The sequence below is a fragment of the Lygodium microphyllum genome, chromosome 4, assembly GCF_053477565.2.
Source record: "Lygodium microphyllum isolate KBCC chromosome 4, Lygodium_microphyllum_v1.1.10, whole genome shotgun sequence".
Lineage (NCBI taxonomy): Eukaryota > Viridiplantae > Streptophyta > Polypodiopsida > Schizaeales > Lygodiaceae > Lygodium > Lygodium microphyllum.
The window spans coordinates 20,899,894-20,971,982 of record NC_141138.1 but is presented as its reverse complement, the minus strand read 5'-3'; positions in this window follow the sequence as shown (position 1 = coordinate 20,971,982).

Here is a 72,089-nt window from a genome sequence, read left to right as displayed (position 1 = left end):
TGGCTATTTTTGCTAGGATCTTTGGGATATAGCCTACCATCTAGCCAAAGATCAAGATTATTCTTTCCTTCGAACCTGAGTACATGTTTTGTAGACTCTGTAATGGTAATGGGTTTTGTTCTCTTCCTTATTGGTTCATACTTACTATCCAACTCAATATGAAGATGATAGAGAGGCCTTTTACTAGAGCTACAAAGACCATTGGATGACTGATCCATAGCTAAGGCTGTGATTAGAAGATTGGATTGAAAAATTATGTGAATGAGAAACAAGAAGGAAAACAAAGAAGAAACTAGTAAGGTCGATGGGAAAGAAAGAAGAGTGTGAGAATGGAGTAAAGTAATCAAACGTTGAACAAAATTCAAATTGAATATTAGTTTTCACTTTAATGAGGACGAGTAAGATCTTGATTATGACAATCTTTGTTACCTTTATGGTGGCGGCCTAGATTTCTAGGTTTGATGTGACCATGAGAATATCGTGACAACGAATTATTAATAATTTTTTATATATTTACTTACCAAAATATAAAAAATTTTAAAAATAAAAAATGATTTTATTTCCTAAAATATTTTCTCTCTCTAGAATCGCTTACAGGGCATTTTCAAGACCTCAAAACTCCCTTAATGACACGCGCCCTGATCAATATTTCATCTACAATCCTGGGAGCAATCATCCAACACAAAGGCAACTTAGAGCTTACCTACAGGGTGGATCGATGGCATCATGGTGAAGATCGTCAAAAGCATGAAATGGTTTCTAGCCTTGTAGCTCTCTCTCTCTCTCTCTCTCTCTCTCTCTCTCTCTCTCTCAAGCTCACTCTCTCAACTCAGAAATGATAGATGACGTCTCTCTCTGCTCACTTGGCTTCTCAAACACCTGCTCTTTTGCCATGTTACTTCCCCCTTCTCTCTCTTTGCTCTCTTAAAGACTTAAAGCTCTCTTTTCCTTGTTTTTTTCATGTTTTGGGCATGCTATTAAAGTAAAAATCCTATTGTGTGTTTTTTTTGTTTTCCTTGTTTTTTCCTCATCTAAGTGCATCCAAATCACAAGCAACTACTAACACTAATCTAATCTATGTACTTAAATTCAAAAAACTAAAAAACTTACTTGCAAATGAGATCAAATCCCTTGCTTCCTACTTATATCAAGCACTGATTTGGGGAAAACCCTACTTCAATGCTCAATTCAGAGTGCGCAAGCACTCAAAGCTTGAATCTGTTGGTCCCAGCAAACGGAACCAAAATATGGGAGCTTCTTGCTCAATCACCAAGACCCATGGACCGCTTATTGCTTCAAGAGTTTCAAGCCAAGTGCAATGGCTACCTCTCACATAGCTATACATACTCTCACATCTACGAGTGTACTGAGCTTACCTCCATGCTTGATTGAGTTGCCTCCTCCCTCAAGCACCCCAATAGCTCCATGATCCAAGGTGTAAGCTCAACCAAGCTCAATCATCAAGCTTCAAACTCTATGCTCTATTACCGTGTGTGAGACAAGAGAAGAGAAGAGAAGATGAAGAAGAAGAAGAGAGGAGAAGATGAAGAGCTTCTCTACCATGGTCTCTCACCCTCGCACACTCACTCCCTCTCTCAAGCACAAGCTCAAGTAAGCAAGAACAAGAAAAAGAAGAGAAGAAGAAGAGAGCTAGTTTTGGCCACACACAAGAATGAGCTTCTTCATTCACTTTTACCTTTTTTTACATGCCCTCCTCTCCTTGGGCACCCATCCCTTTTTTACATGATCGATCATTTTAGCCTAGGTCCTCTTTCCCTATCCCCTTCCCATTTACATTGTTCCTTCACCCATGCCCATCTACATTTACAAATTTCACAGGAGGCAGCGTGATGCTCTTTTACAAAAATTTAGAGCATGCTTTTATATTTAAAATGCACCTTCTCTTTTGCACTTGCCTTGAACTTTTAGGGTTATCCTTGCACTTTTGGAAATTTTTTCTCCTATTTCTTGAGTTGGGGGCCACATTTTTCTGCTTTGTCTTGCATCTTTTTAATTTTTCTTTCTTTGCACTAGGGTCAACAATGTCGAGGAAATGCTAATCTAGGTAGAGTATTTTCAAGCCATTTCTTCCCCCAAGATCAAATTGATAACTTGTATCATAAGCATTGGGGACATAGAGGTCATCCATATAAGCTTAGGTCTCCATATTGCCATGGGGTCAAAAGGATAATTGTTTGTGATCCAATGTATCTGCTATGTCATTTAAGTGATCCATGGTGTCATCCTCAAGCGTCCAATGTGGCACAAGATCTTGGATGACTAGTATGGTAGCATTCATTGTCTCTTCCATAAACTCATTAGAAAACCACCATGCTATGTAGAGCTAGAGCAAATGAGACTGAAATCACTACTACATTTAGTGTATCAATCTACTAGATGTTTCATGTCCATGAATCCCACATACTTGGCTACTACTTAGTACTTAAACATATGATCCTCCATAATCTCCATTGCATCTTTGGACTAAAGAGTCTTATTCTCATGAAAATGCAATGAGATATTCTCATCATTGTTAAAAGATGGAGGAGAGAGAGGGATCTTAAGCTCTTGTAATATACAAAACACACAACAAAGAGAATGCACACAAAATAGAAAGGTGAAATCCTAGTCTTTCTTTTTCTTCTTCGTTTCACTATATGAGTATACCAAGAAAAAGAGAGAGAGAGAGAGTGCGATATACATAATATATAAGTGGTCCATCATGTGAACACGCTAAGTAGAAAGATGGCTACATAAATATCTCATAACTCTGATATGTGGAGTAATTAATATCTAGCTATAAAGTATCATTGGAATGCTATGTCAATGCAAGAACTAACCATGTTAGTGATTTGAATGAAAAAATGATCATCCAAGTATATAAGTGTCAACTCTTGTTGATAGTGACATCTCAACACTCTGTGAAAATATTTGCAACTTGCACCTTTGTGCTCACATATATGAAATCAATCTCATCTACCAAGACCTACTCTCTAATGAAATGGTAATGAACCTCAATGTGCTTTATGTATGTATGAAACATTGGGTTCCTAAGCTGACTATATACTACCATTTCAAAGAAATATGGACTCTCCTTTCCACCCCTTAAGGAGTGAATAAACAAAAATTGGCCTAACCAATGAGATAGTTGGGATTCTAGATTGATGTAATCTGCAAGGAATCAAAGATAAGTAAAAGAAGTTTCAAATTCCATACTTTCAATGGCATACGAGAAGGAAAAACTGTTCTAGCATTCATTAGTCAGTTTGACGACTATTTTCATGAAGAAACCTATGCAGAAAAAGATAAAATCAAGTATGTCACTAGTCATTTAGTAGACAGAGCATCTCTTTGGTGGACTGTAGTACGCAAGAGCATAGATTGTCCTGATACTTGGGAGAATTTCAAGAAGAAGTTCATGCAGAATTTCCTTCCACCACAATCTCATGAGAAAGCTATTAAGCAATGGGATCTTCTCCAGCAATGGGATCGCGAGCCTATACCTCAGTATACAGAGCGTTTTTGGAATGCATTACTCTAGCTACGCATGCTTGAATACGTACCTGAAGCGACACACAAGCGCAAGTATATGTCTGGACTCCTTGGGCATTACTACGCTGAAGTTAACATGTTCAAGCTTGCTACTCTTGAAGACACCATTTCACTAGCTCACGACACTGAAGATAAGCTACGAGGTAGAGACATACGACCACAGCAATTCCAAGCCAATGGTAATTATGGATCTAAGCAATTCAATTTCAACTTTAGAAGATTTAATCTAGGTCGTTTCTCCTCATCATCAACTTTCCGCAAAAATTGGGCAAAACCACCTGCATTACCATCCAATGTCAATCAAAACCCTAAGCCTATTCCATAGCCAAATCCTAATGTACCTAGACTTCTCGCTATTGCAAACAATGTAACCAAAGCCAAACCAATAGTATGCTATAAATGCCACGAGCCTGGACATCTAGCAGCAAATTGTCATTCAAAGAAGCCATCTACCCATATCAACTATCTTGGAGCAATGGACGAAGAGGAACATGAAGATATGCCTGACTTCACTGAAGATGAGGACGACACTACTACTACTTCTGATACTTTACCAGGTATGTCTACTCCACATTCTTTATTGACTATGAAATGTTTGGTGCATGGAAAGAAAAAGATTATTTTGCATGATGACGGTAGCACTCATGATTTTATTTTAGCAAAATTAGTAAAAGAATTGAAGTTACAGACTGTACCTATGCATTATCGCATCAAAGCTGCATTCTTATGCACTAGGTATAATGGTACCCATGAAGTGCAAGACTTAGAGATTCAAATTGATCAATACACTGAAAGAAGAAATTTTCTAGTTGTTCCATTACAGTCGAGTGACATTATTTTAGGTATGCCTTGGCATCACCAACATAACCCAGATATAGACTATTCCACACATTCAATGAATATTAATTTTCAAGGAAAATCTATTACATTATATGGTATGCATGCATCTAATGTCTTTCCACTGCTTTCGCATACTCAAGCTAAACGTGCATTACGCAAGAGTAGTAAATCTTATCTCATTTGGGTGAATGAATTGGAAGTAAAAGAAAGTCATATGCACCCTAGGCATAAAGAATTTCTTGCACATTTTAAGGACTGTTTTGCAGAAGACCTACCACCTGGTTTACCTCCTTCACGTCCAGAAGACCATAAGATGGATTTGATCCCTGGCACACAACCACCTTGCAAAGCACCATATAGGCATAACCAGATAGAAAAAAACGAAATCCAGAGTCAAGTTGAGGAATTACTAAATAGACGATTGATTCGACCTAGCAGTTCTCCATTCGGTGCACCTGTTCTGTTAGTCAAGAAAAGAATAATACCTATCGTATGTGCATTGACTATCGAGCTTTAAATAAGATCACTGTAAAGAATAGGTATCCTATTCCTAGAGTTGATGATCTTATGGACAAACTGCAAGGATCTGCTATATTTAGTAAAATAGACCTTAAGTCTGGTTATCATCACGTGAGACTAGATAAGTCTGACATATTCAAGACTGCATTTAGGACACAGTTTGGTCATTACGAATTTTTAGTGATACCATTTGGATTGACTAATGCACCTGCTACGTTTAGTAGAATGATGAACCGTATATTTCTGAAATATCAGTATTGTGTAATTGTTTTCTTTGATGATATTTTGGTGTTTAGTCAAAATGAGAAAGAACATTATGAGCATTTGTCATTGGTTTTTCAGTTATGGAAAGAAAATCAACTGTATGCAAATAATGAAAAGAGTGAATTCTTTAAAACAGAAATTGAGTATTTAGGTCATATTGTATCATCTGATGGAATTAAAGTTGATCCTAAGAAAATTGATGCAATATTGAATTGGTCTATACCTAAAAACGTGAATGAGTTACGCTCATTCCTTGGTCTTGCTAGTTTCTATAGGAATTTTGTACGTAATTTTTCATTACTTGCTTTACCATTAACCAAACTTCTGAAGAAATGAATTGTTTATCATTGGTCCGAAAATCAACAAAAATCCTTTGACTTATTGAAACATGCATTAACCCATGCCCTTGTTCTACAGTTGCCTGATTTTAATAGACCATTCTTTCTAGTAGTGAACCGATGCTAGTGGATCAGGAATAGGAGCTGTACTTATACAAGACAATCATCCTATAGCCTATTCTAGTTGTAAGCTGAAACCTTCTGAACTCAAATATTCCACATATGGCAAAGAACTATTAGCAGTTGTACAAGCATTAAGACAGTGGAAACACTACTTAATGGGTTCAAAATTTATGATTAAGACCGATCAGCAAAGTATTAGACATTTACTTAGCCAACCTCAAATCTCTGACCGACATATCAAATGGGCCTCCTTTATTCAAAGTTTTCATCCTATCATTCAATACCAACCCGGAAAAGAAAATGTAGTGGCTGATGCATTGAGTAGAAGACCTGCCATTCATAATATCTCTGTCATATCTTTTGATTCTTTGATTGCTATGAAAGATACATATCATCAGGATATTACTTTTCATGCTGATTGGAATAAATTAGTTCAAAATAATTTGATTCCTATTGATTCATTGTCATATAATGATGGATTTATGTTTTATGAAAAGAGATTGTGTGTTACAATTCCATTCCGATCTTTTGTTTTGAATGAGATCATATCTACCTTACGTACATTAACTGAAGATTTTTATTGGCTGCATATGGATGCTGATGTATCTAACTTTGTTTCTGAATGTTTGATTTGTCAAAGAGTTAAGAGACATCATGGTAAACAGTATGGATTACTTATGCCTTTGTCTATTCCATCTAAACCTTGGGAACAAATTTCTATGGATTTCATTACTGGTTTACCTAATACTAGATCTAACCATGATATGATTTGGACAGTTGTAGATAGATTTAGTAAACAAGCATATTTCATTCCATGTAAGAAAACTTTAACAGCATCACAAGCAGCATAATTGTTTTTGAAAACTATTTTTACTAACCATGGATTGCCAAAAGTTATTATTTCAGATCGTGATTCTAGATTTTGTAACAACTTTTGGATTACTCTGTTTGCTAACCTAAGCACAAAGATTGATTTCTCATCTACATTTCATCCAGAAACTAATAGACAAACAGAAGCCACTAACAGCACAATTCTAGATCTTTTACGTGCATATACTATTTCTAAACCTCAAACATGGGACACACATTTGCATTTATTACAGTTTTCATATAACAATACACCACACACATCTACAAAGAAAGCACCGTTTGAAGTCATTTATGGATATAGATTATCTGCACCTGTTGCATCTTTGTCAAATAGAATTCAAAGTGCTGATGATATTGCTAGTATGCATAATACTATTTTTGATGAGGTTAAAGATATGATTGCCAAAGCCCAGCAATCATATACCAAACAAGCCAATAAGAAAAGACAAGCAATGAATTTCAAATTTGATGATTATGTTTGGCTGAGAATAGAAAAACGTAGACTGCAAAGTGTAGATAGACATCCAGTTGTCAAATTAGCCCCTAGATTCTATGGACCATTTAGGATCATTCATAAAATTAATGATAATGCATTCAAGTTAGAATTACCACCTCATTGTAAAATTCACAACACATTTCACATTAGTTTATTGAGACCATTTAGAGGCCAATTACCTGTACACCCTGTTTATGAAAACCCACCTTTATTAGAGAAAGAGACTGAAATACTTGAACCAGAAGCTATCATAGACACTGACTTTATGACCACTAGAACTGGCCGAAGGTATTCTAGATATCTAGTTAAATTTAAGAACCATCCTGTAGAGGAAGCACAATGGATGCACGCTAGAGACTTAAATGCTTTCCCCACTCTGTTAGCTCCACATTGAGCTAATAGCAATTGAGGTCAATTGCTATCCCACCCCGAGGGTATGATGCCAAGAGGCATATTCCACCGTGGATTCCATGCCACGGTGGATTCCGTGAGGTTTTACGGTGGATTCCGTAAACTTTGATGACCGGGGCTCATACACAAAGTGGATTCTTTGTGCGAGAAGTTGATGGGGACGCTTGTCCTTTTCGGGCGTTTCATTAATTTAGTGTGTACATGGGTGATTCCATAGCGGGTGATTCCGCAAAATGCATATTAAATTAATAAACGTTTATGAGTTTAGAGTGCGCACTTGTAATAAATTAAGGTTAGGATTGATTTCTAACCAGTTGATTTATTTATGTAGCTGAAGACTGCTAGGTATTCACTTTTGTCGGTTTAATTGTATTATTTTACTAACGATTGTGAATGCTTCAGTTGATGTGTAGAGATAGCAGCAGTGGCGGAGGAAAGCATTGGAGGATAGCGAGTATTCGATTTATGGATTATATTTTGATAGGCGCCACGCCTATATTTTATCATGCCTATTTATTGAGACATCGATTATTTATTATTATTTTGTATGCGGATGGGCGCACGATGATGTTATTTCTATTTGGACATTGTATTGGGCGTGCCAGACTCTTTGGGCACCGTCCATTAGCTTTATTCCTATTTTTGTGTTAAAGCAAACTCAAAAGCTAAAAGATTGCTATATTTTTATAAATTGGGCTATTATTGAGCATGAAGATGAAATATACATAAAAATACATGCTTTGTGGAGTGCTCACACAAGGCATGGGGGGAGATTGCACCCAATTGGTCTCTTGCTCTTGTCGTTCATGCTTTTTACCTTGTAACTTGTGCAAAAAGTAGAGTCCATTGTTCTTGGGGACCTTCCGGCATTCACTACGCGAGCATACAGCGTCCGATCTGCGCACCATTGCCGTATTTGTAGCCTTGTGAAATTTCATTGCCCTTACACAAACACAAAGTGAGTTTCTCATGTTTTATGAGAGTGGAGCTTATTCTACAAAAAATTTGAGATTTTGTTAATAAAAATTTATAGGTATATTGTTCTTTTCCATGGATGTTCTATGTTAAAGTTTTATCTTGTATGGAAAAAACCTATGTAAGTTATGTTCACTCTTTGGCATGAACTATCTTTTGTTTTAGTACTCTAGGAGTCTCTCATAGTTAAGAGCAATGATATTTTAAATACTCAGCTTCTTCTTCAACATCTTTGGGTTTCTTTGTAAACAAAGTTAGAGGTATGTTGTCTTGTTTTTTTGTTGCTCCATAGTTAAATTTCGTCTTGTTTAGACTAAATCTACATAAGGTATATGAATACTAAGCTTTACTTTGCTTTGTACTGCACAACTCTCCCACAGTGAATAATAATGATTTTTAAAAAAACTTCTTCAACGTCCTGTAAAGAGAGCCATAGGTATATTGTCAATTTTTTCTATTACTCCATGGTTAAATTCCAACTCATTTGGAAAAAGCCTATGTATGCATGCTTTGACCTAAAATTTCTTTTGTTTTTGCACTCCAAAAATCTCAGAGTGAAGGAGCAATGGTATTGTAATAACTCAACTTCTTGTTCATCATCTCTGGGCTTCTTTGTGAAAAGAATTACAAGTACAATATCTTTTTTAAAAACTGATTCATGGTTAAATATCATTGCATTTGGAGAAAAAATTTACAAATTATGCATATTTTGAGTTATACCTTTTGCTATTGTATCCTAGGCCTCCATCTTAGCAAGATACACCCATTGTCTAGAAAATCGACTTATTTTTTAACAGTCTTAGGATTGAGGTTTCTCAAGCGCATTGTTCTCTATAGCGATTAACTGTAAAACCTTGATTTAGATGTAGGTATTTTTTATGAATTATTGTTATTGACATCTAGTTAGGATCGATGGGAAGAAATATCTAGTATAGATTTGAACATCAAGTTTGCAACGTTAATAATTTTTATATTTAGAAGTCCACAATCAAAATGCTATGAATAAAAAAATATTTTTTTAGTTTTTGATCTCATTAGGATAATTTTATTTAGATTCTAAAACCATGAAATAGCATGAGATAGCATCACTGTTGTAGTCTCATAGCATTGCATTATATTAGAATTGTATATGTGAAATGATAAAGGGATGCTTGTGCATGAAAATATTATTATAATAATGATTCTATATATGGAAAATTCAATTATATGTAATAATAAAATCACATAAAAACTTGTTGATAGTAGGTAACTTTTGCATTTGGTTGATATAGATGTCTTCACAAAGAAAAAACATCCTTAACATACTTGCAATGGAGGTCTTCAACATGAAAGATAGTAGCGGTAATTGGATTTGTGATAAATACTATAAGTTTGATTAGATTTTGATGCATCCAAGTATTTGAGGAAGTTTCAAGGTCAAGAGTACAGATATTGCATACCCGAGAAAACATTGGAAATGTAGAATTTTAGAGTCCAATTTTTTTTTTAATGGGACAAGTATAGTAACAGAAGTATTCATTCAACATGTTTATACACATAAAGAAATATGTGTACACAATGAAAACTACATTGCAAAATATAAACAAGACAGTAAGTTTTAAAATTTTATCATTGTTTTTTTTTTGCATAAGAGTTGTTTTTTATAATCTTTGCAGTGTTCTAATTCAAATGTGTTTTATTGACAGCTCTATATCCGTCGACTCTACATGAATGGAAAAATGTGGAATGTTTGAGTGGAAAGATACATGCTTGGCATGAAGACATAGGTTCTTTGATCTATGATAATAACTTTGCAAGTCAACTTGCAACTCAAAAATTTTCAAAATAATTCATTGTATGTAGTAGAAAGTCAAAGATCGTAGCATGTCCCATTACCGTCATTATTTAGTTGTGAATGGTTGATTGGTAGCCTGGAGTTGTCAGGAGCATGTAAGTCAGATAATCTAACATTAATAGTGCTATGAAACCTGCCATAAGCTCCAAAGATGTGCATCTTAGTTGGTTTATTCCATTTTTATTGTTTGCACATTTGTTTGGTTCATGTGAGGTTCTGAAGAAAATGCAGATATCTTATCGATGCAAGTGTTCATCCCCGAGGAATGGATGAGATAGCTATTTGGGCTAGTCATGGTAGGTCAAAAGAACACATTTTGATGAGACAATCAAGTGCAAGGTTAACCAATCTCAGATATTACATTTAGGTAAATCTTTTTTACTGATTTGTATACCTTGATTTAATTGATATAGATATTTCTTAGATGAATTGTTGTATTAGTCGCATTTACTTATCATATTTTATATTTTAATTATAGGTATTTCATTGCTAGACAAAATGTGTGCATTTTCTTTCGATATAGACGATGGCAACTTTTTCTAGGGGAGTGGATAAGCTTGGATCAAGGTATCCAATATGAGATACATATAGCTCTCACGAATGTGGTAATCTTGTGGAATGGTCATAAATAATCCTTTCATAGTTACTGTAGAGACTCATTGGCCCATTTCTTTTCTGAGACAAGAAATCCAATTAATTTCCAATGAGCCCTTGTGCAACTTCTATTTCAAGTTAGATAATAAAAAGGTCAAGACTCGTAGTAGTGAACAATCCCTAACATGTAAGCAGTGTGCTTCTCCACATATCCTTGAGATAGTCAAATCCTTGTAAAAAAGCATGTGATCAGTATATAAGTTGTAATTAGTCAATCACGCTAGTTAAAATCACGATTAAATTGTAGGCTGCTAGATTTTTATAGCCTTTGGAATATTGTCTTTGCATAACGATATACTGCAACTCATCTCTTTTACTCATTTTTTGAGTACTTGCTCTGTTGTCAGAAGGAATGAAAATAAGTGTTGAAAGTATTTATATTTCTAGTTATTGTGCTTGAAAGTCTTTTAGATTTTTTTTTCTTAAAAGAATCCAATATTTTCTCTAGTTGAACATACTTAGCGATCCAAACATATTTTCTCTAATTAGACTTGAACATAGTAAGTAATCCAAACATATTTTTTTCTTAAAAGAATCCAATATTTTCTCTAGTTAGACTTAAAGGAATGAGCTACCCCTTGATTCTCTCCATGTTGTCACCATCGAGGGGATTGAATACCTATTCATGTAAGATGTGTTGGATATTTTTGAGATAAGAGAAAAAGAACTATATTGTATCATGGTGCATGATGCACATATGATTTTATAGACTTTGATGTACAGGATGCTCTGCCATATGTGGATGAGGTATCTTGATATGATGGCATGAGAAAATTAAGGATGTGGCGCTAGAGTATAATATCTTTGACTAGGACTTTGAGTGCTTGTAGGAGAGCCTTTTTGGTCCTTGATCCAACTACATGATACCTTTCCACCAAGAGAGAGATAAGGGCGGCCCAATTGTAGGAGCAGACTTGGATGCTTCATTATATCTTGTAGATAGATGATGCAGAGAAGTTAATGTTTTCAATTTTCAGCATAACTTCACACATAGGGTCTCAAAGGCATAAGGACCCATAAAATGAAATTTAACCAAGATCGGCGAACCCTTGCAGGAGCCCTGTTTGCCGTCGTAGGCTCACATTTGGGGGACTGAATTTGCACCATTTTGGACCTTCATGAGGTGTTTTAGGCAGTCAAGATATTTCAAAGGGAAATTGCTAGACGTGAGCCTACGAACATGGCTTCGATCCCTGTCAAATTTCATGTTGTGGGTCCTTATGCTTTGGAGGCCCTATGGGTGAAGTTGGACACAAAACTAAAGTATATATCTTTAATATTCCATGAATAGTGAGTTTGATACTGAAATTATGTGACATAGGACATTATAGATGAGTTTCCATCTAAGCAAGATGGTTGATCTGGTGGCCAAGGAAGTATACATAACTCTGCATTGCTGCTTTGACTTTAGTCCCCCATATATATATAAATACATATAAGCATGTGACAAAAGGGGTCATGCTTGTAAGCTTTTGTGCAAGATCCAAATGACACCATGATGTGGATATTGACTTGTGTGCTAGGGTGAGGTGTCCTCTAATGATGGTGATAGATTCCAAATCTTAGTGATGCACACGAGGCCTATGTGTAGTTGGAGGCTAGTCCTTTGAAAAATCTATGCACTCACTCAACTCCTAGATGTAATCCATTTCCATCTTCACTAAGATAACCATCCCTTTTACACTTTACATTTATATGCCTCCTAAGAATTTGTTCCCCCCATTTGCTAGAGTTATCATAATCGAGAAGCAATGTAGCATATCTAGTGCTTGAAGAGTAATCCCAAAGTGATATGGTAAGCTCTTGATAGGGGCTTTGGCCAAATTTTGTGGTAATAATCCGGGTTGTAAAAAACCCGGATCATTAGCCCTCCCCTTAGGCTAGAGGTATTCATGCATTTACCCTTGTCTTGTGAACCTTCCCATCCATGTCACCTAGCTTATAGCTGCCATTTGGATATCTCCTTATGACCATGAATGGCTCTTCCCACTTGAACACAAGTTTAGCATCCTTTCTGTTATCAAAGCGGTTATCATATCGTAGCACAAGTGATCCTTCCCTTATGTGTTTGCTAGCCAGTTTCTTATTAAAGGTCTTCCTCCTCTCTTCAGCCTGCATGGAATAGTGTTGGACTGCTGCTTCTCTATCTAACTCCAGCCTCTCTAGATCCAAGATCCTTTCCTCTAACTTCTTATCTTGATTCTTCTCTTGACTGGCTACTAAAACAGGCAAACTGGCCAGTTCTACCTCTATAGGAAGCAAAGCCTCTTGGCCATAGATGAGGTGAAATGGAGTATAGCCAAGTGAGGTTCTGAATGAAGTCCTGTAGGCCCAAAGAGCTGCATTCAATTTTTTATCCCAGTGCTTGGGGTGCATGTGTACCTGCTTGGTAATTATCTTACAAATCAGCCCATTCACTTTTTCGACCAAACCATTACACTGTGGATAGTAGGGAGTAGAATGCCTGTGCTTGATTTTTAGCCTTTCCATTAGCTCCCCTACTAGGTTCGCCCTAAAACCAGGACCCTGATCAGAGATAATTTCCAAAGGTGTGCCAAACCTGCAACAAATATTTTCAAACACAAATTTTTCCACTTCTTGGGCTGTGATCCTAGCTGAAGCCTCTGCCCACCTCATCATGTAGTCCACTCCCATTATGATGTATTCCTTGCTAGATTGAGTTCGTGGGAGGGGCCCTATTGCATCAATCCCCCATTTCTCAAATGGGCCATATGTAGTTATGGGATTTTATTCCTCATGCACTAGCTTCCTTGGTCCAGCCTTTTGGCAATTGTCACAAGTGCGGCACCAATGTTGCACATCTCGATGTAGACTAGGCCACACAAAACCGGCTTACTCATATGTGTAGGTGCCTCACCTTGCTCAAGAAAATAAAGCACATCTTGTAGTTGAAACTTACCCTGAAACAAGGGAAGCTTTACTGTAATGATGCCCACCACTACCTCTTTCAATTTTTCAGCTGCTAGAGCATCTGCGTGTGCGCCTTGGCACAAAATAGATTTGGGCTTTCTGTAGCTTTCTCATGAGAGTTTTAGCTTCCCTCATTTTCACTGCTAAGTTATCATTTTTACAAGCCCAGATTCCTTTCATTTGCTTAACAATTAGCATATAATCACCAAAAACATTAAGCCGAGTGATACCATGTGAGAGACACCACCTCAAACCTAAAAGCAAAGCTTGATATTCTGCCTCATTGTTAGAATGGACATCCTCCAAGTTGATACCTTCTCCATAAAGTTTGTCACCTTCAGGACTGAACACCACTATTCCTGTTGCCGCTCTGTCTTTAATACACTTGTAGACCCCATCGAAGTAGAGGGCATGGGCATTCTCCACCCGTGGCGGCTCCTCAAGAGGAGGTTTCTCCTCTTTTACCTTTCCCTTCTCCTTTTCCTTCTTTTGATGGCATCTATGGGTCAACAAATCAGTTAGGCAAGCTCGAGTAGAATCCTCCACCTTGAAGGTGTAGTCAAACTCTTGGAGTTGTATCACCCACTTAGTGATTCTAGCTGAAACATCCATGTGCTGTAAGGCATAGGGAAAATGTTCTTATGTCGTGATCACTGTGAATGGCCTAGGGAGAAGATAAGGAAGGAACTTTCTTATAGCAAACATTAGAGACAAAACCATCACCTCGACCATCTTGTACCCTCGTTCTGATGCTGTCATTACTCTACTAGAAAAGTAAACCGGTCTCATTAGTCCAATTTTAGCATCCTTTTGTATTAGTACTGCCCCTAGAACATCTTCCCCAAAACTCGGATTGACAAAAAACTCCTAATCCCAACAAGGCTGTAAAATTATAGGAAGGGTGCTAAGAGCCTTCTTCACCTCGTGAAAGCACCTTTCGCTTTCGTCACTCCACAGGAGCTCCTCAGAGTGGATTAGTTATTGCAGTTGAAATATTAATTGGGAGAGGAGATGAATGAACCGCCCCATATATCGCACCTTCTGAATGAAAGAGGTTAGTTGCTTCACAGAAGATGGTGATGGCACTGCCAATAGGGCCTTAACTTTGTTTGGATTTGCTTCAATGCCCCTCTCACTTACGACATGCTCTAACAAAGTTACACTGCTTTCGCCAATGCGACACTTCTCATGGTTTAATTGCCCCCCCATTTGTGCAAGGCGGTTGAAAGCTTCATCCACCTTTCCTAGATGTAAAGCCTTAGAACTATAAATACAAAAGTCATCAATAAAGACCCTAATGGATTTTCCAAAATATGGCTGGAAGACATAATTCATGAATCGTTGGAAGGTAGCTGGGGCATTTGTTAATCCAAATGGCATTACTTTGTAAGCAAAACAACCCCAAGGTGTAATGAAGGTGGTCTTCTATTGATCCTTCCTGAAAGGGAAGAGGAAAGTGATCTCACTTAGTTGCAGCATTTAGCGGCTTGTAATCCACACAAATCCTCCGTTTTCCATTCTTCTTGGGTATCACCACCACAGGTGAAACCCACTCTAAGTCCCCTATTGGATAGATGAAGCCTGCCTTTAAAAGTCGTTGCACCTCAGTGAGTAGAGCCTTTTGTTGAACTACTCCCAATCGTCGTAGTCACTGCACCACTGGCCGTGCTCCCTCTTTTAGATTAATGTGATGTTGTACTGCTGTCACACCTATGATGTGTTCATAATCAGAAATAAAAAGTGCAGAGTGTTTTATCACCACTTCCATGTAGGTTGCATTCTCCTCAACTGATAGATCCTTAGCCAACATTTTTTCTAACCCCTCCTTCTCGACATTTGGAAGCTGCTCTGGAATTGCACTACTAGAAGGCCCTTTTAATATAATCCCCATCACTTCTAGAGAGCTTTCTTCCTCCTCATTAGAAGACTCTCCCTCTGTCATAGATGACCAACCCTCGCTCGAACTCCATTCATCAGCGGTGGTCTCTAACACAAGATCCTCCTGTCGGCCCTCCTTCATGTTGTAGATAGTGCTCTTCCATTTTTTTATGCAGCCCCTTTTGTGACCTTAGCTCTAAAGCCCCTGTCTCCCAATCTTGTTTGGCTTTCATTCCCATTAGACATGGTCACCCAAGAATGAGTGGATAGCCATCCCCCTTCACTGGCATCACATACATGTCAAGCTCCAATTGCACTCCACACACCTTTACCTTGACTTTCTTTATAACTCCCAAACAATTTACTACTACATTGTTAGCCATTTTGGCCCCAAATTTAGTAGTCTCATTTACCTCTAATCCCAAACGATGCATCAACTTTTCCGTCATGACACAAATCTCTGCATCTCCATCCACATATGTCTTTGACACTCTCTGCCCATTGATTTCGGCTTCCACTAGAGGCATAATATCTTTCATCTTTCTAGCTTGGATTGCATTCACATGTCTATTCTTCATGGGTCTAATGCTTACCATCTTTGACCATTGTCGCCGCACCATTGGAGATAGATGTAGTAATTATGGCCATGAAATTTTTGGCCCTTGATTCCTCACATCAGCAAGCAAATCATAAGCTCTAGTACCTTTACCCAGGGAAAAATCATCTGGCTCAATATGTCGGTGTGAGCGAGCCCTCCTCTTTTTATTATTGTGTGTCTTTGCAGCCATTGATGACTCTGCCTCCTCTTCCATATTTTCAACCTCCTTTGGTGGTGTAGGCTCCATTCTCTCAATTCTATGGGCTTTTTTCACCGGCATTGCTTCAACCTCTACTCCTTTGGCCTTCCCTTTGACATCACTCTCATCTAAACTAATTATTCTAACATCATGATTCTCTGGCGGTTGGACAAGCAAGGGCGGCACCTCTGCAAGTGGTCGAGGATGTTGGAGAACTTGAACCGGTGGTGGAGGCCCTGGATTCGGTGGAACAAACCTTTCCCTAGGTGGTGTCACTTGTTGTCCCCTCCTTCTTGGTTGGAACCCATTTCCTGGAAAACGCCTAGGATGAGGGCAAAAGTACATACCATGGCCAGTCTCCCCACAATTATAGCAAACATACTCTCTTTCTTGCCTCCTTGGACCTCGATAGCCTTCATTTATGAGGGGAGGGGGCCGCACTCCTTGCACCAAATTTAATGAAAGGCTTTCAAGTTGATTAGTAATGCATTGTAGGAGCTCTTGCTGTGGTATCTCCGGTTCAGGTGGAGCCTTTGCTATTTCTCTAGGCCTTGGCATGGTTGGTAAAACCTGTATGGGCTCAACTCCCCCCTTCAACTAGGCTTGATACTTCAATTTTCTATCTTTCTCCCTCGCATAAGTGACTGATTCTTCATAGGATGTGGGAAACTTTCCTTTGACCTTATCCCTTAGTAGAGGATGGAGTCCGACTAGAAAACAATCTTTCTTAAGGCAATCAGGTACTCTTTCTCCCTCGGCCAAAGAGGCTGTCCATTTATCCCACAATTTTATAAACATGCCTTCATATGCTTGGTACTCCCCTGGTAAGGTTTAGCGAAGATCTAAGAGTTGTCTCCAACTATATCTTGGTACTTGTGCATGAATGCGGTCTTGAGATCCTCCCAATTACCCCTTGTAGCCTCCGGGAGAGCTTGATACCACACTCGAGCATCACCCTTTAGAACTAAAGAGAAGGCCCGTACTTTGGTTGCTTCATCATCCCGGCCTGTGACTAGGAAGGCCATTTCTAAGTCATCCAAAAAGTCTAGAGCTTTCTCCCCTTTGTGCCCAAAAAAACTTGGAAATGCCATGTTGCCTTAGTAGAGTACGAAGATGAAAACGTCTAGACTTAAGTTGTATTTTATAAGGGGAAGGATGAATGGGTTCACAGATGCATTGACTTCAGCAAGACGTCTAGGCCCCAGTATGCTTCTAATAATGCCTTGGAATCTAAGCTTTGTGCTAGCTACAATATGCTGTAACGTGTCCACTAGTATCATCCAAGTCACGTCTTAGCAGTCCATCGGAAAGGATGTCTAGAAAGCTCCACCCCGCACTCCCATGGAACGTTACGGGTTTTGCGATCTAGGTCTTCCCGCGTCTGCCACATAGCGGAAGTATCCTGGCCGTTCCCACTTAGGATCGACCGGATTAGGGTTTTCCTGATGGGTCATTAGCTAACAGCAACTAGCGTCAGACCCGAGCGAACTACTTTACGCAGAAACGCCAAGTCCGAAGTGGATTCACGCTACACTTGGTTTAAGGAGAATGGGAAACGAGAGGGATGCAAAGCTCAACCTCTCTGCCATAAGGCATAGTCCCATTCCGTTCCCCTAAAACAGCGTAAATCGGGTAACACGTAACTTTATGTCATCGTTCTCGTTAATCGTTTTGATGATGATGATCATTCCGCTATTCTTCGAGATTTTTGAGAAAAGTTCCCGGCTAACCGGGACCACCTAACCGTAGGACGGACCCATGGCCCATCCTCCGCACTTTCCTCGGTTTGTTTTACTTATGTAATTATCTAACACATTAATTTGACATATAACAATCAGCTTCTTTAATTAACCATGTTAAGCACTGGTTCCTTCACGTAATCTTATCGTGTGACATAGAAAAACAATATCAAACAAGTTCTTTTAACATTTCATCATTTTATCTTTGAAATACAAGGAGTTCCGCCCGTAGGCTTGTCCATAATCTGCCCGAAGGCTATCCAGTAATCCCCAGGGATCACTATTCCAAGCTTCCGCCCATAAACTAGTATACGGGCCTCGAGATCCAATCCCGAGTCACGTTAGCCTCTTGTGCAGGACCCGGAAGGCGAGGGATTTATGGCCAGAGCCCCCCCTGGCACCCAAGCATCCTCCTGCTCCAAGTAGAACTCAACGGAGAGACCTCTCGCGGTGAGTTCGGTCCACGTTCCCGGCGCGGTCAACAACCCCCTTGATTAGGGTCAGGCAGGCAGTCGGGGGTAACTGAAGCTGCCTCTTCCTTCAGGCCTTTAACCTGAAGTATAGGTACTCATTTAATTTGTAATTCATAATTCAAACAGAGCCCTAAAATCTCTAGCAAGCACAGACATTTCCGTTAATCAACGGAGTTGTTTGGCAAACTGCTAAGGAAGTGTTGTTTCCTTTTTGAGTGTATCAGCACTCGTTCCCAAGGTGTCTTGTAACTTGGCAAGATCTTTTACATTCCGATGTAGAGCATACCCAACTTGGTTAACCCTAAAGTTCCTTAGATATGCTAGTTTTCGGTTTACAACTTTCCTTATTTAGAAGGATATCCAAAAATACGTCTTTTTGCAAGATAACTTGCATAGGGATCTGCCATCCTTGATGAGGGTTTTTACCCCATTCTCCTTGTGAATCAATCACAAGACTAAATGATTTCGTACTTGTTGCGCAAGTCCTGCGATGGAATAATCTATTTAGATCCTTTAAGCTAACGTATGTCAGGCCTAGGGTTTCTTCTTTTAAGAACCTTAGGGACAAACCCTAGTTCCTTATCTTTACGAATTTATTGTCCATACAGTAAGGAAAGTAGTCAAGTGTTTAGTATATGAATGTTTCTATGTTTAGATTGGTTCAGTTATCTTTTGGAAGGTAATATTAATCGTCTTGTCACGGTTTTGCTATCCTTGTGACAATTTACTTCCCAGTCAATACAGTTTAATTTAACTTCTATTTTCCTTAAAGATGAGCTCATGCCAACTAACAACACTTGCCTTGCTAAGATGTGCAAATATTCAAGATAACTTCCTAGTAATTTGAGCATCGAAAGAAACCTTTCATGAATTTAACCATTTACAATGATTCGTTGCGAAAAGAATAAGGCTAATGGTGCAAGATATAATTTCTACACCTTAGGATTTAACTAAAATATACTACTATAGTAAATGGATAATCTTGATCATAATTTATAATGCTTGATGCAATTTGAAGAAAACTAAGTTCTATACATTGTCATTCATAAGCTAAACTCCTTCGTTATAAATAACTCGAACAAATATATCCTATCCTTAACAATTTTTCTTTGCATGATTAACTTATAACCGAATTAAAGCCAAGAAGAAAAACCTGGTTTTGGGGTGAGATATCCACATGGATCCGGGAGATGACCCTCCCATAGCTACACCTTGGACTTTCTTCGGCGGCATCGTAGTTCGAATGTGAGATAGCCTTTTTCTCTTTCTTTTGGAATTCCACCGTCTCTTTGGATCCAAAAAAAGTTTATGGGGGAGTGTGGTTTTGCAACCACGGAACCCTTGTAGGATTTTGACTTGGGGTAGAAGGAATAGAAAGCACTTATTCTCCTTCCTTCCCTTTCTTTTATCTTTTTCCCACTCTTCCTCCTTCACTCCTTCTTTTCACTCCCTCTACCTTCCCTCCCTATCCTTTCTCTCACGGCTACTTTTCCCTTACGGGATATCATACGAGGCCATGATGATGAATTGGATTTTTAGATTCAGGGGGGGAAAATAATAAGGGAGATACGGGGGATTACGAGGAACACTTAGGGAGTTGTGGGAAAAAAAAGAAAAGAGTTATGAGGGTGAAAAGGGCTTAGTGGAATAAAACACGGGGGGGGAAAGTATAGGAAGGGGGTCTTGGGGGAAAATTTTAAGACCCGGGGATGAAAGGTATAGGAAGGGGATCTTGGGGGATTTTAGGACATGGGGATGTGTGGACACCGGCTTGCTTGATAAAACTAAGAAAACAAAGCTCAGCTAAGAGAGAACATGCACAAAAAGATCTAAAAAGTGAATGAAGGAATCAATGAAAGAGAATGAAAGTCTTCAAGGTAACCTAAGGACAAAGTAGCCTATGGGTGTGACTCGATTAGCCTAAAGAGCTAAGAGGGGGGGGGGAAGAAACAAGGGCTTAGGGGGGATAAAACCCGGGGGGAAAACAAGGGCCTTATGGGGATTAAAACGGAGGGGGGAGGGGGAACAAGAAAAGGGGTATGAAAGGGGGCTTAGGAAGCCCCCTTGGAAGCTTCCAGGAGCTTCAAAGGAAAAGGGCACGTGGGGGGGAAACATGACTTCCCAGGCGGCGATTCGATAGTCAAGAGGCGGCTATGGCGGACTGTAGTGGCAGTTCAGAGCGGCTGCGGCGTGTCTCATCTTCCAATGGCAGCAAGGCTTGGCTTTTCCCTCTCTCCTTCACAACCACCCTCTCACTCCACTTCACGGCTGCCCAGCGACAGAGTATCCACCACTCTCTTTCTTCCTCCTCCGACTCCCAGCCTGCAGCGTTCTCGTCCTCATTTAAATAGTGGAGGGGAGGGGGATCTTCCCTCCCTGCGTGTCATCACGCATGTTTCCCTCCCTCATCCCGAGCTCCACCAAGGAGCTTAATGGCTCCTTCTATTTCCCTCCCCCTCCAGCTCGTCAGTCGAGTGGAGGGATAGGGGGGAAATAGAAAAAAAAAAATTTATCCAATTCGTTTTTCCATTTGAGCTCGTTCACGTGTTTAGTAAAACGGAATGTTACATATGCATAGTTTGCATAGCAAGTGGACGGATAGGTCCATACAACTCGTTCTGATTCATGAGAAACTATTATAATAGGATAAAGACATGTACATTGAAGGATGCATTGTAGTCTAGCATTTGGAAGATTATAGGTTCTGGTGATACAAGAATCTCCCTTAATCTTTCAGCCCCAAAGTACATGACAAGACGCTGCTGGAAGAAAATCTTCCCACTGATGCATACATTAACTCGGATGTTTTGTACAGAGTGGAAGGTGTAGAAATTCGGGCCATTATTATTATTCATGAGTGGAGACTACTTAAGGGAGTAGAGGGAATGCACTTTCTTGAATTATGAAGGATTTTTCCCAGAGTGTTTCTTTTTGGAACCCACCAACTTTGCTAGACGGAGAATTTGCTCACCAGTGATTGTTCTTGCCTTGATGTGTCCATCCTCGGTGACATATATTTCATAAGGTGTGATGGCCACCTTTTCAACCACACCCAACCTTCGAGCTAACAACAGTTCAAGGTAGTCTCCATACTTTGCACTTCTACAAAACTCCACACCGTTCATGCATAGTTGTCCTCCTTTGATGTGGATTAGGCCAGAGAGAGAGAGGGATTTGATGATTTGGAGATGAGGACCTCTCGGAAGGGCCTTCACTTTGTTTGCAAAACATTCACCACAATTATGAGAACCTAGCAATTGATGGCAACATAATTTTTTCCGTTGTGAGAGAATGAAATTTTTAAAGTGAACACCTTTTACCCGCATGCGTGCCGTCATCCGATAGGCATATTTTCTTTCTTGGACTTCCTTAGGAGACCATTCTCGGAGTCGTGGATTTCGACCAGCTTAAAAAAAAATTGGTGAATGTGTTGGAGAAGAGCCACTTGGGGAACTTGTAGTAGAGGATGTACCACTATGTGTTGTATCGTCCCACATAAGGAGGTAGAGAATTGTGGTTGAGAATGTCCTCAGCGGGGGCACCAAAAATGAGGGCTGAAATGATGAACAGGTTGCCTCTTACCCATCCAACCTCCAATCCTCACTAAGAGAACTAAAGAGGGGCACCACCTAGCCAAAGGGAGGATGGGCTAGGACATCCCTTTTCTCAAAGAGAATCAAGAGAACCAAGACACAAATTTACAAGAGAGAATATATGTGCTAGACACCATATTGGAATATAAGAGAGAGATGAGAGGAGAGGGAGAAGAGGAAGAAGAAGCTTGCCATTATGCTACATGGAATGAGAAGATGAGAAGAGAGGGAGATAATAGGAGAAGAGGTAGAGAAAGCTTGCCATTATACTACATAATAAAAGAACTTACTCATGGCTTACCTCAAAGAGATGAGGATATTCTAGAATGCTCTCATGGACTTGTCATTGTCCTTCCTCCCCCCTTCTTCATTCTCCATGGGCTCTTTATATATCCTCCATGAGGGATTAGATTAAGCTAATCTTCTTGATTAACATAATCCTAGATAATGTATGGCATCTTTGAAAATATAGACAATAGTGGATGTGACAAATCCCCACCTTAGTCATCATGCAAGAAGCCAAGGGTGGTGATAGACAAAATAGAGAAATGGAGCTAGATTACAAGAGGTGGGTACCCAAAGCACATTATTATAATATATTTACAAGAATGATAGAGTGGAAAGTTGGTGTGGTGAAAGAGAGAAGAAAATTGTATATAGCCAGCAATCTGCGCCTTCGTAACTTCAAATCCGTGAGGAATTTGAAAAAAGTTTCTTCTTCAACTTTGTAGACCAGGTCGAAACCGATCGGGCATAGTGAGAATTTTCTTGAAATTCGCTTTTTCTTGGGAGTTATTGAGATTATAAAAAATGGCTTCTAAAAGCTGCTTTGACTTTAGTTTTCCATATGTATATATATACATATAAGCATGTGACAAAAGGGGTCATGCTTGTAAGCTTTTGTGCAAGATCCAAATGACACCATGATGTGGATATTGACTTGTGTGCTAGGGTGAGGTGTCCTCTAATGATGGTGATAAATTCCAAATCCTAGTGATGCAGATGGGGCCCATGTGTAGTTGGAGGCTAGTTCTTTGAAAAATCTATGCACTCACTCAACTCCTAGATGCACAATGTCAGAGGGGTTTTTGTCAAAAGGTTGTATCCATCAGGGATCAGAGATAAAAGGAAGTATAGATAGGAGATGGAAAAGAAGAAAAAAAATAGACAAGAGGTAAACAAGATAAAGACAAAGCACGATGAATCAAATCAATATGTATTGATAGAACTTGAAATCCCTTGTCTGGCACTACTCAGAAGCAATCTCCAAGTATTAGATCTCCTAGAGCTCCTTTGTAGACCAAAAACGTGGATCAAACAATAGCTTCCTCTCTACTAATCGGAACCCAAATCTGATGGCTCCGTTGGCTTCAAAAGGGGGGAAAAACCTCAGGACACCTGCTCCAAGACACCTGATCCAGGATCTCCCAATTCACTCCTTCTTCTAGTTCAAAGTGTTGTTTTCAGACTGTCCACTCTATGATCGCGACGCGTGTGATTTCGTCCATCTTTCTTTTTTATGAAAAGTCCAAAATTGGTTGAAAAAGTAACTTGCTTTTTCTATGCCATCCTAATCTAGAAGCGTTCATAAATTTTTAGGATTTTTACAATAAATCATATAAAAAATAGGCTAAATTTATCTGAAAATCTAGTATTTTTGGACCATTCATGCCACTCACATTAGCACTAATGACTCAGATCACATTGACTCTCTAGATAATAAGAAAGTTGTATGATGATGCACTCTAGATTTTTTCACACTGTGTTCGTGTATTGGCATGACATCCACCCCCTTTGAACCTGCACATCCTCTGGTATGTGCCACCAATGCACCACTTGGATCAAACACCATAATGTCAACTTTCCAGTTATCATGTATACAAGAAAGTATCCCCCTGGATCAAATATCAAAATACTTAGCATCTGCATAACTCTGGAGCCATATCTAGTACCCCCTCTAGGGTCATAATGCTTGGATATGTATCATACACTAGAGGCTATTGAATCCCCATATACATGCTCTCAATGCATCCATCAACAAATACATAGTAGCATGCCTGCTCTTTCAAAGTTGAGCTCATAGAAATCTGCTTATACTAGCAAATGTGTACTACATCAAATATAAACTAAGCCTCACTTGCATCCAACATATTCTCACCATCACCAAAAATAGTGAAGCAATCCATATCTTCAAGCATCTTAGAGTTGCCTATCAAGGTCTCTAACAAAGCATCTGAAACATTCTCCATTTGTGGAGTATTACATCTAACATCCTTTAAAGGCATATCCTTGAGCTCATGAACTGTCTCATAAATTATAACTTTATCCTACAAATCATATGCATCCAACAAGTCACCAATCTTTGTTTGAGTCCCTGCATCAAGTAAAACATGATCTTTGTAAACCTCTTTAGATACATTAAGAAAATCTATAGATGTAATTGCTGACTCTTCCACTATAGGATCTTCCAAGGTATCTATGGTTATCTCAATATCAAACTGCAACTTATATCCCAACTACTTGCCCTCTTGCTTGCTATCTTGTTTCTGCTCCTGCAAAACTTCTCCAATAGCATGCTCGAGAGATGGCTGATTTGTAGCTTTAGGCAGATCCACACTTCTTCTTGTCACTCCCCTAGATATCCCTGCATTACCTTCATCTCTCTTTTATTTCTCTTCCACAAATACATTTGTGTTTTTCCCTTGTTAAATATGCATCCATTGAATATGCATCTATGTGTCATAAATTTGTTGCCATGCATGAGACATTTTACTATCCATAACTTTTCTCTTTTTAGCTGCATGCAAAGTATGTGTCCATATTGTAGCCTTTGGACTAACCATCACTTGGCCATGCATTCTATCCAACTTTAGACAAAAAATAGAAGCATGTACAGCCGCATAAGCATTTCGGACAACGAAATCTTCCAACAACTTCTGCATACCTCCCTTTCCAAAATTCAAAGAAAGAGGCAATCCTATTTCTTATGCATGGATCTTCCCATCTTTCCAAAAGATGAGTTGTCGTACCAAGGCCTCTTGATAGGCAGCATAATCATTTCTCTCATGTTGGAAACTATCACACCATATACATATTTTTCTTGGCTTAGGGACTACTACCCATCCTCTTTCCTCTTGTCCTTTTTCATTCAATTTTGTGACCTTCAATTGAAGATCCCACATGACTTTGACCAATTCATCAAATACATCTTCCCTAACAGTGGGAACAATAGCAAGTGCAGCCATAAGGTTAGCCACAGAAGTGGGTGGCTTACTGGATACATAAACTGTTTTGCCCATAACAATGGGCAAGCTAGAGACATGCAATCTTTCTCATCTTCTACTTTTTCACAAGTGTAGTAATAGCTTCCTTGACATGTCTCCACTCTGTTTTAAGACCTATCTCTGTAGTCTGATCCTCTAACAAATCATCAAGCTTCTCTTGAAGCTCAGGATTAGCTGCTTGTAGAAACAATTCAATTTTTTGACTTGCAAGAGCTTGTTGTTCTACAAGATCTAACTACTCAAATCGACTTTCAAATTCTCTTAACAATGATGTAGCCACAAGACCCGTATCGGTTATAAAACCCACTTTTGAAAAGTCTTGTGCATAATCAAACTAGTATCTTCAATGTAAAATTATTCACTAAGTGTCTTCTTAAAAGCTACCAAGTCAGCATCATGCATGTATAATTCAGTAATTTGCGCTTTTAGTTCATGTACAGTGATCTGAACAAAATACCAGCTCCATGCAAGTTGAGCCACTCCAAAGAATTTAATCTTTTGAGCATAGGTATGTACATATGTAGATACATTCTTGCCATTGAATAACTTCATCTCACTCTCAACTCCTTGCAAAGAATTCATTACAAAAGTTTTTGTGTGAGCAAAAGCCTGTGTCACCTGTTGTTGTTGTTGTACTTGCATAAGAATATTCATTTTCTACACTAGTTGCTACAAAACATCACTAGAAATTGTATTTGAAGTTTCCTCCATCTTGTATTTCCTTCTGAATGATCTTTCACGTCGAGTTCACTAATATCGGAGGGATTTTTGTCAAAATATCGTATCCATCGGGGATCAGAGATAGAAGGAAGTAGAGTTAGGTGATGGAAGAGAATAAAAAGAATAGACAAGAGGTAAACACGAAAAAGACAAAGCACAATGAATTAAATCAATATGTATTGCTAGAACCTGAAATCCCTTTTCTGGCACTACTCAGAAGCAATCCAAAATTGATTGAAAAAGCAACTTGATTTTTGTATGACATCCTAATTTAGAAGATTTCCTAACTTTTTAGGTTTTTTATAATAAATCATATAAAAAATAGGCTAAAATTGTCCAAAAAACTAGTATTTTTGGACCATTCATACCATTCATACTAGCACCAATGACTCACATCACATTGACTCTCTAGATCAATAAGAAAGTTGGATGATGATGCACTCAAGAGTTTTTCACACTATGTCTACATAGTGGCATGACAACGGGATTGAAGGAGAAATAAAAAAGGATGAGAAGAAATCGGGCAAGATTGGAAACATCCCTTGCAAACCATGCTTTGGTCGACCCAAGCCTAGGAAATTTGTATCTTGACCTTGAGATGAGGAAGGCAATATACTTGTGAAACAACTAGAGAAGTATGAAGCATGGAAAAAGTTACACCTTGCTATTCGAGATTGGAGCAATGGGGAAAGAACGAGGATCGCAAAGGCAAAAGTGTGGATACACCTAGATAGATTAGCAGCTCTCTTTCAAAAGTTGAGATTAAGGGATGGAGATGCCAAAATATTTAAACAAACAGTTTCTAACTTTCATAACTCTATGGTGGAGGCATGGATTTCAAACAACATAGCATACTACATAGTCAGTATTGTCACCATTACAAAAATGTATCATCTCACGAACTAGTTTGTGTTTCTAATCTCTCTTTCTTATGCAACATATACTTGAGGAACATGTTCTATACTTTGCCAATAAAGGGAGTTTAGCAATATGGTCAACTCAAGGCATGAAATGATCTTACTTGCAAGCTCATTGTGCTTTTCAAAAGACAAGTGATCATGGAGGTGGCATCAATGATTCCAATCTTATGAGGCAATTATTCCAATGGTGGTATAGGGTATTAGAGATACGATAGAAGAAAAAAAAGAAAAAATCCAAAACCTCTCAAGCGGAATCTCTAAGTAGGGCAATATATGAAGTGAGGAAAGCAAGATATAGAAACAACATAGCTAGACAACACCATGCAAAATGGTTGGCAACCTAAGAGAGAGATTGCAAGAAATGGAGACTAAAAGAGAATTTTATAAATTTTGTTTTAAATTTCAAAGGTTCGAACTATGTTTTTCAAAGTTTTGATATGGATTGCTCTATCTTTTGGGTCTATTAATCTTAAATCACACTTCTTGGGAGAAGGGACAATGTAACAATGCCTATCTTAGAGAGTGAAGGTTAAGGTTATCTCTACTTGAGTCCTTTATTTGACTATAGATATAAGTTATTATTGTAACTTTCAAAAAATTAAATTTAAATGATAAAAAGTCAACTTTGAAATCCTAAGACGAATATTTGAAAATTCCAAACCTTGGAAGATTCACTAGCCTAGAGAGAGAGAGGGGCATAAGGGGGGATGGGAGTGACAGAAGGCAGACACTACAAGATACAGGCCTCATATCGATGCTTAAAGCGACAAAAGATTTCACCAAAAATTGCCCCTACCATCGGTAAATACGTCGATATTAGCAATGACATAGAACCGTCACTATCGGCGTTGCAAAAGTGATGCAAATAATGACAGTTTGTGATGCTAATAGCGATGCATTCAGTAAATTTGCGATGCTAATAGTTATGGTTACAGAGAAAACAAATTGTGGCAGGGTAGGCTATATTTGGGCCATACAACAAAAGGGTTACAGTAAGGTGTATAATGGTCATCAAAATGAAGGCAAAGTGTACTTAAATCCACAACTAGACTGATACATAAAATTAATATAAGATCGCTTAATAAAAGTGCTCATGGGATCATAGCAAGATACAAAGGATAATAATAACATGAGGATGTGCGCTCCATGGATTCAAGCACGAGCTATAGATCCTTGCCATTTGAAAGCTTGTCCCGCCGAAAAGGAGCATCGAATGGACTCTGCAAAAAAGAAACAACTACACATTAGTCCACCATACAATAATGCATTTTTTAAAAAAAGTAGTAACTACAGATAAGAAAGATAAGTGACTCTCTATCGATCAATGTAGTGAGACTGTGTCTCTCTACATATTGAATTTCTAGGCTGGTGGGATCGTGGTTCATAATGGAGTGTTGAAAAGAAAACAAAATACAACTGTTAGAAACATGATTGTCAGTACAAGTGATATTGCAAAAAAAAAAGTCCTTCAGATAAGTCCTGTGACTGCCACTCCCAAGATGATGAACCATTCCTACCTCTAGTTGTGTCCTCATTGCCTTGTGCTACTATCTCCAACGTCCTGGAGAATCTGTAGCCTTCTCCTTGAGTTGGTGCCATCTGCGTCTAGTCACTCGAGCTTTGAGGCCCCACTCTTTAGTACCTTGCATGAGTCTGATTTTGTATGTGGCATGTACACACGCATGCACTCCATCGTCTAGTCTGTGGAGAACCTATCTGCTACAGTGGGTATCAAAAACTCCTCATGCAAGGATGCTACTATGTAGTCCTTGCTCCCCTCCGGTATGTTCTTCCAATGATTCAAGAGACATTGTGCCAAAATACTTGTTGGCACAACTCTCTCATTTGAGCCATCACCCTCCTCCCCTCATCATTCATGATGATCGATCATGTCCTATCATCTACAAGGTATCCATACCCCTCTGGAGTATGTGTAAGATTTGTCCTCTCCCACATGCGACCATGCTCTTGAGCATATCTAGGATACCCCTATACATCTGGTGTATCCACGGGGGTGATATATCTCAGAGTAGGACCCATAGGGGTACCACCTGCTGCAGAGGACGGCTAAGCAAAGCTAGAGTGACTGGAGTAGACATCCCCATAGGTGTGACAAATCCCACAGGTGACGCATATCTAGCAGAACAACAAGACAGAGACATTGCGTTAATATCTCCACAACAACCACCTGAGCCACCCTCTCTCAATCTTGTACGAGAGTGAGGAGTAGCACCTATACCTCAAGCTGACTTCAAGCTCACTGCATCCACATCTCCGCAAAGTCTCCCAGAATCACTCCCTCCGTTCGGCCCAAGTCTGGCCCAAGTCTGGACCATGGACCTCGTCTACTGGAAACTAAAGCATCAGAGCGTACCAAAGTAGATCAAACAGAATGGCCTGATGGTGTGTAAAATAATTCCTGGTCTACCATATCTTTGAATTGAGCCATCTGATTTGGAGACATCAGTGTGAAGATCTCGTATAGCTCCTCGTTGCTCATTCCTCGACTCATCATGTTGTCCAAATATCCACAAAGGTCACTTGCACAGACAAAAATCAATGTTAGCATAATTAATATAGATATTCACAGTAATATAACTCTTTAAAAAATAATCTTACTTAAAATACATATTCTAGAGTACCCTTATAAGCGATTCATCAATTGAGTAGATGGATGCTCCAAGTATGATGTAGCCTATGGTCCCATGTCAATCTCCTAATACAACTCCACATATACTGGAAGGTCGATAGAAAGGTCACCACAAAAGGATGAGTCCACCTCCTTCTTAAAGAATTCTTGGCCTCTTGTCTTTTCATCATCATTACCCCATTCTACCTCCTGTATATGCTCCAAGCTTTGGGCGGCCTCCACTCCTTACAATATCGACCCCTCTATCTGCATACTACCATCATGTACGCTGGAAACATTGCTTTTATCATATACTTTTGCACTTCGGGGAGCTAAAGGTGCAACATACCACCATTGAGGTTGTCGGGGGTTTGGATTGAAAATTACCTATTCAAAATCACATACAAGAGAGATATAACATTTGTGACATATACCATGTCATGATAAAAGTTTAAAAAACATGAGTTCATGCACCTGCTTACTATGGGTCCACAATATAAACGTGTCATGCAAATCCATTCATCTTTTTTCCAAATCTATTTCGAGAAATCAAGATGGACCTCGTCGAACAATTGCCTCGGCTCCTTCCAGTACCACTTTGAACCACTACACATCGAATAGGATCATGGAGAAGCTACAATAATCCACCATGATAATACTTTGCAAGTTTCCAAAATACTCCATCTCTTTTATAATGGTGTTTGGGTCCGTGGCTCATCATCAGCTCTCTTGCTCAAACTTTGCCATGACACTACAATCCGTTGTGGAGTGCATTTTGTCAATAGGCTCCATGCAGAAATGTCATCCGTGCGACCACACCGCACTGTATATTTTGTAGTGTACATTGAAATGGTTAACTAGTTGTCACATATAAAATCTAGATACAACAACTTATAAAACATATGGTCACCTTTGGACTACATCCCCTCGAGCATTCCCACTCCTCAATAGAGACCTCCACCCCTTCGTAAGAGGCTGCAATCAAAGCTCCATGGAACCATCACATAGACATATATTGTGATATCTCCTCCATGCCCTCGGGATATCAAATCAATCGGTGGCACGTACTACGTCAAAATTCAGATTGCACTTCTTCCCGATCTTTCTTGTCTTGCTCATACCTAGCAAGCCACATCTCCATGGAGGCATTGTGCAACATACAAAAACGATTCACTTTCTCCTTCATTGCAACATCCATTCTTTTTTCTACCCCATTTCCAACCACCACATCTTTGGTCAGTCTATCATTGTCCTTCAGTGTGACCATAGCATATTATTGTCAGAATCCACCGTTGGTAGCCACTATGAAATATGCACTAATACCTCAGACACCAACCAACCTTCAACCATGCTACCTTCTAGCCGAGCTCATTGTCACACAAAGCCTTTCAGGGTTTTCATGAAGTGCTCCAAGAAGAACATCCATTACGTATGGACACGTCCAACAATCTCCACTTCATCTACAAGATGCACCAAGAGGTGGATTTGTATCGTGAGCATGCTAGTGGGCAGGTACTTCTCAAAGAGACAGACTGTCTCCACTGCTCTCCGCCTTACGGATTTAATAGAGGATATCTTGATCTCCTTCTATGAAATCCATTACACTAATTTTGACAACCTGGGGAATCACCCCGCGTATTTTTGGAGTAAGGCATCCTATGATCGCGATCGATAGTAAAAAATGCCACAAATGAAGAAGTATTATGAATAACGACTACACTCCAAATAGCAAAATATGTAGGTCACTTACAATCCATTCATAGTACTAACCTGACATATCTTATGACAATTATGGGATTTTACCCATGTTAGTTAGTCATCTTTAGAAAACGCGGATCTAAGAGAACGCATCATACCCATCGAAGTGCAGATAGACCTGATAATTTGCTTCACAATGCACTCTTCTTTAGTGGAAAAAACACAAGGGGCACAAGGTAGTTGCAAGAAACCAATAGCACCCACTCGATTGTGGCTAAAGCACCTCCATCGTGCCTACCTCCTTTAAATCCATTTGTGCCCTTGCAGTGTGTCTCTTTCCTATGATGTGGTCCCATAGTAAGCTGCCCACATTCTTGAAAATATGCATTGGATCTAACAAGTGGTTTATTTGTAAGTGGGTCTAATATGGCAACTCATAGAAAATCAAGAACCATTTTATTCCATTTGGATACGACTCCGTGTGGAAGATTTTTAACTTGTACCAGCTTTGGGCATTTATTCGTGCTACAGGTCGTCCAAGAAAACCTTCCCTCTCTTTGTGACCCTCCGGCAAGAAAGTGGCATGTCCTTGATATACCATCTTCTTCATAGTTCATGACCTTCAGGAGTCTAACTGTGGCCTACACAATGGTCATGCATGATAACTTGAGGTAATCGAGAGGTAATCAGTCATGTACCAACACCTCTATTTAGTGAACACAAACTTGAACGAGCTATGATAGATATGACCAACGAGAATGGAAGCCTACTTACATGAGCACACCTCAAATCCTAGAAAGTCATGCATGGTCCACATGAGAATGGTTCGTATATTGGCGGACCATCGACCATTGCGCTTGCTCGTAACTTCCATGACCACCACCTCCTCCCACAAAATCTTAAGCTCATCAACTAATGGATGGAGATAGATGTCCACATTCTTGACTTTGTAGCAGATAGGAATGAGCAAGGTAAGGATCAAGTGTCCTTTCTTCATAGATAGCAATGGTGGGATGTTGTAGTGAATAAGTACTACAGGCAACACACTGTAAGATGTTGAGTGGAGACCGAATGGGTTCATGCTATCCATAGCAAGATCGAGTCGAAGATTCGTTGGCTCTCATGCAAAGCTTGAAAAGGTAGAGTCAATGTGGCTCTATGCACGTAAATCCACTAAACTTTATTGGACTCCATCTATGGATCTATTTTGCACATGCCACATTATCAATCTCACCATGCCCAATGTACAAAACATGTGAAGTATTCGTGGGATGAGTGCAAAGTGTCTAAGAACTTTCTAAGTAATAGTTTTTCCTTGCAAGTCCTATCGATACTTGTGAGCACCACACTTTGGGCATGTCTCCATAGTCTAATACTCTCCTCGAAACAACACACAATTGTTGACACATGCATGGATGTTGTTGTAGTCCATTCCAAGCTTTCGTAAAACATGTTGTGCAGCATCACACGAGATTATGCATGATATTTTTAAGTGGTGATCCGAGTTTTTTACAACCCGGATTATTACCACAAAATTTGGCCAAAGCCCCTATCAAGAGCTTACCATATCACTTTGGGATTACTCTTCAAGCACTAGGTATGCTACATTGCTTCTCGATTATGATAACTCTAGCAAATGGGGGGAACAAGTTCTTAGGAGGCATCTCAATGTAAAGGGTAAAAGGGATGGTTATCTTAGTGAAGATGGAAATGGATCCAACTTCAAAGAGGATTTTTTCTACCTTCATGCATTTAGCATCAACTTTTGACACAAGCTACATCTTACGTGCAAAGCATACATGTTCATATACTAGCTTCTCAATTATTCTAACCAAACGATGCTGTAACGTGTCCCCTAGTATCATCCAGGACACGTCTTAGCATTCCATCGAAAAGGGTGTCTAGAAAGCTCCGCTCGGCACTCCCATGGAATGTTATGGGTTTTGCGATCTAGTTCTTCCTGCGTCTGCCACGTAGCGGAAGTATCCTGGCCGTTCCCACTTAGGATCGACCGGAACTAGGGTTTTCCTAATGGGTCATTAGCTAATAGCAACTAGCGTCAAACCCGAGCGAACTACTTTACGCAGAAACGCCAGGTCCGAAGCAGATTCACGCTGCACTTGGTTCAAGGAGAATGGAAAACGAGAGGAATGCAAAGCTCAACCTCTCTGCCATAAGGCATAGTCCCATTCCGTTCCCCTAAAACAACGTAAATCGGGTAAGACGTAACTCTAGGTCATCGTTCTCGTTATTCTTTTGGATGATGATGATCATTCCGCTATTCTTCGAGATTTTTGAGAAAAGTTCCCGGCTAACCGGGACCACCCAACCGACCCATGGCCCATCCTCCGCACTTTCCTTGGTTTGTTTTAGTTATGTAATTATCTAACACATTAATTTGACATATAACAATCAGCTTCTTTAATTAATCTTGTTAAGCACTGGTTCCTTCACGTAATCTTATCACGTGACATATAAAAACAACATCAAGCAAGTTCTTTTAACATCTCATCATTTTATCTTTGAAATACAAGAAGTTCCGCCCGTAGACTTGTCCATAATCTGCCTGAAGGCTAACCAGTAATCTCCAGGGATCACTATTCCAAGCTTCCGCCCTATGCGGGCCTCGAGATCCAATCCCGAGTCACGTTAGCCTCTTGTGTAGGACCCGGAAGGCAAGGGATTTACGGCCAGAGCCCCCCCTGGCACCCAAGCGTCCTCCTACTCCAAGTAGAGCTTAACGGAAAGACCTCTCGTCGCGGCGGGTTCGGTCCACGTTCCCAGCGCGGTCAACAATCCCCTTGGTTAGGGTCAGGCAGGCAGTCGGGGGTAACTGAAGCTGCCTCTCCCTTTAGGCCTTTAACCTGAAGTATAGGTACTTATTTAATTTGTAATTCATAATTCAAACAGAGCCCTAAAATCTCTAGCAAGCACAAACATTTCCATTAATCAACCCAGTTGTATGGCAAACTGCTAAGGAAGTGTTCTTTCCTTTTTGAGTGTATCAGCAGTCGTTCTCAAGATATCTTGTAACTTGGCAAGATCCCTTATATTCCGGTGTAGGGTATACCCAACTTGGTTAACCCTAAGGTACCTTAGATATGCTAGTTTCTATTTTACAACTTTCCTTATTTAGAAGGATATCCAAAACTACGTCTTTTTGCAAGATAACTTGCGTAAGGATCTACTGTCCTTGATGAGGGTTTTTTTTTTCCTTTTCTCCTTGTGAATCAATCACAAAATGATTTCATACATGTTGCGCAAGTCCTGCGATGGAATAATCCATTTAGATTCTTTAAGCTGACGTATGTCAGGCCTAGGGTTTCTTCATTTAGGGACAAACCCTAGTTTCTTATCTTTATGAAATTATTGTCCTTACGGTAAGGAAAGTAGTCAAATGTTAGGGTATGAATGTTTCTATGTTTAGATTGGTTCGGTTCGCTTTTGGAAGGTAATCTTACTCGTCTTGTCACGGTTTTACTATCCTTGTGACAATTAACCTTCCCAATCAATACAGTTTAATTTGGCATATAGCATAATGCCAAGATGATACAAAGGGCGACAATACTCCTTGGGACAAAAGGCCTAGCTGAGAAATTGGTGTATACACACTTTATTAGTCCCAAGTCCTCAAATAGCAGGGGAAAAGTGTTAATAGAGTGTCATCCAGCAATTCTCCATTACATTTTCTTTCCAAATGAGTTCGTATATCTAATTTTTATACTTGTTAATTCCTAACATTTAACTTTCGTTTTCTTTAAAGATGAACTCATGCCAAATAACAACAGTTGTCTTGCTAAGATGTGCAACTAACAAAGATAACTCCCTAGTAGTTTGAGCATCAAAAGAAACCTTTCATGAATTTAATCATTTTACCATAATTCGTTGCGAAAGGAATAAGACTAATGGTGCAAGATATAATTTCTACACTTTAGGAATATATTACTATAGTAAATGGTTAATCTTGCCTATAATTTTATAATGCTTGATGCAATTTGAAGAAAGCTAATTTGTATACATTGTCATTCATAAGCTAACTCCTTCGTTAAAATTAACTCGAACAAATATATCCTATCCTTAAAAATTTTTCTTTGCATGATCGACTTAAAACCGAATTGACACCAAGAAGAAAAAAAACATGGCTTTGAGGTGAGATATCCACATGGATACCGGGAGATGACCCTCCCGCAGCTACACCTTGGACTTTCTTCGGCGGCATCGTAGTTGGAATGTGAGATAGCCTTTTCCTTTTTCTTCTTGGAATTCCACCGTCTTCTCCTTCCTTTTCTTTTACCTTTTTCCCACTCTTCCTCCTTCACTCCCTCTTTTCACTCCCTCTACCTCCCTCCCTATCTTTTATCTCATGGCTATTTCTTCCTTACGGGATACCATACGAGGCCATGATGATGAATTGGATTTTTAGGACCTGGGAGTGTGTGGACACCGACTTGTTTGATAAGACTAAGAACACAAAGCTCAACTAAGAGAGCACTTGCACAAAAAGTTTTAAAAAGTGAGTGAAGGAATTAATGCAAGAGAATGGAAGTCCTCAAGGTAGCCTAAGGACAAAGTAGGCCTATGGGTGTGACTTGAATAGTCTAAGGAGCTAAGAGGGGGGGGAGGGGGGGAAAGAACAAGGGTTTAGGGGGGAATTAAAACCCGGGAGGGGAAACGAGGGCTTAAGGGAGAATAAAACCCCGGGAGGGGGGGGAAACAAGGGCTTAAGGAAAAGGGGGAATTTGAAATCCTAGGGGATGTGTGTGGTTCCAAAAACCATGGGAAGGCTAAGAGGCTTTTTGAAAACCCGGGGGGGGGGGGGGGGGGGGGGGGGGGGGGAACAAGGGGGCTTAGGGGGGGATTTAAAAACCCGGGAGGGGGGGGGAACAAGGGCTTAGGAAGCCCACCTTGGAACCTTCCAAGGCCTTCTGGAAGGCCCACGTGGGGGGGAAAGCTTCTGACGGCGTGATGGGCAGGTGGCAGGGCCTGCGACTGCAAGCGGCATGCTGGGAGCGGCTGCTGACTGGCGCAGCAGCAATATTACATTCTCTCCCCCTTGGAGAAATCGAGATGTCCTCATCTCGAGATAAACTGGGGATATTGATGGTTGAGAGTGCCTTCATCTACCCAAGTGGCATCCTCTTTGGGATAATCTTTCCACTGGACAAGGCATTCTTTCAAGGTTCTAGATCTTAACTGTCTTTCCCTAACATCTAAGATCCTTTCTGGCCTTAGTTCAAGGACTCCTTGACTAGGCATTACAATTTGTTGGTCATCAAGTACATGATTAGGATTGGGTACATATTTTTTCAATAGGCTGATATGAAATACGTTGTGAACCTTTAGGTTCTTAGGGAGTTGCAATCTATAAGCATTGGGTCCTAGGCATTTGAGGATTTTATACGGCCCACAATACCTTGGACTTAGTTTCTTGCATTCTCCCAGGGATAGTGAACTCTTTTTAGGGCGTACCCGAATGAAGACCATGTCTCCTTCTTCGAAGACTCTTTCTTGACGTTTCAAATCTGCATATGCCTTTTGTCTATCCTTGGCTGCTTGTATGTCTTGTCTTATTGACCTTATTTGATCATCCATATCCTCCAACATTTGTCTTGAAGCTTCAACTCTTAGGGTTGGATCAGAAAAGTTTAGGGGATTTCGACAATCATGACCATACAATGCCTGGAAAGGTGTCAATTGAATGCTCTGCTGGTAAGAAGCATTGTAGGCAAATTCAATTAATGGCAAGTATTGAATCCACCTCTTCGGCTCTCGACAGCAGTATGCCCTAAGCATATCCTCAATGATTTGATTCACTCGCTCTGTTTGTCCATCCGTTTGGGGATGGTAGGCGGTGCTAAAACAGAGTTGAGTCCCAATAGCTTCAAAGATAGCTCTCCAGAAGTGTGATGTGAAGAGAGAATCTCGATCACTAATGATTCTTCTAGGTAACCCATGTAGCTTGAATATCTCCTTGATAAACAATCTTGCAATGTCGGAGGCTTTATAGTTTGTCTTTACTGGAATCAGGTGTGCAACCTTGGTAAGCATGTCAACCACAACCATAATGGAATTGTATCCTCCTTGGACTTGGGGTAAGCCCACAACAAAATCCATACTGATGAATTCCCATTTCATTTGGGGAATATCAAGCGGTTGCAGTTTCCCTGGCATCATGACATGTTCGGCCTTGATACGTTGGCAAGACAAACACTCAGTGACATACTTGAGAACATCATCTTTAAGCCTCTCCCAATGATAGCTCTTCCTAACTGCATTAAGAGTTTTAGCATAGCCAGGATGTCCTGCGAAAGAAGAATCATGAGCTTCCCATAATATCCTCTGCTTAAGTGACTGGCTTGCTGGTATACACAGCCTTGTTCTGTAGTAGACAAGTCCATTATCAATGGAAAATTCTTGATACTTAGCTTGCAACTTCTGATTCTGCTCCTTGGTAGATATTTCCTTTATCATTGTTTGGTAGGCCAAATCATGGCATGCTTCCTCTCTAGCTAGTTCAAGTATAGGGTTGTTTGGCATAAATACCTTTGTAGCCAGAGATCTGGCCGTTGATGGATTCTGCAAGATTAGGGAATTTAGGAATGCCTTGCGACTGAGTGCATCGGCAACTACATTCTCTTTCCCTGGTCGGTACTTGATTTCAAAATCATATTCCTCCAATACTTCAATCCACCGACGTTGCCTCATGTTGAGCTCGTTCTGGGTAAAAATCCATTTGAGACTCTTATGATCGGTTACTAGAGTAAACTTGTTACCCAACAGGTAGTGTCTCCAAAGCTTTAGAGCACAGCTAGTAATTCCAGATCATGCGTGGCATAATTCTTTTCATGACTCTTCAATTTCCTTGAAGAGTATGCTACTGGATGACCTTCTTGCATAAGTACACACCCCAAGGCAAGAATGCTAGCATCAGTTACTACCTCGAACTCCTTATTGAGGTCAGGAAGTTTTAGAATAGGTGCTGATACCAAACTTTTCTTAAATTTGTCGAAGCTATTTTGTTCGGAAGTTGACCATGTAATGGAAGTCTGCTTCTTTAGTAAGTCTGTAAGAGGTGCTGCAATCAAGGCATAGTTTTTTATGAAGACCCTATACCATCCTGTCAATCCAAGAAAGCTACGTATTTCTTTGGCGGATACTAGTATTGGCCATTCAAGCACATCTCTGACTTAATTGGCTGGGTCTACTGATATTCCTTCTAATGATACTATGAATCCCAGATATTCAATCTGGTGCTTGAAGAATGCACACTTCTTCATTTTTGCATACAGCTTATGGGACCTCATTGTCTCAAGGACAATCCGAAGTTGAGGTTCATGATCTTCTTCCTGTTTAGAATAGACTAAAGTGTCATTGAAGAAGACAAGCACGAAATCATCAAGATATGGTCTAAAAATATTTTGCATTAATCTATTTAAGGTGGCAGGTGCATTTGTAAGCCCGAATGACATAATCAAGAACTCAAAGTGCCCATATCTTGTATTGAAGGCCGTTTTTGGAATATCTTCTTCCTTGATCCTTATTTGATAGTAACCTGACCTGAGATCAATCTTGGAGAAGATCTTTGCACCTTGAAGACGATCAAGAAGCTCATCTATTCTAGGAATAGGATACTTGTTCTTGACTGTTGATTGATTCAACTCTCGGTAATCAATACATAGTCGAAGTGTCCCATCTTTCTTTTTCTGGAATAGTACTGGAGCTCCCCACGGTGAGTTGCTAGGCCGGATGTAACCCTGATCCAAGAGTTGCTTGAGCTATTCCTTCAACTCAATTGCTTCTGGTATGGACATTCTATAAGGTCTCTTTGCAATTGGTGCAGCTCTAGGCACTAGCCTAATTTCATGATCTACTTCTCTTGGAGGCGGAAGTTCAATCAATTCCTCAGGGAATACGTCAGCGTATTCCTTTAGCCAAGAAGGTCCTTCATGAGACTCTTGCTTTTGATCTAACTTGTTGAGTTTGATCAGGTAAACGGGTAATCCTTTTTTGACTCCTTTTATGATCCGAGATACTTTGGCTAATTGGATTCTTGGCACTCCTGCCTCACCTTGAGTTGTGACAAACTCCCTTTCAGAGTTTCGAAAGGAAACTTGACCCTTTCCACAGTGGATGTGGGCGTCATTAGGCTTAAGCCAATCCATCCCGAGTAGACACTCATGGATACCTAAATTCATGACTCTGAATTTGACTGAGGTTTTCTTTCCTCCCAGAAAGAATTCCTCCTTAGCAGTTTGCCTGGTACAAGTTACCTCACGACCGTTTGCCAATTCTACAAGCAGGGTAGGTGCTTCTACTATGGCTATTCCTAATCTTTTTGCACATGCAGGTGAGATAAAGGAATGTGTACTGCCACAATCAATCAAGGTTTTGAAACCTTTACCTTGATAGTCCGACGGTGTTTGAATCACCGAGAACTGGCGATTCGGCCCTTTCTTGTGTAAAGCGGCATGGACTGTCGCTCTTTCGAATTCTGCTTCCATAGTCGGATCTTCCTCTTCTTCTTCTTCGCATCTTTGCCTATTTGCAATGCAGGCAGTTCTTCCTCTTCCACGGGTGGCGGCTCCTTGACCGCGGCCTGCACCTTGGAAAGGCGTTTGATGATGTCCCCTGCTGAGTTTGGGACATTGCCTCTTGAAGTGACCGGGTTCGTTGCAGTGGAAACATCGAAGGTTTTGGCCATTACTTTGAGTAGGAACAAAGTTGTTGACATTATTTGTCCTTGCTTTCTTCCTTTGTCCCTGATTGTGACCCTGAACTCTCTTCACTTGAGGTCTGATGCTCCTCTGTTCGGGTCACTATAGGACCAAGTTTTGTTACCCCTTGGTCTAGCTTGCACTTCTTGAATTATAGGCGCCGCTCGAATGAGTGCATCCTGCAGTTCTGATGGACGCATAGATTCGAGACGGGTATTTATGGGTGGATTTAAGCCTACGCAAAATTTGGACACCTGCTGCGTCATGTCCATCTGTGGCGCATACTTTAAAAGTGAGACGAATTTAGAGTAGTATGCGTCCAGAGTGAGTCCTAGCTGTTTTAGCTCATAGAACTCATTAATTTTCTGTGTACGATATGCAGGTGGCAAAAAACTCCCCTGCACGGCTTTCTTTAACTTCTCCCAGGTAACGGACCGCTCTGAAGTCCCTTGATCCCTGCACCATTGTTTCCACCATAGTCTAGCTTCGCCGGTGAGTTTTAACTTGGCGAGCATGGCTGATTGGTAGGTGCAGTACCAGCTGCTTCAAAGTAATCCTCCATAGATTCAATCCAAATTTTAACATCAGACTGGACGAATCTGCCTCTCCCGTCAAACTCGAGTGGCTTTATCTGCTTGAGGAGGAACTTCTTCTCCTGGGTCACAGCAGTACTTGATGTAGGGGGCGAATTTGGAACCTGTACCTGGGGTTGTGCCTGGATAAAAGTTTTCTTAATGTTATTATATGATAATTGACGTTAGCTTATCTTTAGTTCAGCTATCTCCTAAATCATGAAGCTACTTAACTTTTTAACAACTCTGATGCACAGCTAGATATTGATAAAAGAAGTATTTATTTATATTTACATGGGCGTAGCCTTATACAACGTCTCGTGTGATGATAATCCAATCATTACATTTAGTTTGGGGAGAACAATGTTGTATTGCATTTGTCTACAGGAAATGTGTAATAGTAGGGTTTTGGGTCATGGATCTTTAGGAATCGATAATTCATTGGAAGTTCAGGATACCCTTTTCGTTGGAATCGATACTTCTCATGGCGGCCCAACACTTTAATCCTGTCGGCTGGGATTACACGGGTTACTTCCTCATATACATATGAGTTCATTTCAACCCTCCGACCTTGAATATGTAAAGTCGAATTTACGTGAGCTTCCACAAAAATGAACAGCTTCACGACTTTCAAGTCTTCCAACCACTTGATCCTCTTTAGGTTGGTCTGTAGATAAGCGAACCGATGGGCAGCTATGTAGTAGATTCCTGAAGACCCCGTCCATCTTCGTTCTATGTATAAAGATGATTGATTATAAATCTGCTCCAGGATGTTCATCATCCCAATTCTTTGTCTATAAAGCGGAGAATGCATTGCAGTCATAAACATGACCCGAAACACCAAAAACTTGTTCCACGCTTCATAGTTCTGCAAGACAGCATTGAAGATGAGGAAATGTTTGGACAACAACAATTTCTTTATTTCATTTTATTGAGATCTCATAAAAACAATTCTGTTGTTGGTCTGCTCTGATACCAACTGTAACGTGTCCCCTAGTATCATCCAGGACACGTCTTAGCAGTCCATCGAAAAGGGTGTCTAGAAAGCTCCGCCCGGCACTCCCATGGAATGTTACGGGTTTTGCGATCTAGTTCTTCCCGCGTCTGCCACGTAGCGGAAGTATCCTGGCCGTTCCCACTTAGGATCGACCGGAATTAGGGTTTTCATAACGGGTCATTAGCTAACAGCAACTAGCATCAGACTCGAGCGAACTACTTTACGCAGAAATGCCAGGTCCGAAGCGGATTCACGCTGCACTTGGTTCAAGGAGAATGGGAAACGAGAGGGATGCAAAGCTCAACCTCTCTGCCATAAGGCATAGTCCCATTCCGTTCCCCTAAAACAACGTAAATCGGGTAAGACGTAACTCTAGGTCATCGTTCTCGTTATTCTTTTTGATGATGATGATCATTCCGCTGTTCTTCGAGATTTTTGAGAAAAGTTCCCGGTTAACCGGGACCACCCAACTATAGGACGGACCCATGGCCCATCCTCCGCACTTTCCTCGGTTTGTTTTAGTTATGTAATTATCTAACACATTAATTTGATATATAACAATCAGCTTCTTTAATTAATCTTGTTAAGCACTGGTTCCTTCACGTAATCTTATCACGTGACATATAAAAACAACATCAAGCAAGTTCTTTTAACATCTCATCATTTTATCTTTGAAATACAAGAAGTTCCGCCCGTAGGCTTGTCCATAATCTGCCCGAAGGCTAACCAGTAAACTCCAGGGATCACTATTCCAACGGTCAACTAGTATGCGGGCCTCGAGATCCAATCCCGAGTCATGTTAGCCTCTTGTGCAGGACCCGGAAGGCGATGGATTTATGGCCAGAGCCCCCCCTGGCACCCAAGCGTCCTCCTACTCCAAGTAGAGCTTAACAGAAAGACCTCTTGCGGTGGGTTCGGTCCACGTTCCCAGCGCGGTCAACAACCCCCTTGGTTAGGGTCAAGCAGGCAGTTGGGGGTAACTGAAGCTGCCTCTCCCTTCAGGCCTTTAACCTGAAGTATAGGTACTTATTTAATTTGTAATTCATAATTCAAACAGAGCCCTAAAATCTCTAGCAAGCACAAACATTTTCATTAATCAACCCAGTTGTATGGCAAACTGCTAAGGAAGTGTTCTTTCCTTTTTGAGTGTATCAGCAGTCGTTCTCAAGATGTCTTGTAACTTGGCAAGATCCCTTATATTCCGGTGTAGGGTATACCCAACTTGGTTAACCCTAAGGTACCTTAGATATGCTAGTTTCTATTTTACAACTTTCCTTATTTAGAAGGATATCCAAAACTACGTCTTTTTGCAAGATAACTTGCGTAAGGATCTGCCGTCCTTGATGAGGGTTTTTTTTTCTCCTTTTCTCCTTGTGAATCAATCATAATGATTTCATACATGTTGCGCAAGTCCTGCGATGGAATAATCCGTTTATATTCTTTAAGCTGACGTATGTCAGGCCTAGGGTTTCTTCATTTAGGGACAAACCCTAGTTTCTTATCTTTATGAAATTATTGTCCTTACGATAAGGAAAGTAGTCAAATGTTAGGGTATGAATGTTTCTATGTTTAGATTGGTTCGGTTCGCTTTTGGAAGGTAATCTTACTCGTCTTGTCACGGTTTTACTATCCTTGTGACAATTAACCTTCCCAATCAATACAGTTTAATTTGGCATATAGCATAATGCCAAGATGATACAAAGGGCGACAATACTCCTTGGGACAAAAGGCCTAGCTGAGAAATTGGTGTATACACACTTTATTAGTCCCAAGTCCTCAAATAGCAGGGGAAAAGTGTTAATAGAGTGTCATCCAGCAATTCCCCATTACATTTTCTTTCCAAATGAGTTCGTATATCTAATTTTTATACTTGTTAATTCCTAACATTTAACTTTCGTTTTCTTTAAAGATGAACTCATGCCAAATAACAACAGTTGTCTTGCTAAGATGTGCAACTAACAAAGATAACTCCCTAATAGTTTGAGCATCGAAAGAAACCTTTCATGAATTTAATCATTTTACCATAATTCGTTGCGAAAGGAATAAGACTAATGGTGCAAGATATAATTTCTACACTTTAGGAATATATTACTATAGTAATGGTTAATCTTGCCTATAATTTTATAATGCTTGATGCAATTTGAAGAAAGCTAATTTGTATACATTGTCATTCATAAGCTAACTCCTTCGTTAAAATTAACTCGAACAAATATATCCTATCCTTAACAATTTTTCTTTGCATGATCGACTTAAAACCGAATTGACACCAAGAAGAAAAAAAACATGGCTTTGAGGTGAGATATCCACATGGATACCGGGAGATGACCCTCCCACAGCTACACCTTGGACTTTCTTCGGCGGCATCGTAGTTGGAATGTGAGATAGCCTTTTCCTTTTTCTTCTTGGAATTCCATCGTCTTCTCCTTCCTTTTCTTTTACCTTTTTCCCACTCTTCCTCCTTCACTCCCTCTTTTCACTCCCTCTACCTCCCTCCCTATCTTTTATCTCACGACTATTTCTTCCTTACGGGATACCATACGAGGCCATGATGATGAATTGGATTTTTAGGACTTGGGAGTGTGTGGACACCGGCTTGTTTGATAAGACTAAGAACACAAAGCTCAACTAAGAGAGCACTTGCACAAAAAGTTTTAAAAAGTGAGTGAAGGAATTAATGCAAGAGAATTGAAGTCCGCAAGGTAGCCTAAGGACAAAGTAGGCCTATGGGTGTGACTTGAATAGTCTAAGGAGCTAAGAGGGGGGGGGGGAAAGAACAAGGGTTTAGGGGGGAATTAAAACCCGGGAGGGGAAACGAGGGCTTAAGGGAGAATAAAACCCCGGGAGGGGGGGGAAAACAAGGGCTTAAGGAAAAGGGGGAATTTGAAATCCTAGGGGGTGTGTGTGGTTCCAAAAACCATGGGAAGGCTAAGAGGCTTTTTGAAACCCCGCGGGGGGGGGGGGGGGGGGGGAAGCAAGGGGGCTTAGGGGGGGTTTAAAAACCCGGGAGGGGGGGGAAACAAGGGGGCTTAGGGGGGGGATTTAAAAACCAAGGAGGGGGGGTGGGAAAACAAGGGCTTAGGAAGCCCACCTTGGAACCTTCCAAGGCCTTCTGGAAGGCCCACATGGGGGGGGGGGGGGAAGCTTCTGACGGCGTGATGGGCAGGTGGCAGGGCGTGCGACTGCAAGCGGTGTGCTGGGAGGCGGCTGTGCTGACTGGCACAGCAGCTCATGGTTCCCTAAGACGGACTGGCGGCTGTAGATAGCGATGTGGTGGAGGGCAGATGTTGGCGTGATGAGCGGCACTGGCGACTCGTCTTCCTCCCTTGGCTCGAGGTTATGGCAGCACGGCCTCCTTCTGTACAGCGGCCCCCTCCCCTCGTTAAATAGTGGAGGGAGGGGGATCTTCTCTTCTTGCGTGTCGACGCGCATGTCCTCCCTCCCTCCACAGGCTCCACCAAGGAGCTTTACAGCTCCTTCTATTTCCCTCCCCCTCCAGCTCGTCAGTCGGCTGGAGGGATAAGGGGGGAAATTTAAAAAAAAAATCGATAAGTCCCAATTATTTACTCAATGCGGAATATTACAAATGCAATGTGCAAAAGTAAACCCTTGTCAATGATATTTCCAAAATAGGGTGCCAGTTTGGATCCACTAGATCTAGCACTCTATTTCTCATGACTTTATGATCACATGTTCGAGCATCTTGTTGTTATGTCTTGGCAAGCCATTCTTTCTTTCCATCTTTCCATTTCTTCCTAGTTTACATATAATATATTTATGGAAATTATGTATTTGTTGCATCCAATAAACCAAACATAAACTTCATTGTTTTTAAATCTCTTGCAAGATGCCATTCAACTTGATAGTCCCCAAATCCTTCAACATGTAAAGTTGCTCCATTATTTGGTTATTGAATAACACTAGGTATATTAGTCAGATTTAAAAAAAATTAAGTACTTCATGATTCTCCTTTGGTATTTGAAATGCTACAAGCCACCATATTTCATTCTCTAATTGCACACTAAAGCGTAAAGGATGGTTTTCATTGATGTTGGGATCCAATGCTTGATTCATTGGTGTTATACTCACACATTCAAGTTTTTGCCCCTTGAAAATCTACTCTCATCAAGTTTGAGGACAAACTTAAGCTTGCCTCTACATTCTTCCAAAGACATATTGCAGAACTTGACCATAGCTACCTGCACCTTACATATATCCAATAGATAGTCGTTGGATGCATTCAATACAAAGGTAGCTTCTTTGGAGCTATACTTCACTATGTGTGTATGCTTCATATGTTTAGACTCACCAATTAATCCTAAAGTTTTCTTATTTAGTTGTTTTCAAGCCTTCTTAATGTGAAATGGTTTTGGCAAAGGCACTACTCGCTTAGTTTTGAAGACCTACTTAAAATTGTACCCAATTGTTGATGGAGCACATTATATGACTCAGAACCAAGTCCCACCTTGTCACATAATACCTAAGCATGTGTAGCACCAAACAAGTTGCTTACATTCCTAAGACGTTCACTTGCGATATCATCCACAATATCCCTAAATTTACGATTTTCCAATGTATTTTTTACTATATCCTTGCTAAAAGGACTTTAGCAATAGTGTCATTATCTACATGAGGAAATATATTTCTCATCTGTCTATGATATTGTTCACTTCCTTTGGTTAATTGTAAATTGGTCTAACTAGTCGGATGTGCTAATGTGCTTCTTTGGTTTTTAAAGTTGGCCCAAACTCCAAAGTTTTTATGAGCTTCCTCTTTTTGAGCAGTGGTGCATATTCATCCTCCAATTGGAAGTGAATGTCTCTCTCTCTCTCTCTTAGTACATTGTGCACCTCTGTTTTGCAAAGAAAAATATATGACAATTTTAACTTGGAATAACATTCAAATCAAACAAATCCTACAGGAGATACTCCTCCACTAGAACGACAAGACGGAGACATTGCATTGGTGCCTTCACAACACCTAGCTGAGATACCCTCTCTGGAACCTGTATGAGAGCAAGGAGTAGCACCTCTATCTAGAGCCGACAGTAGGCTCACAACATCCACATCTTTGCAGCACCCCTCAGAACCACTCCCTCCATCCCAGCCCAATCTGGAGCATCAACCTCGTCTACTAGAAACCAAAGCATCAGAGTGTGCTCACCTTGTGCTTCTTCTAACCTTCTACTAGCACACATGTGAACAAATATCTCTTGCTTTTCATTACACCCACTATCTCCCTTTAGTATATAACAAGTGAAATTCTCTTAGATATATTTGCTTTGAAACCATGCAAAGTGTCCTATCTAAAGATATGCTTGGAGGATGAACTTCATGCTCCATTTATCATGGTATTGAAAAGGTGTAAAGGTGAAACCAATCCTATGCAGTCACACATAAGGAGAAATGTAAATTCTCTTTTTTGCCCCTTAAGGGGTTTATCTCGCCTCTCTCTCTCTAAAAAGAGATTCCAAATTAATGTTATAATAATAGATCTTCTACAATCAAGAAAATCTCATATTTGCATTTTTAATAGAATGCATTTATTATTTTATCCACAAATTGTAGAATAAGGTCACTTTTTATCAAAATCCCCACAGATAAAAGAATAGAAATCTATTTTCTCCAAAAACAGAGCCAAACATTGACATCATATGACTTTTTAATATCCTCATAATTTTTCAACATTAAAATATATTAGATCATTCTCATTCTCACTTCTTAAAAGGGAAAAAGTTGAAAAATGGTATAAATTGATGTACACATCATATTTTAATATTATTTTTTATCCAAAGACATCTTTTGACTCGAGAATTTCCTTATAAATTTGTATATTGACAAGCATATGTCCATTTCTAAGCATTTTTTCCTTCATTTTGAAAGCTCTAGTTTTATTCCAAATTTTGTGTACTATTCTCTTTCCCTCTAGAATATGGTTTTTGGCATCTGAACTTTTCTGAGTAGCATTGAGGAGTGGTTTTGATGCCATTTGGTGAAATCATATAATCTCCATCTATAACACTCTCAATGCTACTATAAGCAATAGGTAATCTCCCTCTTTAATAGTCTATACTACAAGCAATCAAGTGATAATGGAGGTATCTTTATTTTTTAATATCTATGATATTATTATTCTTCTCTCGTGATTGTTTTTTTAATCCTTAAGCAACAATTCATGTAGAGAGAGAGAGAGAGAGGGAGAGAGACTATCTACTGTGTTGAGATGAACTAAGAAATAAGTGATAGAGTGAAGAGAGTACATTTGGACAGAAGATAAGATCATGATATTATTCTCCACTATCCAAGATTCTGTATAGATGTGTTTAATAATATTTAACCAATTATTATTGAGAGAGAGTGTGTGTATGTTTGTATATTTTGGATAGAATAAAAGATAAGATTAGCGCCTAATTAGAAGTTGATTCTGAGATAAGTTTAAAGGCTAACTAGGGATTGATTAGAATCTATCATGACTAAAATCAAGTGAAAGAGTCAAGATCCAATTAGGTAAAATATAATATAGATATAGTGAATCAAAGGGATATAATTGTGTGATTTGAATGCTAATCCAAGTTAAAATTGTCATACATTTTTCTTTTCAGAATGCAAGTGCAATATGTATTAAGAGAAGGAGAGATATTCACTTCCAATTGGAGGATGAATATGCACCACTATTCAAAAAAACCATGGAAAGCGATGATGCAATAAGAAAGAAATATAGGGGAAAAAATGTGGATCCTTGGGTTAATGGGTGCATTTATCCACATGATCCACTAACTCAAAGGCCACCACAATTTAATGGGCTTACATCATTTTAAAGTTTGTTTGTGAAGGCAATGAAGAATTGTATGGATACACATGTAGACTTGTGACACAAGGATTAACAGGGGTTCATCAAGCCTTAACAAATATGTAGATAAGATTATAAGCGTAAGCATAGCCTTTGATGGAAAATGATAGATTGTTGGCTGAGAAGGATAGAGAGAATCAAAGCCTGCAACTAGCAATGTCTATCATTGAAGATGCTATGCGTGCTATAGAGGTACATAATATTGAGATACAATCTAAGATTATGGAGTTAGAGAAGGAGAATAGAAACTTAAAAAGGAATCTCATAAAAACTTTGGAGATTCGGCCCACTTTAAAAACCAAAAAAGCATGTCAATGCATCCAATTAGTTAAATAAATTCACCAAATAACCAAAGAAACAGGACAATATCATAGAGAGATATATGCTCAATTTGCTACAATGACGAATACGTTTCCTCATGCAAAGAACGACACTATTGCCAAAGTCCTTAGCAAGGATATGGTAAAAATTGCATTGGAAATTTGTAAATTCAGGGATTGTGGATGGTATCACAAGTGAACGTCTTAGGGATGTAAGCAACTTGTTTATTGCTATAGATGCTCAGGGATTATGTGACAAGGTGAAAATGAGTTTTGAGTCATACAGTAATGCTCTATCAATAATTGGATATAGGTTTTAAGTAAGTCTTCAAAACTAAGCGAGTTATTAGTGCCTCTGCCAAAACCATTTCATGTGAAGAAGGCTAAAAAACAACTAAATTAGAAAGTTTTAGAATTGATTAGTAAGCCTACACATCTGGAACACACAAACATACTGAAGTATGGTTCCAAAAAAGTTACATTTGTATTGAATGCATCTAATAACTTTCTATTGGGATATATGTAGGGTGCAGGTGGCTATCATCAAGTTCTACAATATGTCTTTGGAAAAATGTAGAGGCAAGTCCTCAAACTTGATGAGAGTGACATTATCAAGGGGCAAATACGTGAACGTGTGAATATAACACTTATGAATCAAGCATTGGATCTTGACATTAGTGAAAACAATCCTTTATACTTTCATATGGAATCAAAGAATAAAATATAGTGCTTTGTAGTATTTGAAGTACCAAAGGAGGACCATGAACTACTTAAAGTTCTTTAAAAGCTCACTAACAAAATAATGGAGCAACTTTACATGTTGAAGGATTTCGGGACTATGTGATTTAAAAGCATTGAAGTGCATGTTTGGTTTATCGAATGTAAGACATTGTAAAATTTTCATGCATATACTGTATAAAAAATAGGAAGAAAGGAAAACATGAAAAAAAAAAGGCTTGCCAAGACAGGACAACAAGGTACTCCAACACGTGATCAGAAAGTCATGAGAAATAGAGTGCTAGTCCAAGTGAATCCAAACTAGCACCCTATTTTAGAAATACCATCGACAAAGATTCACTTTTGCACATTGCATTGTTTGGTTAGAATAATTAAGAAGCTAGTATATGAGAATGTATGCTTTGCATACAAGATGTAGCTTGTGTTAGAAGTTGATGCTACATGTAAGAAGGTAGAACAAGTCCTCTGTGAAGTTGGATTGCATAGAAGCCAAGTAGGAATAAAAAAGGACCACAAAAAATCAAGCAAGAGTGGAAATATCCCTTGCAAACCATGCTTTGGTGGACCCAAGGCTAGGTTGTTTATATCTCCACATTAAGATGAGAGAGACAATACACTTGTGAAACAACCAAAGAAGTATGGAGCATGGCAAAAGTTACACCTTGTTTGTTCCAATTTGGATCAATCAAGAACGAACAAGGATTGCAAAGGCAAAAGTGTGGATACACCTAGATAGATTAGTAGCTCTCTTACAAAAGTTGAGATTTAGGGATGGTGATGCCAATACATTTAAACACTATATTAAGGAATTTGGGAGTTCTCATATAGTTTGGGGATTCCCAATATAATTAATATTTCATTATATGATCAAATATTGTCCCCTTACTTGAAAGTGGAGTCTACCCTAAATACTATATAGGTTGTCTTTCCGAGTCTCACTTTGAATCATGGGTTAAGATTTAGCCATATGGCCAAATCTTTACCCCTTATTTGACAGTGGGACTTGGGAGATTCCCAAATTCTCTAATATGGTGTTTTTAAAGAGACAGTTGCTAAATTTCACAACTCTATGGTGGAGGCATGGACTTCAAACAACATAACACACTACATGGTTAGTATTTTCACCATTACAAAGATATATCATCATTGCAAATTAGTTTGTGTTTCTAATATCTCTTTCTTATGTAGCATATATTTGAGGCACATGGTCCATACTTTGAAAATCAAGAGATTTTAGTACTATGGTCAACTCAAGGCATGGAATGATCTCACTTGGCAAGCTCATTGTGCTTTTCAAAAGTAAATTGATCATGGAGATGGCATCAATGATTCCAACTCTATGAGGTAATTATTCCAATGGTGATATAGGAGATTAGAGATGTGATATGAGGGGGAAAAAAAGAAGACCAAAATCTCTTATGAAAACAATACAACTAGGCAATGCCATGCAGAATGGTTTGCAACCCAAGAGAGAGATGGTAAGAAATGGAGATCTAGATAAAGCATACAAATTTGATGAGTTTAGAATCCAAGAGAGAGTACACGTACTAAGGATATGACTCATCCATACTCCTATCTTAAACATGAGATGTCTTTAATACTCTTATCTTAACCTTTAGATAGTTTTTCTATTTGAATTTGACTAAAAAAGTGTTTTGTAGATTTTTTTGAATTTTCAAAGGTTTGAACTATGTTTTTCAAAATTTTGATATCGGTTGGTCTATCTTTTGGGTCTACTAATCTTAAACCACACTTCTTGGGAGAAGGAACAATGTAACAATACCTATCTTAGAGAGTGAAGTTTAATGTTATCTCTACTTGAGTCCTTTATTTGACTTTAGATACAAGATATTGTTGCAACTTTCAAAAACTTAAATTTAAATTATGAAAATGTGATTTTTTTAAATCCTAAGAGAAAGATTTGAAAATTCTAAATCTTGAAACATTCACTAGCCTAAAGAGAGAGAGAGAGAGAGAGGCATTAGGGAGGGTGGTAGGAGATAGAGAGAGGGAGGGATGGGGTGGAGAGAAAGACAGACATACAGATAGAAGTTTATTTATACTATAGTAAGTTTGTAAGTTTATTTATACTAAAGTAATTTTAAATTTTATTTATACTATAGTAATAAGTTTAGAAGTTTCATATTTAAGTCAAGTCTCTTCTTTCATTTTTTTTCCATTACTATTCGCTCTACCCTCCGCTTTTCTATCCTATGTCATCACAACCATGGCACGTTCCAAACTTCCTATTAAGAAGGTGCATGTAAGAGAAAGAGCTCAACACTTTTTCGAATCTAGTGAGCGTACTATAGTGATAATGGCCCCTTGATGGCCAATAATAGTGGCCCTAATACAACTAATAATGGTGGCACTACTATGGCCAACAATGATAGCCCTAGTGTGGTCAATAATGATGGCCCATCTATCGAGAATACTGGCCTACCATTATCCAGAAATGGTGATCCATGTGCTCCAAATACTCCAACTCCCACTATTTCTCTAGTTGGTAATACTGGTTGGTGGGTGAAAATGAGCGATCGGGGTCATGATGCTATGTGGGGTCAAGTGGGCCAACACATGCAAAATCATTTTTTTGTCTTTCTAACACCTACCCGTAGTAGTGGGAGTCGAGTTGATAGATGGAAATCCCAAGTGGTACCATGCATGTTTGACATATGGTTGTGATATTTCAGTTTTGAGACACACACCTTATGCAAGAAGAGATATCCTCATAAATGGAACGTGTTCTCCCTTTTGATTTTGAGTCCCCAAGTGGAATTTTACATGGCAAGGGACATGCTTGCCATCTAGTAAGTGAGGGGAAGCAAGGGGACAGCTTGGTAGAATAGGGGAAAAATCAAAAACTTGAGGAGTTTATTTTTAAAAGAAAAGAAGGGGAGAAGGGTTCTACACAAGACAATCAGTGTATTAGAGAGAGAGAGAGAGAGAGAGAATGTAATATTTCTGCTCAAAAATATTATTGAAGTTGACTTCCTACACACCGCGTAAAACCTGTGCAAGGATATCTCCCACATCGTAATTATTGGCAGCTTAATCCATACCTTGCACGCGCAAAAAAGAGGCCTCCGCATTGTGAAGTTGAGGCCAGGGGTTCAAGACTGCATAGCCGCGGAAGAACAAACCTTTTGAAGGGGCAATTGGGATAATGATGAAATTTAAGTCAATTTTTTTAATTATTATCCTTCCCCCAGCCAATGCATGGCTAGAGGGGAGGGATTGGGAGAAGGATGTGAAGAGGTGGAGTGCATGGGGAGAGGAGAGAAGCATGAGAGCTCCATGTGTGTGGAGTCTCTCCCCTCGCCCCCCCCCTCCCCCCTTAAGCACTATATAACCCCCCCTTAGCCTTGGGGGGGAGGTACTAAAAAATGAATGCTGCCGTGCTGATTGCCGTCGTGCTACTACATCCGCCAGAAATCTGTCGCCCTGCTCCGCCACAGGCCGCCTACAGCATTGACTGCTGCTCGTGCTCCCGCCTCCAAGTCGCCAGCAATTCCCCCCTTCGTCATCGACTTCACACCCATCATTGGCCTCCACGTTTTTTTTTTTGGTTAAAATAGAAGCCTTTTAGAAGCTCCTTGAGAAGCTTCTAAGGGGGGGGATTCCATAAGCCCCATTCCCACAAGCCTTTCCATAAGCCCCATTTCCACAAGCCTTCCCATAAGCCCCATTCTCACAAGCCTTCCCAGGTTGCTTTCTAAACCGCATTTCAGTGAAGGAATTTCCTGCGTACGAGGGAGACAGAAAATCTTGAGGCTATTCAAAAAACGTGTAGAAGCGAGGGTAATTCACGGAGTTCAAATCATCAGCGCGATGGCTCGCAAGAAGATGCAAGGCGCACCCGCGGGAGGTTCTTCCCCGAACATACACGTGGCGCGGATCTACAAGCCCAGGTTCCACGAATTTATTTCCACATAAAGAAATGCTTTAGGCACGCTTAATTCCATAGGAAGAATGCATTTTACGCTTATCGTTAATTCATGTAGTAGTGATAAAAGTACATTTGAGAAAGTATCTCTGTAAATGATGGATAAGGATTGATGCATATCATGCAATTGGATCGTTTGCATCTCCAAAGTTATGAATGTAAATCACTTACTCGCCCTATGAACTTAGTCGCAAATTGCCTTGTCGTGTATTTTCAAAGTGGAAGTCTAAAACACATATTGCCTAGGGTTAAAGAGGAAATTGTTAAGTGCATTGACCGTGAAGGAGAAGAGTATCCTTCAGTTAGTCAATAATTCCCTTGTTATGTCTCGCATGAGAAGAGTTGTTAACGTCGCATGAAAAATGAAACCCTGGACCATTGCATAGTATGGGAATGGAACCATGGCCTTGTAAGTTGCATGAAAAAGATGCTTGGAAATGGATTAAGTCAACACTAGCCTTAGTCTTGCATGAACTTCATTTACGATGTTGCATCTAAGGGTCACATGTTACATATTCGTCGTGCGTAAATTTCATTTCATTGTGTTGCATTTAGAAAAGATCGCATATCATAACAAAGCATGAAATTCAATGGCTTAGACAAAAGGGTTATAGGCATAATTCCTTGATGTAAATCCTCGTAGGTTTCATGCAAGTTATTCTCTAAATTATCATGCGTAATGACTTTAGCAAGAAAATTTAGGGTTATTGCAAACCTTTTGGTGCATAGAAGTAATGAATCGCATGATTACATGTATTGTGATGTCTTGAAACTATTTTACATCCTTAGATCAAGTTTAGCATCTCTAGGAAAGGATTGTCCTTATCGCAAGACAAGTAAGACAGTCTACCCAAATCACGTGTAATATTATAACCGTTAGAGTTTCAAATAGTCATAACTAGTCGATATGATAAACACTCAAGTACTAGATAGGGCTTGGCACCTTAGAAATGCAACCTAGTATCGTACTTGGACGCCAAGTCGAAACCCTCAATCCCAAAAGTCCTACCCGCATTCACCGAATGTTTGGGTCGATTGGATGCTCATGCAAATAATGATCTAGGGTTTCTACCCTAAGGATCGTTTGACCTAATGCTAAAACTTTGGTGGATTGAGTTTGGAAACCCTAGGACTGCCTAGTACAAATAGGGTTGGGTTGGTAAGAAGACACCCCAAACCCTGCGTCCTTCCTTGACCAAAAAATGCCGTTCAATGGGTGAAATGATCCCATGAGTTAGGTGCGACACTTGTGCAACAAGTTGCAATGTTGCACGGCCTTGTGGTTTAATCACAATATAGATTTTCCATTCCTTGGAATAAGGTTGGCAGTTTCTTGCACAAGTATAACTTGCAAGAGGATGAGTAGTCATCCTACTAAATCACCTTTCTTGGGCTGATTTGCCAAGTTAAGGGAAGTTAGGTATTTGCTTGGAAGCAAAGGATCAATCAACTTAGAGTGACATGGTCACCAGGATTTATTGTTAATTTATGAAACCTAAGGTGTTGGTTAAGTTGGGTTAACAAGGTATGGCCCTAACCCAAGGACAAAGGGTGAACAAACAAACCCTTGGGAGATCTTGCCAAGTTGGAATTGATCCCGGATCGAATGCTGGATGCATTTGGAGAGAAGGATTCACTCCTTAGTAGTTGGCCAAATAAAAGACCATTGGATTGATTTTTCTTGTAATAGTTTAGGAGCACTATTTGCATTGTTTGCTCAAGGAACTAAAATATGGAAAGATAATTAATGCTTCAGGTTGAAGGCCTGAAGGGAGAGGCAGCATCAGTTACCCCTGACTATCTGCCTGACCCTAACCAAGGGGGGTGTTGCCGCACCGGGAATGTGGACCGAACCTGCCACGAGAGGTCTCTTCGTTGGCCACTACTTGGAGCAGGAGGACGCTTGGGTGCCAGGGGCGGCTTTGGCCGTAAATCCCTTGTCTTTCGGGCCCTGTACAAGAGGCTAATGCGACTCAGGATTGGATATCGAGGCCCGCATACTAGTCTACGGGCGGAATCTTTGATTAGTAATCCCTGTGGATTGCTAGATAGCTTTCAGGCGGATTATGAATTGCCTTCGGGCGGATTTATGGATTAGCCTATGGGCTGGACTATATGATGTTTTCCAAAGATAAATAAGATCAATTATTGTAAAAGAACTTGTTTAACACTGCTTTTCTATGTCAGTTCTATGATTACGTCAAGGAATTAGTGTCTAATTGCCTAATTAAGGAGGTTGTTTTATACGTGTCCAACTAAATGTGGTAGATAATTAGACAACTAAAAAAACCCTGAGGAAAGTGCGGTGGATGTGCCCATGGGTCCATCCTACGGATGGGTGGTCTCTGCTAGCCAGAAACTTTTCTCAAATGGAATCGACAGCAGGGAACTTTGCTCGAAGGAAATGAAGCAGCAAGGAACGTTGATCTAGAGTCTAGATTACTAGAATCCTGATTTATGCTATTTTAGGAAAACGGAACGAGACTATGCCTTATGGACAGAGAGGTCAAGCTTTGCATCCCTCTCATTTCCCATTCTCCTTAAACCAAGTGTAGGATGAATCCGCTTTGACCCTGACGTTTTTGCGTAAAGTAGTTCACCTGGGGTTTGACACTAGCTGCGGTCCTAGGAGTTTGACCATTAGGAAAACCTTGATTCAGGTCGGGGGTCCTAAGTGGGGAATGGCCGGAATACTTCCGCTACGTGGTAGACTCGGAAAGACCTAAATCGCAAACCCCGTAACATTCCATGGGAGTGCCAGGTGGAGCTTTCTAGACCCTCTTTCAAATGGGCTGCTAAGACGTGTCTTGCAAGGAAACAGGTGGACACGTTATCAGAGCGAACCAACGAAGGATCTGTCTTTATAAGAAAACTTAATAAGAAGAAGTAAAGAAAATGTTGTTGTAAAGAATATCTCCTTACTTATCGATGCTGTCTTACAGAGTCATGAAGCATGGAACAGATTCTTGGTGTTCCAGGTCATGTTTATGACCGCGATGCATGCTTCAGATTATCGACAGAGGATCGCTATGATGAATATCCTAGATTGCATCTATAATCCATCGCCTCTGTACATGGAACGGAGATGGATGGGTGATTTAGGAATCTATTACATAGCTGCCCATCCGTTTGCGTACCTTTGAACCAACCTAAAGAGAATCAAGTGGTTGGAGGACCTGAAGATTGTGAAGTTGTTCATCTTTGTTGAGGTTGAAAAAAGCTGTGCAAGGAAGATACTTACCGCCTGCATATTGCACGCAGAAGATGAATGATTTCTACGAGCTAAAACAGCTTGGTTTGACCCTTGGCGCATATTACTCAAAGTTTGTCTCTCTTTTGAAGTATGTGCCACAAATGGATATGAAACAACAGGTGTTGAAGTTTTGTGCTGGATTAAACCCACCTGTAAACACCCGCCTCGAGTCAATGCGCCCAATAGATCTTCAAGACGCACTCATTCGAGTTGCACCCATAATTCAAGAGCTGCAGACCATGCCAAGAAATATCAAGACTTGGTCTTATAATGATCAGAACAAAGGAGTATATAGGTCCCAAGCAAAGAGAGTTCAAGGTCAAAACCGGGGACAAAGGAAGAAAGCAAGGACCAACAATGTCAATAACTTTGTTCCTACCCAAGGTAATGGCTGCAATCTCTGTTGCTTCCATTGCAATGAGCCCGGTCATTTCAAAAGGCAATGTCCCAAACTTGGCGGAGGACAAGGTCAAGGACCATTCCAAGGAACCGCCCGTGGCCAAGGAGCCGCCACCCGGGGCAGAGGAAGAACCGCTTGTGTTGCCAACAGGGAAATGTGCGAAGAAGAAGACCCGACCATGGAAGCAGACTTTGAGAGGGCAATAGTCCCTGCCACCCTTCACAAGAAAGGCCCGAATCGCCAGTTTTTGGTGATTCTCAGACACCATCGGACTATCAAGGTAAAGGCTTCAAAACCTTGATTGATTGTGGCCGTACGCATTTCTTTATCTCACCAGTGTGTGCAAGAAGATTAGGAATAGCCACAATAGAAGCACCTACCTTGCTTGTGGAATTAGAAAATGGTCATGAGGTCACTTGTACCAGGCAAACTGCTAAGTTGGAATTATTTCTGGGAGGAAAGTCAACTTCGGTCAAATTCAGGGTCATAAACCTAGGTATCCATGAGTGTTTGCTCAGATGGATTGGCTTAAACCTAATGATGCCCACATTCATTGTGGGAAGGGTCAAGTTTCCTTTCAAAACTCTTAAGGGGAATTGGTCACAACTCAAGGAGAGGCTAGAAAGCCAAAAATTCAATTGGCCAAAGCATCTCAGATTATAAAGGGAGTTAGAAAGGGACTACCTATCTACTTGATTAAGCTTAATTGAAAGGTGAGAAGGATCGAAGCTTGCACGCGAGCTATGGCGGGAGAGCAAGAGCAAGAAAGAGAGAGACAAGAAATGGGAACTCCAACAGTCACAAAGTGTGACCGGGCCTTCCTTTATTCAAACTATCACTAAAAGAATAAAGAATAAAGTGACGTGACGGGCGCCCGCCACCTGCAGTGTGCAGTGGCGGGTACTGTCAGTGTAGTAATACACGGGGCGGCACGGCGGAGGCGCCTTTACCCCCAACAAGATCCCACTTAAAGGCGAATCTGCCCTAGTGAGAGAAAAAAGAAAAAAGAAAAGACAGTACAAATGTACATAGGTACAAGGGATGAGGAAAGGCGACATCTCATCCAACGCCCATCAACCTCTTGAGGAAGGCAAAGCCCTCAGTAGTGAGGCTCTTCGTGAGAAGATCTGCAGGATTCTCGTCAGTGGAGATCTTGACAAGGTCAACAGACCTGTCCTCCACGACACCACGTATGAAGTGATACCTCACCTCAATGTGTTTCGTCTTCGCATGGAAGACCGGATTCTTAGCCAACTGAATGGCACTCATAGAATCCGAATGCAGTGTAGGTGTAGCATCAATCCCAAGGTCAGCAACTAGACGGCCTAACCATATGCCCTCCTTGCAAGCCTCAGTGGCTGCAACATACTCGGCCTCAGTGGTAGACAAAGCCGTACACTTCTGAACCCTGGATATCCAAGAGACAGCCCCTCCAGCATAGGTGAATACATAGCCAGAAGTGGACTTCCTACTATCTGCATGTCCTGCATAATCGGAGTCAGTGTACCCCATGACCCCTGTATCCTGGCTGCCATAGCAAATACACATATCTGCTATGCCCTTCAGGTACCTCATGATACCCTTCACGGCATCCCAATGTCTGCTGCCAAGTGTAGCCATATAGCGTGCCACAACACCAACTGCATGCGCAATATCTGGACGAGTGGCTATCATGGCATACATCAAACTGCCCACGGCTAAAGCATAAGGGATCTTGGCCATCTCGGCCCTCTGCTCATCTGTCTGTGGACAATCGGCCTGTGATACCTTCACATAAGAAGGTAATGGACAGCCAATAGGCTTTAGTCCTGCATGCGGAAGCGCTCAAGGACTTTATGAATGTACTCCCGCTGTGAGAGATACAAAAGCCCCTGATGCCTATCACGCTTAATGCGCATCCCAAGTATATGTGAGGCCTGTCCCAAATCCTTCATCTCAAAGCTCTTCTTCAGCTGAGATTTAAGAGCATCTAGCTCATCATGAGCTTTCCCTGCTATCAGCATATCATCAACATAGAGTACCAAGATAAGTAAACTGCCATCACGGGCTTTCTTCGTGTAAAGACACGGATCCATAGCACTCCTGCTGTAGCCCTGTGACTGCATAAAGGCATCAAACTTATGATACCATTCCCTAGGTGCCTGCTTCAAGCCATACAAGCTCTTCTTCAACTTGCACACTAGGTGCTCCCTGCCAGGTTCTGCAAAGCCCTTAGGCTGATCCATATAGATCTCATCATGCAAGTCCCCATGTAGAAAAGCCGTCTTGACATCCATCTAATATAGATCTAAGTCAAGCTGTGCAACCAAAGCCAAGACTAAGCGCAGGGTAGTCATCTTAACCACAGGGAGAAGACTTCATCAAAGTCCACACCATGTTCCTGCTTAAAACCCTTTGCTACCAATCTAGCCTTGTATGCCGGCTTGGGGTGTCCAGGGGTACTTTTCAGCTTGTACACCCACTTGCATGGCAAAGCCTTCTTGCCCTTAGGCAAGGTAACCAAATCCCAAGTCTCATTCTTATGCAGGGAGCCTATCTCAGACTGCATAGCCCTCTCCCAGGAGTGACTGTCACCCCTGCGCATAGCCTCATCATAAGTGAAAGGCTCTCCTGCATCTGTAACCAAAACATAATGCATAGAGGGCTGAAATCTGTCAGGTGGACGTCTGTCTCTAGCAGACCGTCTCACCGCAGGCTCTGCTGCCTGTCTAACTGCCTGTCCAACACCCTCGCCCTGTGGAGAAACTGCTGTAGGCTGTACTACTAGCTGTGCTGGAGCTCTAGGCTCCTCCTGAAAGATCACTCTGCGGATCTCAACCACTTTCTCAGGCTGCCTGTGCATCTTGTCTTCATGGAAGACGACATCATGGCTGCGTACTATTTTCCGTGCCTGCGGATCCCATAGGCGATAGCCCATCTCTCCTGACTCACCATAGCCAAGGAATATGCATTTAATGCTCTTTGGATCCAATTTACTCCTCTTGTCCTTGGGCACATGGCAGAATGCCTCACATCCAAAGACACGGAGATGAGAGTGCTCTTCTTCAGGAAGAGGTGAATCGCAAAAACTTGGATGCCTCTCGTGGTAGTCATGCTTTGACAGTTAGAGGCAGGAATGACAGGTATGACCGTGGTAATGGCCGAGGCCGTGACTCGTAGAAGGGTCGGTCTAAATCTCGTGGAAAGTCGCGTAGTAAGTCGCGTGGGCGCAACGCTAATGTCACTTGTCATCATTGTGGGAAAAAGGGCCATATCAGACCACAGTGTCATGAGTTGCGCAATGAGAAGCGCAAGGATAAGGGCAAAGAGAAAGTGCAAGAGAAGTCCTCTGATCGCAGCATAGTACCTGCGAAGTCCAGCGTCAAGATTGAAGAAATTAATGTCATGCAGACCAAGGATTCCGATGGTAGTGATGAGTTCATACTTGCAGCTAGTTCTTCTGATGCTTCACACTTGACTGAGACACCTAGTATGTATGCACAGTGCTGGTTATTGGATTCAGGTGCGTCCTTTCATGTGACGCCTTACCGTGAGTGGTTTCACTCTTACCGTACTGTATCTGGATCAGTCAGACTTGGAGATGACAGGTCTCTTGATATTGTGGGCTGTGGAGATATTCAGTTGCAGTTTTCCACTGGCAGTTCCTTTTTGCTCAGGGATGTACGTCATGTACCTGCGCTTACGCGCAGTCTTATGTCTGCAGGATAGTTGGATGATGCAGGGTTTCATGTCTGTTTTGGGGATTCTGCCTGGAAGATCACCAAAGGCAGACTTGTGCTTGCTAGAGGCGCCAAGGCTGGCAGCCTCTATCCTCTTGTTGTATCTGGGTCTTCTGTAGACCATGTTTTGGCAGTGGGCTCTATCCCACATGTATCACTTTGGCATGCCCGTTTGGGGCATATGTCTTTGAAAGGAATGAAAATGTTATCTGGTTTGCAGTATCTTCCGCCTTTGGACTATGCACGTTTTGACTCGTGTGATCATTGTCTTTATGGTAAGCAGAATAGGTCTACGCATAAGAAATCGGGTAGGCCACGCCTGAGTGAGCCCTTGGCATTGGTGCATTCCGATATTTGTGGGCCTATGCCTTGCATGTCTATGGGTGGCGCGAAGTACTTTGTTACCTTCATTGATGATTTTTCTAGGAAAGTGTGGGCTTATCCCATAAAGCAGAAGTCCGATGTCTTGGCAGTTTTTCAGAGATGGCTTGCTCTTGTTGAGAACCAGACTGGGTATAGGCTGAAATGCCTTAGGACAGATAATGGGGGAGAATATGTCTCGCATGCTTTTGATCAGTTTTGTGATGACAGGGGTATTAAGCGTCAGTTGACCGCCCCTTACACCCCACCCCAGAATGGTTTGGCTGAGCGCATGAACAGGACTATTCAGGAGCGTGTGCGCTCTATGCTTAGCCATGCTTGTTGAAGGATTAGGGAACTACAGGATTGAGTGGCACATAGCTGGTGACCTAAAGACACTCAAATGTATGTATAATGTATCAAAGGGAGCTAACTCGAGATCTCCTTGCTTATACTGCATGTCACCAGCTGTAGAGTTAAACTCAAGCAATTGGAATAGAGCTCCCTCTAGGCACAATAAGGATCCACAGTTTAAACCAGTCTTGGACATTCCTTTAGCGAATGCCCATATTTGTACACTTCATGCACTTTGCAGGATAATCGAAAAGCTTATTCATCTCTATATAGGATTTGCATGGAAGTTGAAGCCATTATCAACTAGAACAGATGCTATAACAAAGGTTGAAAAAGTTCTCTCTGCAATTGGTTTGCATGGTGGCAATGTTGTTATTGAACCAGATCTTCAAAAGTCTAAGGATGGTAATTGTGTCCCAAAAAAACCATCTATTGGTGGAGTGAAGGCTAGAAGGTTTCTAGGCTTTCATGGGAGACTTGGCAAGATAAACTCGAGAAATGATGGCTCAACTATTAAATTTAATCAGTGGAAATCCCTACATAATGCAGTTAAGGATCACACTGATAATGGACAAGCTCGAAATAGAAAAGCTAAAGTTTGGGAAACACTAGACAAAGTGTTTTTTTATTGTGATAAGACTGAATGGAATGACGATGATCTCAAAGACTTTAAAAACCAATTGAACCTTTTCAAAAAGGCGATGACAGAAGCTTGGGGTGATCAACACTTTACTCACTATATGGTAAGAAGTTTGTATATGTTTGTTTCTTCATTGTCGAACTCATATAATGTTTTTTAATAACTTTCCTTATTTGTTGACTATGCAGCATATTCTATACAACCATGCTCCATACTTTATTAAACAATATGGATCTCTATCTATCTGGTCAACCCAAGGTATGGAAAAATCACATTATCAAGCAAGAACAAAATATTTCAGACATACAAGACATGGAGGTGGAAGACACAAAGCCAACAGTTTATTAGAGGTCTTTCAATGGTTCTATCGACAAATTTGGCATAAATTCAAGCTTAAAGATACAACCACATCAAGCAATACATCATCTTTAGCAAGGACTATACAAATTGTTACCCAAAGAAGAAAAGATAGATATTTAAATTCTTGCGCAAAGCAAAGATTTACAGAATGGTTACAAACCAAACAAAGAGTTGGGAAAAGATGGGTTTCAAGAAACCCTTAATCTTTAGCATCTTCTAGTCTGGTTGTGTTGCAGAAGAGTCCTTAGTTTCAGGCACCTCAACAGGGCCTTCAGTGGAGTCCTTGGTTTCAGGTAGCTCGACAGGGCCTCTAGAGGAATCTTTTGTTTCATCCCACTCAATAAGACCTCTGTATTTCAAAAACTCTTGTTTCCGATAGCCTGGAAGAAGCTTCAAATTCTTACTATCTCCTACATAAGAGAGCAAATAGGAGCCAAGAACTCCAAAATATCCAGCTCTAGATCCACTGTATCCAGGCATAAAGCCAAAAACTCTTATGGCTTCTTCCTTCTCCACCAAAATGATCTTGTCCAAACCTCTGCTGAAAACTTGAGATCCAATAACCTTTGAGATAGCTCTCAAAGCCATCATTGGTAGACTTGGAGAGCTTGACAATCTACTATGATATATTACAATTGTTTGATTGTTTAAGTTTCCAATATAATGGCCAAGGCTTTGATTTTTTCCAAGCTTCATTGGCCTAGAGCCCTTGGCCCTTCCAAGAAAGTTGTCCAGATCTTCAATCTCAATCTATAGAACAAACCACAACAGTACAAGATATAAGATATTTATCTATAATGCATAATAAAGTCTAACATAAACTCAATGGGTAACTTTGAATTATATTTCATACCTTAGGGTGTTCATCTTCTTCAAGAAGACTATCATCATAAAGATTTATTGAACTCTTGGGCTTCTCATCTGATGGAGACTTCAATCTCTCTTCATACCCTACATCATCAATATGAAGTTTCTTCTGGACCTGCAAGAACTCTTCTTCTGTAGGTAGCCCCCCCTTTTCGTATTCTATGATCTGATTAATACATGTATGTAAGGCTATAGAGCTATCTTGGAAATTCTCTCCCTCAACATCAAGAGTTGCTAGTGGTTCTTGTTCATAACCTATAAAATTCATGTCATTTTTGCCCCAACCTGCAAGGATTGCTAAGCAATAATCTTCTCTAAGATCAAAAAGATGTTGAATATCATTTAGCAACACATATCTCTTCTTGTTGATAAGATAAGTGGGAAATGTTGGAACACAGGCAAGAGCACCTTCTTCATCAACCTGTGCACTTGGCTCAATCTCCTTTTCTTCCACCATTGTGATATTGTCACTCTTGAATAAACCTACATCAAAACCTTGGACAAGTTGATTCTCAACATCTTCTTGGAACATCTCCTCCTTCTCTTCAACCTCCTTATCCATACTTGCAATATCCTCTAGCTTTCTCTGTTGGTCTATATCTGGAGAAGAATTTTCCATGTACTGAAGATACACAATAAATCCAATGTCCTTGTGGATTAGAAGGCATTGGTGTTGGTACCTGTGGAAAGGGCAACATGTTTCTTTCTTTCTGAATTCCTCATCAATGAGGTTGAACCTGCAGAGCAAAGTTAACCTGGATGTATTGGTGGCTCCCATGACATCACTATAATGAACAAATCCATTGACTTCCAAACCTTGCACATGTCTATCATAAAAACATCTGTACTCCTTAAGTTTATCATCAAGATCCTCCAATAACTCCTTCAAATCAAAAGGAACATTGAAAATTTCCCTGATATAGCAAAACTTGGAAGAATTTCCAGTGATGTGTAAAAAATCAAAGAGCCTATCATCAGATGTCTCAATTATCTCCTCCTCATCCATTCCTTCCAGAGATAGCTTCCTCTTTGTCATTTTGACCAGAAAATTATTTATCCCTGAAAAAAAAAGCACAAAAGAACCAATATCCAATAAAACAAGATGATATCATGGAAAGAGGCCCCAACATTGATTTTCCAAGACAAAAAAATCAAAACAGGAGAATTTTTTTAGTTGACCGGTGAAACGCGAAAATTCAAGTGTATAAGGCAAATGCCTGTGAAGGAATCACGTTTCATCGGACACTAGCTTGAAGACAAAAATTATTCTAAAATGTGGCCGGTGAAACGCAATACTAAGCAAAATATCATCAACAGAGACATTGTCTCGTGTTTTACTTGTCAAAAATTGCAAATGAAGAAAAGAAACATGAACAATAAATAAATTCTATGGAAACACACAAATTGATGATATAATCATTTTTGGAAAAGCTACGCTGCTTTTGAAAGATAGAAAGCACATAACATCTTTAATTGTTTAAGTGTTATAAAACATTCTTTCTATATTAATCAAATTTATTTTGTTAAAATGCTTGTAATAAAAAAAATTGTTACCTATCAAAGATTGTTGAATTGCTCTCCACACAGGATGCAAGGACCTTGAAGGGAAGTCGATACGAAATTTTGGCAGAGAAGAAGACAATGTCGGAGAAATGGGTTTGAAATGCTTTTATATCGACCGTTAAGCATGTGGTGATAGTTCCAACGAAAAAGTTTGTGTAATAATGGAAAAATACGTGTACACGTGTCTGACTTAACACAGCGTAATAAACTCCTCAGAAGACGTGCGCATTCTCTTTTTCCAAAAATACGTTACACGTGTGTTAAATAACCCTTTTCCAAGTAAATAAAAAATTCCGATAAGCGAGAGTACGTCACACGTGTGTTATTAACACTTTGCGAAGAACGTTGAGTCCATGCAAATTCACCGCCTTCAGCTTTCATCGCATTTCATCGCTACTCCATCTTTGTTTTTTGTGTTCCTTCCAGTCTCCAAGCATTTCCTTCCAATCTCCAAGCATTTCACTGCTTCCCCAACAAAGCAAACCTTCAAGCATATTGTCATCTTTAGGCTAAGATTGTGAAGAACAAGCTAAAAAGAAGGTATGGTTTCTGCATCTTGCTTTTCAATAACAAGCTCCATTCAATGCATTGTTTTGATATTTTTCCTTAATCTTTATGTTATTATTAGCTCATGACCACTACAAAAGAATTTTTTCCACAGTGAAAGCATTCCTTAATATTGTGGATATTTAAGGAAATCTTACTGTGATCTGCATGAGCTATCTGAAATCCATGCTGCTGTAAATAATTACTTATCTGAGCATTCCATGCTCTCGGTGCCTGTTTCTTTCCTCCATAATTCTATGGATATTTTAAGTAATCTTAAAAGCTTTCCTTGGATCAAAGCTCTTTTTTCTTGGTTTTGTCAATTTTTATGCTATTCATGAGCTGTCCGGTGAAACGCGAAAATAAGGTACTTCAAGCAGGTTTCCTGGCTTAAATTCGCGTTTCACTGGACACAATGGACAACAAGTCCGGTGAAACGCGAAAAGAAGCAGCTGCAAGGAGGCGCCTTGCTTGACACTCGCGTTTCACTAGACAGCTCGAGAAAAATTCAGCTGATACGAGAAAACGCCATGCAGCATAGATAACTCTTGTCTGGGACTCGTGTTTTGCTTTACATGCTGGAGAAGAAGTAACATATATTTTTTTGGCAGATGGCTAGGACTAAGGCAACAGCAAGAAAAGAGAAGATTGATCCTAGGGATTTAGCATCAAAGATTCATCAGTCTTCAAAGCCTCAGAAGCTCTCTAGAAAGTCAAAGCCAAGGAGAAGGTTTTCTCAAAATGTCAGGTGTCTAAGGGAGATTAGGAAGGCAGTAAATGCTCTTGACAATGCAATTCCAAAGTTGTCTTTTCAGAGGCTTGTTAGGGAAATTTGTGACAGATATAGTTTGGATAGTTTCAGATGGACAAGAACAGCTCTTAATTGTATACAAGAAGCCACAGAGGATTTTCTAATTGAGTTTTTCCAAGATGCCTACATTTGTGCTGCTCATGCTCATAGGCTCACACTCATGGACAAGGACATGGTAATTCTTAGGAGGCTAAGATATAGATTTTCAAAGGTCCTTGAGCCAATTCCCCTCACTGATATGAAGACATTTAATATCCTTAATGTGCCCCCAGCTAGAAGAAAGAAAGATGATTCTGGTGTCAGGGTTGAGGATGTCACCCATGAGAAGGATACAAGGCAACATGAAAAAGAGGAGAAGGCTAAAGAGGAACAAGCAGATAAATGGAGAGAATATAGGAGGCAAAGGGTTGAAGAAAGGGAAATAGAGCAACTAGAGTCCTTTGAAAATGAGCTAGCCACCCTTCTTGAAGCAACTAATCCAAAAGGATTCAGTGTGTTTTGTTTCTTACCTGGTGACTTAGGCAAAAGAACTGAGGTTATCTCCTTTGATGCTGCATGTGTTCAGATTCTTAAGGATAAAAGAAGAGAAGTAAATGACAGTCTTATTCTTGCTGGCCTAAGGTATGTCCATCCATAATTACTTATACTTTTTGATATTTTTTTAGCAATAAGATTTTTCTTGTTTATACTCACTATTTCTATGCCTTTTCTAGGTGTATAATGCATGAGTTTCCTTTGGATATACAACAAAAAATTGAGGTTTTTGATCCATCTATCTCATTCTTTATGAGGAATGAGCTTGATGCAAGTTTTATTGAGCACTGGCTCAATTTGATTGACTTCGATACTTTGGAGCTGCTTATAATTCCATATAATGAAAAGTAAGTGATTCAATATTCTATTAGAGTTTTTGAGATTTTATCCTACTAATTTGTTGAGATATGATTGCTTTTAGTTCTCATTGGAGCTTGATTGCAATAGACCTTGTGGATAAGCAATGCTTTTTAATCAACTCTATGAAAGGAAGCCATGGAAATGCTAAATTGTAAGTTATATTATCCAAGGGCTCCTTGATATTTCAATTCTTTTTTTTGTAAGTACTCTAAATTTCAACATATTTTATATACAGAGGTGCCAAAAGATTAATTGAAGAGCTCGAGAAAAGACCCCCTATGCCATCTGATTTGCTTGCAACAATGCAATATAGACAAGTTGCGGTAAGTTATTCATTAAAATAATTGAAACATGAGTTTATTCTATGAACTACCATTCGTCCTCTTTATAGTTTTACTTTGTGTTGGTGGTTGCAGTGTCCCCATCAGGATGATAGCCATTCTTGTGGCTGGAGGGTGATTGCAAATGCTAGAAGAATGGTTAACTTTGTTTATCTTAATGATGATAAACATGTAAAGGTAATATGAAAGATGCTAAACTTTAAGATAGATATTAATTGCAAATAGTCCATTGATGATAAAAATATAGTCTATTGTAAGAACAATAATGAACTAAAACTCTTTTTTCTATAAATGTGTGACAGTTTTCGAAGGATTGCTATACATCTGAGCATATTTGGTACATCAGAGCAAAGCTCTTGAAGTATATGATGGTCAATTGTATACAACCAACAACAGAGATTGGTGGGGATTTGCACCATGAAGGAGATGCGGTGCCTATAACCACGGAAGGCAAATCCACAGCTTCAACACCTTCTATACCCAAGACATCAAAGAAAGGCAAAAGGACTCCTAGAAAGGATAGTTCTCCAAAAAAGAAATAGCTTTGCCATATCGCCTTGTAGGCCTTCATATATAGAAATTTGCCCTTCAGCCCTTGTATATCTCATAGAGATGGCAGATAAACATCTGCTACAAAATTTGTACATGTATTTTATATTGATAGTAAAGATATCTTTTCTTGAATGTCATTGCAGTGTATTTTATTTTCTCTCCTTTTCGATATCTGCAAAAAATAAATTACAAATGTTTGTTAGTTAGAAAGTGAGATCTTGATATACATCTAAGTAGATATAATATGATGTGAAAACTTACTCGTTTCTTGTCAAGTTGGAATACAAAGGAGCATGGTAATTCAATGTCTTCATTTTGTAAATCCATCCTCACTTGATGTAGCGTACATGATTTTCTGATCTTTAAGATTGCAATAATATCCTCGTTGAACCAAATATCAAGATCCACAATAGGATCCTTGCTGAAATCATTAAGATTCTGGTCTAAAGCAACTAGACTACTACCAACAAAATGCCATCGACTATAGTAAAAGCTAAGGATAAAATTTTGAGTAGCAATCATATATTTACAAGCTATAGAGTCTTGATCTATCTTACATATAATTTTTCCTTCTGTCCTTGTATCCCATCCTTCATCAACAAATTGTATGATATGATCATATGTTAGTCTCTTCACTGAAAGCATGGTTTTTGTTATTCTTATCTCCATATTAGAGAAGAAATCAATAAATATATTAATAGGCATAAATAAAGTAACTTTGCTTAGCCTACTTGAGATATTAGATTTTAGTGCTTTCTGGATCTCAAAAAATATCTTACATCTATAGCCCTCACTAGTAGTTGGACTTGGCAAAGGCCACTCAAAGCTTGAAAAATCTGGCAAAGGAAGGAGTTTTATTGATCCCCATTGGCAACACCGCATAGGAATAACATAAGAATGGTCATAAAAGAATATTACATTCTCTGCAAGCTCTGTCTTCTTTCTACCTCTATACATTTATTCTCCAATTGAACCATGTATAACATCAATAACATCAATAATAGATTCCACTGGTTGCCATTCCTCAAGATTAGAGGGATAGACATCTACAAGACAAACAAATATTATAATGGAAAAACCTAAACCATGTTTAAGAAAGGAAAAACTTTAAGAATCAAATTCTTACAATTTGGTCTATGCATTGGAAGCTTTGAAGATCCAGGTTTCAAACACAGCTCTCTATGCATGAACACATGTTGCACTAGTACCTCTTTGATACTATTCTTATTTGCTCCAAGCTTAAAATCTCGGATTCTGCCCTTCCAAGCAGAGATAAACGAGCTCTCATGTTTTTGCCTTTTTCCACGTTTTGCTTGTTGCATGGTGATCCAACTACCTTTGCTAATGATAGTAGGAATCCATCTTCCATCAGTTTGGAATGAGTTAAACACTGATATGGATGTGATTTGGGAGCTTGGACGCCTTGTTGAAGGTCGAATTTCTGTATCCATGGTAGAAGAGAGAGATACATGCACACACACACAGAGAGAGAGAGAGAGAGAGAGAGAGAGAGAGAGAGAGAGAGAGAGAGAGAGAGAGGACTAGGCTATCATAACGGAGGGAAAAACAATAGAGGAATAAAAGAAAGGAGGGAAAAAACTGAGCGCCATGCTTTTCACCAATTTCAATTTCGATTACATCAGTCATTATCATTAATCTAGAAACATCATTAAATAAAAGTAGCCGAGACTCTATGCCATTAATGCAAAATATGTCATAATCACGAATATAAGAGACTAAAAATACATAATAAAAATACAAATTTGTAATATTATCATATTTGTATATTTTTGTAAAATGATTTTTTATTTTTTTTAAAATAGAAGTTCCGTTACGGAGGCTTTGCTCTTATTGGTCTAGAGCACTCTCTCTCCACATCCTAAAAGGCATTTTCGAGACCTCAAAACTCCCCTAATGTATCCTTAGGTGAATGCAATAAGCTAAGTCCAAGGTATTGTGGACCCTACAAGATTCTCAAATGCTTACGGCCTAATGCTTATAGTCTGCAACTCCCTCAGAACCTAAAGGTTCATAGTGTATTCCATATCAGTCTATTGAAGAAGTATGTGCCTAACCCTAGACACATACTTGATGATCAACAAGTTGTAATGCCTAGCCAAGGAGTCCTTGAGCTACGGCCTGACAGGATCTTAGATGTTAGGGAGAGTTATTTGAGATCGAGAACCTTGAGAGAATACCTCGTCCTGTGGAAAGATTATCCCGAAGAGGATGCCACTTGGATGGATGAAAGTACTCTCAATCAACAATACCCCCAGTTCTTCTCGAGATGAGGATATCTCGATTCCTCTAAGGGGGAGAAAATGTAATATTTTCGCTCGAAATATTAAGTTAACCTTTAACCCCACACACCCTGTGCAATAATAATCCCCATCCATGTTGTGCAAATAAGGCTGAGGTTAAAACCTGCAAGTTGCAGGAGAACACCCCTTACGGAAAGGCAAATGGATAAATGATTAAAGTAGTGAAATTTTTTTAATTAATTACCCCCTCCACTCAATCGATATAGGGCAGGGGGAGAGGGAGTGTGAGAGGAAGGCGTAGTGGTGGAGTGCATGGGGAGAAGGGAGAAGTCATGCAAGTGCCACGGGGGTGGTTATCCCCCCCTCCCAAAAGGTTATATAACCTTCCCCTTAAGCTTGGGGGGAGGCACAAAGGGAGAGAAGAGGGAGGCCGTGCTGTCAGGATTGCCGCCGTCATGAAGACCACCAGGCTGCCGCCTGTTGCCGTGCTACTGCCGCCGCCCTTCCCACTGCCATCATCATCATTAATCTCCCCTCCCTTCGTCATCAATTCGCTCCTCCCCAATAATTTCCCTCCACGTCACGTTCTGTGATAGAGTATAAGAAGTTTCTTTAGAAGCTTCTAAATACAAGCTTCCATAAGCCTGGTGCATACAACTTATCCCCGGGAAATTAAACCCAAGCCTCCAAGGCCCCTCATGATCCTGCGCAGGAGAGGAAGATTGCAGACTGTGAGTCTTCAGGACGCTCGAGTAACCCAAGGGAAGCTGCTGCAACAAAAAAAATACGTTGCATAAATGGCCCCAAAACAAAAGATGCAAGGCGCGCGTGCGAAAGTCTCGAACCCAAGTTTACATGTGGATATTCCTACGAGTTCTCATGCCTAGGTTCTACGAGTTTAATTCCGCTTAAAAGAAATGCATTAGGCACGTTTAACTTCATGGGAAGAATGCATTTACGCTTGTCTCTAATTCACGTAGTAAAATTAAAATGCATTTGGGGAAATTATCTCCTTGGACGATTTACAAGAGTTAGTGCATGTCGTGCATTTGGGTTTGTTTGCATTTCCAGGTTGCAAATCCTAAGCGCATATTGCTTAAGTTTAAAAAAGATGAAATTGTTTAAATGCATCTTTGATTGGCCGTGGAAAAGAAAAGGTTGCATGTCACATGTTTGTCATGCATGAACTTCATTTATCAAAGTTGTATCTAGAAAAGGTTGCATGTCACATATTTGTCATGCATGAACTTCATTTATCGAAGTTGTATCTAGAAAAGGTTGCATGTCACATATTCGTCATGCATGAACTTCATTTATCGAAGTTGTATCTAGAAAAGGTTGCATGTCATATTAAAGCCTGAAATTCAATTGCATTAAACGAAAGGTTGTAGGCATATCTCCTTGATGTAAATCTATGTAGGTTTTATGCAAGTTATTCCCCAAGTTGTCAATCATCATGATTTTAGCAAGGAAAAGAAATAGTCATTACAAACCTTA